General features: G+C 42.4%; 4 protein-coding genes across 5 annotated transcripts; 2 read left to right on the forward strand and 2 right to left on the reverse strand.

Moving 5' to 3' along the window:
* The first annotated feature begins 4,419 nt into the window (after window positions 1-4,419).
* Window positions 4,420-7,469, forward strand: LOC135522775 (scaffold attachment factor B1-like). The gene is made up of 4 exons (XM_064949362.1): window positions 4,420-4,467; window positions 5,300-5,564; window positions 5,692-5,894; window positions 6,272-7,469. The coding sequence occupies exons 1-4, from the start codon at window positions 4,434-4,436 to the stop codon at window positions 6,607-6,609; spliced, it is 840 nt and encodes a 279-aa protein (XP_064805434.1). The 5' UTR covers window positions 4,420-4,433; the 3' UTR covers window positions 6,610-7,469.
* A 197-nt stretch (window positions 7,470-7,666) lies between these two features.
* On the forward strand, window positions 7,667-38,027 carry LOC135522792 (phosphoribosyl pyrophosphate synthase-associated protein 1-like). Of its 2 annotated transcripts, XM_064949396.1 has the most exons (11): window positions 7,667-8,285; window positions 19,586-19,638; window positions 24,265-24,331; window positions 28,590-28,762; window positions 33,447-33,562; window positions 33,697-33,752; window positions 33,890-34,044; window positions 35,161-35,205; window positions 36,917-36,987; window positions 37,229-37,375; window positions 37,721-38,027. In XM_064949396.1, exons 1-11 carry the CDS (start codon window positions 8,203-8,205, stop codon window positions 37,877-37,879), a joined length of 1,125 nt encoding a protein of 374 aa, XP_064805468.1. In that variant the 5' UTR covers window positions 7,667-8,202; the 3' UTR covers window positions 37,880-38,027. The 2 variants fall into 2 exon arrangements, with proteins under 2 accessions (XP_064805468.1, XP_064805475.1); XM_064949403.1 differs by lacking the exon at window positions 35,161-35,205 and having other exon boundaries at window positions 7,668-8,285.
* Window positions 38,028-41,184: 3,157 nt separating this feature from the next.
* Window positions 41,185-42,925, reverse strand: LOC135520579 (GTP-binding protein Rhes-like). Its single transcript, XM_064946239.1, has one exon. The coding sequence runs from the start codon at window positions 42,677-42,679 to the stop codon at window positions 42,044-42,046; it is 636 nt and encodes a 211-aa protein (XP_064802311.1). The 5' UTR covers window positions 42,680-42,925; the 3' UTR covers window positions 41,185-42,043.
* Window positions 42,926-58,377: 15,452 nt separating this feature from the next.
* LOC135522805 (E3 ubiquitin-protein ligase TRIM39-like) lies at window positions 58,378-65,910 on the reverse strand. The gene is made up of 2 exons (XM_064949416.1): window positions 65,749-65,910; window positions 58,378-62,021 (listed from the first exon to the last, which is right to left on the reverse strand). Exon 2 carries the CDS (start codon window positions 62,017-62,019, stop codon window positions 60,343-60,345), a length of 1,677 nt encoding a protein of 558 aa, XP_064805488.1. The 5' UTR covers window positions 62,020-62,021; window positions 65,749-65,910; the 3' UTR covers window positions 58,378-60,342.
* Window positions 65,911-72,089: the final 6,179 nt, after the last annotated feature.

The raw sequence follows: 72,089 nt of genomic DNA on the forward strand, positions 1-72,089 counted from the left end.
GAGAGCTTGTATAGACTGTGACAGAAAAAGCTATAGGAAGCCTCTGTCTTTCCACAGACTCTCACAGGACATTGTGCCTGACAGTTTGACAGGTAAAGGAGATCGAAGAGAGAGAGCGAGAGAGAGCGAGAGAGAGAGAGAGAGAGAGAGAGAGAGAGAGAGAGAGAGAGAGAGAGAGAGAGAGAGAGAGAGAGAGAGAGAGAGAGAGAGAGAGAGAGAGAGAGAGAGAGAGAGAGAGAGAGAGAGAGAGAGAGAGAGAGAGAGAGAGAGAGAGAGAGAGAGAGAGAGAGAGAGAGAGAGAGAGAGAGAGAGAGAGAGAGAGAGAGAGAGAGAGAGAGAGAGAGAGAGAGAGAGAGAGAGAGAGAGAGAGAGAGAGAGAGAGAGAGAGAGAGAGAGAGAGAGAGAGAGAGAGAGAGACTAAAGTCTAACATAAGAAAGACAAGCAATGCTGTGGTGGGGCAAAAGATGGAGAGAGAGAGAGAGAGAGAGAGTTAGAGTGTAAAAAAGAGAAGTTACCATTTGCGTTCAGGCTATTGAGAAAGTTATGAAACAAATAATGGAGGCCAAGAACAAAGTGTGAAATATGAATGACATTATCTGTCATAGAGTATTTACATCTCACTGACTGAATTGTATTGGATGTATGATTCATAAAACATCTTGATGAAACCATTCAAAAGTAAATTCAACGAAAGTCTTGGATCGTCTGGTTTGAAATGACCCTTTGATTTGTGCAGTGCAGACAGACCAACACAAGACGATTGAAGAAAGCTGCTACTGGAGGGGTCAATCTGTGTTGAAGATATTGAAAATGCCACGTTTGACACTCGCTCAGTGGCATTCGCTCAGTGGCATTCGCTCACAGCCAGAGGAGATGGTTAACAAACTGCTGGCTAGACAAAAAAAGGGGGGTGGGGGGTGACGGTGAGTTTTATTGTGCCATGGAGGCTATAGAAAAAGCCTGCCTGCCTACCGTTGAGAAAGAGCTGCCACAGCATTTGAAAGATGACAGATTTATGTACAGTGTGGCACCCGTCAACACTAAACTGAATTGCACACTAATGTCTGTCAGACGTTCCACGTGTCACTTAGGCTGCGTTTACACAATCACCCCAATTCTGATCTTTTGCCCAATTATTAGCAATAGCTCTGATCTGATGGGTCTTAAAGATCAGAATTAGGCTGGCTGTGTAAACGCAGCCTTAGGGTGAGCAAATACTAAGTCAAATACTAAAACCTATATGGACATAATTAAATGACCCCCTGCTCATATACATACAGAATACACTGTTCATAGCATAGTATGAGTATAAAGAATTTCTACTGTGGGAAAATAAAGTTACTGGCCACTAACATCTACTGAAACACAAAGCATTTTGCAAATTGGCAAAGGTTTGTTCAAAATCTCACTAGATTATGAAGACCGAGTCACAGGCTACTCATACATGTATGAAGCATTTGTACCGTGTAAATGTAGCTTGGGGCCAAGTTAGCGTCTATGATCATAGTGTATGATAGTATTCATATTATCGCCACTCCATCTCAGACCTTGCTGTAAGTAAACAACATGTACACTGAGTGTACAAAGCATTAGGAACAGATGCTCTTTCCATGACAAAGACTGACCAGGTGAATCCAGGTGAAAGCTATGCTCCCTTATTGATGTCACCTGTAAAATCCACGTCAATCAGCGTAGATCCGGGGTCTCCCACCTTTTCTAGCTTAAAAAAATTAAACATATCACGAGCTACACATTTTTGGGCTTTCCAAATTTTTTTTGCTTGCTCCTCATTCTTCTCTTCTCCTCCCTGCAACTCTTCCCCGGGTCCTTTCTGTCAATATACCTGGTAAAATAATGGTAACTCCAAGGGGGGCCCTATAAAATGTGTGATTTCTTTTACGAATTATGTTTTATCTTCTCCCAAATATGATTCTCAGTTTTATTTTTCCTTGATTTAGATTTTGTTTTTCCCCCTTAAAATTACAATTGTTAATAGAGAAACAACAAAATTGGATGTTCTGAGTCCATGTCAATGCTTAAATCACATCAGAAGGAAAACAAATTGGTCTGGAAGAACACTAATGCTATGCTATTGTTTGAGGAGAGTGCACAGTTATGAACTTGAAAATGTATTAATAAACATATTAGGCACATTTGGGCAGTGATACAAAGTTTTGAACAGAAATGCAATGGTTAATTGGATCAGTCTAAAACTTTGCACATACACTGCTGACATCTATTGGCCAAAATGTAAATTGCGCCTATTTTCCTAAGTCATATTTTGGCCTTTCTCTTGTATTTGATGAAAAAAAAATGATGATGAAAAAACTATATATATATATAAATATGCATGTTTTTTTCTTTGTATTATCTTTTCCCAGATCTAATGTGTTATATTTTCTACATTAATTTCACATTTCCACAAACTTCAGAGTGCTTCCTTTGAAATGGTATCAAGAATATGCATATCCTTGCTTCAGGTCTTGAGCTACAGGCAGTTAGATTTGGGTATGTCCTTTTAGGCGAAAATTGGAAAAAAAGGGTCCGATCCTTAATTAATTGAGAAGGTTTCGGGGGAAAGTATTTCTGTCAACCCACAAGGGCACATGTGCATGTACTTTCAGAATTGTTTGGCGAGCTACTCATAGGTGGGCTACAAACTACTGGTAGCTTACGGCTACAAGCTACTGGTAGCTTACGGGCTACAAACTACTGGTAGCTTATGGGCTACAAACTACTGGTAGCTTACGGCTACAAACTACTGGTAGCTTACGGGCTACAAACTACTGGTAGCTTATGGGCTACAAACTACTGGTAGCTTACGAGCTACTGGTAGCTTACGAGCTACTGGTAGCTTACGGGCTATGAGCTACTGGTAGCTTACGGGCTATGAGCTACTGGTATCTCGCAATTAACCTGTTGGAAATCCCTGGTGTAAAGGTAAGTAGACGGGTTAAAGAAGGATTTTTAAGCCTTGAGACAATTTAGACATGGATTGTGTACGTGTTCCATTCTGAGAGTAAATGGGTAAAACAAAATATTTAACTGCCTTTGAACGGGGTATGGTAGTAGGTACCAGGCGTACCAGTTTGAGTGTGTCAAGAACTGCAGAGCTGCTGGGGTTTTCACGCTCAAAAGTTGTACGTGTGAATTAAGAATGGTCCACCACCCAAAGGACATCCAGCCAACTTGACACAACTGTGGGAAGCATTGGAGTCAACATGGGCCAGCATCCCTGTGGAACGCTTTTGACACCTTGTCGTCCATGCCCTGACGAATTGAGGCTGTTCTAACAGCAAAAAGGGTGCAACTCAATATTAGGTGTTCCTAATGTTTTATACACTCAGTGTAGATGTACATTTGACTTCTTCAATGAGACACTGGTCAAGTAGGTCAGTTCCCAGTTGGATCCCATCTCTAATAGTGTCCCAAATGGCACCCTATTCCCTACTTTTGCACTACTTTTGACCAGGGCGCACTTCTTTTGACCAGAGTCCTATGGGCACTGTTAAAAAGTAGTGCACTATATATAGGGAATAGGGTGCCATTTAGGATACAGCGTAGATGTGTGTTTTTAGGAGTGCGCCTACTCTGGTCTGATGGGGTAGAGACCATTATAATGATTATTTCATAGCTATTATGGTGATGTGTTATACACAGCACATTAAGCCTGTCCAATACCTCAGTAGATTTCATTAGCGCCATGTCACCGTGACAAGATAAGTTCCTTGCGTTGGGCCAGTAACCGAAAGGTCGCTTGTTCGAATCTCCAGGCAGGCTTGGTGAAAAATCAGTCAATGTGCCCATGAGCAAAGCACTTGCTCCTGTAAGTCGCTCTGGTTAAGAGCGCCTGTCAAATGACTAAAATGTGAGAGAGTGAGCGAGGTGGATGGGGTTAAAAGGTGGGAGGTAAGAGTCCACCTGAATACTGTTGATATTCAAATGTAATTATTCAACACATCATTCCAGTAAATAGCTCTTGACCTGGAGAGTGAATTATGACATTTGAGGTGCCACTCACTCTGAAGTGAGTGCATTGTTCAACTGTTTATGGTCAATAAAAATAAATCAGATGCAGAATAGAGCAATCTTACGTAGGTCAACTATATATTCCAGATTGCCTGTTACCATGCCAAGTCAAAGCCACAAGTGAATATGTTCTGTATTATGGATTGCACAGAGCATCCAGACCCATTTCTCTGTGATGATGGAATTGACTTCACTTGTCAGAATATACCAGAAACTTTACGCGCGGTACATTGACCCCATCTTGTGGACACTCCGCGGTCCTGCACAATTTTCGCCTGGCCAGTTTTGCCAGATTTCCAGAGAAGTTGAGTTACACGTCAGAATGGAACCTGTACTGGTGAGTGGACGTGTACTGTGACCTCAACATTTTGTGTGTATCAGCTGATCCCGGATACATGCAGATATGGAACGTGTGGTGGAGATGGCAAATAACGGTGGTGAGCCCGACATAAACTGCTACGTCTGACATTACATATTTTATTGTTCATAAATCCATAACCAGCATTTGTAATTTTTATGCGGCTCGTGTGATTTTTTCTGTGCGCGCGCTGGCCCATAATAAACAATGCAACATTTATACTTAAATGTTTTAACTGCGTTGCCTCTGCATGGGTAGACGTGCCGTGTTGCTTGCACTTGTGCCTGGATTGGCAAAGCGTTTTAGCAACTAGCCTACATCACCAGGCAAATAGGGGGCTTCGGCTGTTGCTTTGACAGTGAAAGTGATAATATCGGCTTTGCTTTGTATGACAGCTGATCCACAATCGCCAACAAATAGCCTACAGGTCGTTCCCAGTTAATTTGCGTTTACGATTAAATACTTTGCCATGGGTTGTAATCATTAGCTTAATCTGTTACAAATCATTTCGCCCTGTTGCAAAACCGTTTACTTCAAACTGAAACCGCAAAGAGAGTTTCTCTTGGGACAAATAGGGTCTCACCCGTTTTTCTTTACGTCTCCTTCTTAAACGGAAACGGTTTCCAAAATGACTACAACCAAGGTGTGCTTCCCAAACATTCACCAATGTGAACCCCTTATATTCAGCCCAGTAGTTTATCCTGCAGCTCCCCATGTTGAACTTCAAGTTATTTCCTTACCATCTGGATTGTCTATTTACTTTCTGAAGTAGCAATTGAGGAGGAACAGTCAGAGAGGCTTGAACCAGTGTTACAGTATAAGTGCACTAGGGGCCCAGACCTTCTGGCAAAGGTCATATCTGCGGATTCTATACTAATAGTTACTTTTTCCGTCCCCCTTCCTCTCCCTAGGTTTCTCCCTCGCCGGCCCCTCCACCACTCCCCGCAAGCGACAGGTGCGATTCTCCGCCCGCCACGACATCCTGCTGCTCCGTGAGGTCATTGCTCAGAACCCGTTCTGTTCCAAGGAGTCGGGTCGTATCTGGGCCCGTGTCGGGGAGATCATCACTGCTGCCCTGCAGGACGAGAGCTTCGAGGTGGACGCCCGGCGTTGCAGGGAGAGGACCATGCTGCTGCTGGACTACTACAAGAAGCAGGACTTCCCCAGCCTACGCAGGTTGGTCAAGACTGGCCAGAAGTTGACATTAGACATACATACGCTTAATAGGAGGAATGTATTAGAAGCTGATACCCAACCTTGTGTGTCTGTGTCTGTTCATGCTTATGTGCCTGTATGTATTCAGGTTTGGGACAGAGAGGCTGTATGCCCAGAAAGAAGACCTACTCCATGAGGTGTTGGAGCTGGAGGCAGAGAAGGGTCTTCTGGCCAGCGGAGAGAGTAAGTACCAGGATGAGGAACTCAGGAAACGAGCCTTGGAAGAGCTGGCTAGTCAACCAGAGCAGGACAAACCCATCATTATCTCCACACAAACAGGACAACCCAAAGGTAAGAACTCCATCCAAGTCTGTTAAGATCTGTGAGGTGAGAGAACAACTTCTAGATCTGTGATTATATTCAAATGGAGGAAGGAAATAGGACACACACCTGAAGAGATTACTGTTATTATAGCACTACTGTGACCAAACCAGTGGTTCTCCTGCAATTGCTTAGAATGCCCTGCCCTTGCCCCGCCTAAAACAGTTGTCTCTGTGTGTGCTGGTACTCAAAGGGACACACAAGTGACATGTTTGCTCCTCAGCAAAAATGTTTGAGTGACTACGACCAAAGAAATGATAACCAAAAAACGTTGACCTTTTGAGACTTTATCCTCCCCATCACCAACTATCTCCCTTTCCATTCTCTCCCCTCCCTGCCCCCATCAGTCCCCACGACCCCAGAGCCCGAGGAGCAGCAGGAGAACCTGGCGGAGCTCTCGCTAGTCTCTGCGGCGCCCATGGCCAAGCAGCCTTGCCAATGCTGCTGCCAGACCTACTCAGAGATCCTCAGCTTCCTGGAGAAGCGCTCGGAGGCGGAACAACGACTGCGGGAGGAGGAGTTGTTGCTGAGGAGGGAGGAGCTAGAGATCCAGAGGAGTAAAATCACTCTGGAGAGAGAGAGGCTGGGGGCGGAGAGGAAGGAGAGGGAGAGGAGGTTTGAGCTGGAGAGCCAGGAAAGACAGGTCATATTGGACCTGCTAAAGGAGAAGGTGCTCAAAGGATGAGAGGATTGATGGGATGGTGGAGGGGGGCAGGTGAGGGGCTGAAGGAACCCTAGGTGTATGGTGTGGATGTAACATTATAACTTCTGTCCCCTCACCCCTACCTGGGCTCGAACCAGGGACCCTCTGCACACATCAACAACTGACACCCACGAAGCATCGTTACCCATCGCTCCACAAAAGCCACGGGCCTTGCAGTGCAAGGGGAACAACTACTCCAGGTCTCAGAGAGAGTGATGTCACCCGATTGAAACGCTATTAGCGCGCACCACCGCTAACTAGCTAGCAATTTCACATCGGTTACATGGACATAACATTAAGACGTTGGGAGGGTGGTACTACCTCTGGATCGCACCCTCTGCCCCTTGTTCTACGCAAATGGCCTTAGTGAAGGAATCTGCTGTGACACCCATATATAAGTGTGGAGATCCATGCCTAGCATTGAGCTAAACTGAATGACCGCATTCCACAAGGACACTGACACACTGACAAAAAAATAGGTAGCATATCCTCACACTGTACATACCCACACATTATCTTATTAAACAAATCCTTTGGTGATAGAATAATAAGCTGTTCGTCAAGGGTAATTTTTGTAGTGAAAAGACAAAATTGCCAGCAATTCTCCCAATGTCAATTAACTCTTTAGTCAATTCATGACTTTGTGGTCATTATTATGAAGCTGTTCCTGCTGAAAATTAAAGATAGTACTTACGTAACCTCCTAATGATTTTGAAACTGTATTTGTTAATTGAGGAAAGAGTATAGAAAATGTTCATTAGGCAAGTTAGATTTCTAGGAAATATGACAAAGTTGTAACAATTTTTTATTTTATTTGTATTATATTAAATTATACATGACCTACCGTTCCCCCTGAAATACTACTTTTAAAGTATTTAAAACATAATATGTTACCTACATGTTTCTTCTTCATAATAACTCATTACTTGAGCGTCTCTTTACGTCTTTTTACGCATTCTACGTAAGGTTACTCTTTGACCTCGCGCATAATTGAAGTGCTCCTGAGTGGTTGAAAATTCGAACAAACCGCCCTCTGTTCCAAAGCAGCAATCACATTGGATTATTATACTGCCAATATGTTAATCGTTGGCTACCAAATGAAATTACTCATATTTTCTTTGACCTCATTGCTACAAAGTTTACATTAGCTACGCTAGAAGCAACATTGTATACACTTTTTGAGATTACACGAGTCTGCTGTAGTGTACTTTTATTGCAAAATATTTTTCCAGTTGAAGAATTAGGTGGAGCGCGTTTTTCGTAGAGTAGCCTACAGATCTATGTGCGGATGTGGAAAAACTCAGTTTTCTAGTTTGATAGACCAGTCATACTGCGATCGATAAGTAGATGTGTTTACTTACGCCAGTTATGTGGGTTAGCCTCATATAGGCCGGTGTTTATTTGAGATTTTGTAACATTCCTCACTCGACGTATTTCCGTGTTCTTAAGTCCTGCATTTATAAAAAGGAGTCGATATTGTCAATGTGAGTAGGCAAAGTACGTGGACTTTTATAAGGCCCTATAAATCTCGTCTGTCATTCTCGAACTTCAAAGCTTTCCTATAGTCACTCAACAATGAATATCTCAAAAAGTGGGTACCGTGTCTTCTCTGCCAACTCGACCACCGCATGCACCGAGCTTGCCAAGAAGATCACGGAGTAAGTATATGCTGCGCATTCAAATGAATCTCTTGCAACTCTCTCAAATTATATATTTTTTCCCCCTCAACTGGATTTGAATGTTGTCAAAAGACAAATTAGTGGTGGTCTAGCGCAACTTTTTCGGTTAACGTAAACTCACTCACTTTTGTACATCGCCTCGGTCTGTACAATTGACCTTATTTTAGCGCCCCAAAAACGTAATACTTCCAGATCAACTGTAATGTCAATACCATTGTAAAGCACAATTTCTCCCCTTTCCAACAGAATCAATTACATGGCCCCCACGCTGCCCGTTTCTGCATGATTCAAGAAGGCAATGAGCCCAGTCAGGTCTTTTTTAAAAATGGTGGGTGGGGAAGCGATACTAATGCCTGATAGTGAGAAGGAGATATGTTGTGTGGGAAAATTGCTTTTTTTCACTCGATCTGTCCAACTTATCACCTCTAAAATATAAATGAAACACTATAAAGAGTTTATATAATGTCTCATTGCTTTATGCGTGCTGTACGTTACTGCATGACGCATCACGATGTAACGGAGGGTCCGTTTCTTTCAACTTTTCTCCAACACTATAGAGCCATTACCATGTCAACCAACGCTTGAATAGAAACATTGTTCACACCCCATATTTTGAAGTCAACACAGTCGCTAACCGTCCCATTAGTTTTCTTTGTAGCCTCGTCCCATTAGTTTTCTTTGTAGCCTCGTTTGAATGTTGCGGTTGCCCACATTTGTACGGAATGGGGTGAGTTTACGTTACTGTTCCACCAACTAAATTTTGCTCTGCCGGATTACCCCTGAAGAACCCCCTTGTGTGCATTTTACCAGTGGGCCTATGGTCTCATGAGTCTTCTCAAGTACCCCTGGGAACCACTTGTCTTGCGGTATAGGCCGCTGCTTCTTGAGAACATGTACCGCTGCCGGTGTGGGTTTGAATCCGGCCCAGTGCTCTTTCAGCAAAAACTCTTTAACTTTCCTCTCGCCTATACAATAATATAAGTAAAGGGCGGGACTGCCCCACTCCTTAAAAAATTTAAAAAGTGGTGGAAAAATATCAGAATTGGGCTATCTTTGTAAAAGCAGCCTTTTAAGCCTACTTTTAGCTTGCTAGACTCCAGACGATCTGTCACTTAAAATTGCAAGGATGAGAGAGAATGACCTCGCACATAACTTTGCTAAGAGACTTCAAGCAAACTGGTCTAACAAAAGGCCCATTCCAGGCAAACAGTATTTCAAACATAGGGGCAGTTACAGTTGCTGCCCCAGCCCCAGACACTGACCTGTTTTTCCCGATTCCCATATTTAATATACAAGTGCATCGGTCTGCTGACCCCAAACCAATCTAAATGTAACATGCATTGGTCAGAATATTCATTAAATTACATTCTTTATGGCCTCCCGAGTGGCGCAGGGGTCTTAGACACTGCATCGCATTACTAGCTGTGTCACTTGAGATCCTGATTCGAGTCCAGGCTCTGTCGCAGCAGGTCGCGACCGGGACACCCATTGGGCGGCGCACAATTGCCCCAGCGTTGTCTGGTTTAGGGGAGGGTTTGGCCGGTAGGGATGTCCCATTGCGCTCTAGCAACTCCTGTGGCAGGTCGGGCACGCATGCACGCTGACAAGGTCGCCAGGTGTACGGTGTTTCTTCCGTCACATTGGTGTGGCTGGCTTCCTGGTTAAGCGGACATTGTGTCAAGAAGAAGTGCAGCTTGGTTGTGCTTTGGAGGACGCACGGCTCTCAACCTTCGCCTCCCCCGAGTCCATACCGGGAGTTGCAGCGACAAGACTAACTACCACTTGGATACCATAAAAAAATAAAGGTGAATGTAAGAAGCGCTCATCACTTCAAATAGGCTACGTCATTTTTAGAAACAGGAGTTTGGCCATTCTGTGGCTTTAGGCTCATGTGAAGGTGCCTGGAAAGCAGGCTAGCAGTGGAGCCACTGGGGATGCTAAACACCCTTTTGGCCACTCTTGCCAGGCTGGGCAGAGATGCATAGTTTTATTTTTTCTATAGGTTGGCCTAAAGATTTTTCAGCAAAATAACCCAATCAAAACGGAAAGTTCCTTGAAGTGGGAATATGCCAGGCCTATTGGGCCAAAATAAATTCTGGCCTATTGTATAGATAATAGAACAACAGTGAACAAAACTTAAGAGATCTGCTTGTTAGTTTAGAGATACTTTGAAACAATGACACTTGGTTATCTATCCACCTCATTACTTTCTTTTAGCATGTGCACGTAGTAAGTACACATCATGCTTTCGGAATACTTATCTTCAACCGATTCCACATGGATTCTTTAGTTGGGAACACTACATCCTCACTCTCCCTCTCTTGGTCCTCGTCTTTGTAAGTCATCTTGATTTTGCCCCTGTGTTTTATGTTTCTTTCTGAAAATATTTAGCCAATTCATGACCTTAGCTAAAGCAAGGGGCTGTAGCTGCACACAAGTAGGCTACAAATGCATGCTGGGTCGGGCATGCCCTGAGCTAGTGAAGTGAGCACTATTGGAGCAGGCGAGAAGGCCAGCCTTTTGGGAATCTCGCTTCAGCCCCGCTTACATACTCTGCAACTGATGAGTCCTCTCCTTCAGTGTCGAACTGCATGTAACTGTGTTGACAGTCATTGAGCTACAAGTAATTTTGCATGCTGAGAAATTTCAGGCTATATATATATAGATATAGATATAGATATGAAAAATATGATATCATATGATATATATATATATATATATGATATATATAGATATATGATATATATAGATATATGAAAAATATGATATATAGATATAGATATATGATATATATATAGATATATGATATAGATATATGATATAGATATATGATATATATAGATAGATATATATGATATATATAGATATATGATATATATGATATATATAGATATATGATATATATAGATATATGATATATCATATGATATATATAGATATATATAGATATATATTATATGATATATATAGATATATATTATATGATATATATATATATATATATATATATAGATATATATGATATAGATATATATATATATATATATATATATATATATATATATATATATATATATATAGATATATAGATAGATAGATAGATTTTTTTAACCTGTGTTTATTTATCCTAGTCAAACTCGTAACGTGCCCAGCTTCACACGCTGACCAACGCAAGGTAGGCGTGCTGTTCCGGATCTTGCTCAACTGCATGGCACTTTCAGCATTCAAATTCAAAATGGCTTGTGTGATATTATTCACAATCACTGCCTACGGCCAAACCCGGACGACGCTGGGCCAATTGCGCAACGCCCTATGTGACTCCCATAGTGACGCCTCTAGCACTGAGATGCAGTGCCTTAGACCGCCATGCCACTCGGGAGCCCCATCTATGAGCTGTTAAATGTTTTTACCAGAATGAAAGTAATGTACTGGAGACAGATTTTTTTTTAAAGAGTTAACTAGGCAAGTCCGTTAACACATTTCTATTTACAATGACTGCCTACCCCTGCCAAACCCTCCCCTGACCCAGATGACGCTGAGTCAATTGTGCGCCGTTACTGGGACTCCAGATCATGGCCAGTTGTGATACACCCCGGGATCGAACCTGGGTCTGAAGTGATGCCTCCAGCACTGTGATGCCACTCAGGATCCCAAACGGACTCATCTGGCTATAACTGCTGAACAGGCCTTAAAATAGATTTTATTTTGAGTGTTTAGGTTCATGATCAGGTTTTGGTAATTTTGCATTAAACAATAATTTTTAGATATACAGGGTAAAGTAGATAATCTCATAATGAGGAGAGCAATCACATGGAGGCCCACTGCATGGCCAAAGCGAGAAGAGAAGATCTCTCTGTTAGATATCTGTTAGAAACCATTGGATTTTGAGATGGGGTGGAATTCAGTTGTGCAGAGTGTACAAAACATTATGAACACCTGCTCTTTCCGTGACAGACTGAACAGGTGAAAGCTATGAACTTAATTGAGGTCACTTGTTAAATATACTTCAATCAGTGTAGTGGAGGAGACTGGTTAAAGAAGGATTTAAGTTGATTTTTAAGCCTTGAGACAATTGAGACATGGATTGTGTGTGTGCCATTTAAGAGGGTGAATGGGAAAGACAAATATTAACAAAACCATTGTTAATGTTTTGTACATTCAGTATATATTCATTGACTCATAATTTGTAAACAATAAATATTGAAATATACCTAGCTCGGTCACTTAATCTGCAAAAATGACAAGTTTATTAGTGGGTGATGGTGATTTCAGAACCCCTAATCTGATAGGTAATGTACATGCTTAGTCTTCCTTATGGGTAAGCTCCGGTGCCTACATAGTACAGTCGTGGCCAAAAGTTTTGAATGACACAAATATGCATTTTCACAGTCTGCTGCCTCAGTTTGTATGATGGCAATTTGCATATACTCAAGAATGTTATCAAGAGTGATCAGATGAATTTGCAATTAATTGCAAAGTCCCTCTTTGCAATGCAAATGAACTGAATCCCCAAAAAACATTTCCACTGCATTTCAGCCCTGCCACAAAAGGACCAGCTGACATGTCAGTGATTCTCTCGTTAACTTCACTAGGGTAGGGGGCAGCATTTGGAATTTTGGATGAAAAGCATGCCCAAATTAAACTGCCTGTTACTCAGACCCAGAAGATAGGATATGCATATAATTAATGGATAGAAAACACTCAAGTTTCCGAAACTGTTAAAATAATGTCTGTGAGTGTAACAGAACTGATATGGCAGGCGAAAACCAGAGGAAAATCCAACCAGGAAGTACTATTATTTTGAAAGGCTGTTTTTCCATTGTAAGCCTATCCACCATACAAAGACTTAGGACCCAGTTCACGAGCTCTGTGGCTTCCTCTACATGTGGCCAGTCTTTAGGAATCGTTTCAGGCTTTTACTCTGAAAAATTAGGGAGATACAGCACTTTCAATCAGTGGCCAGTGGAAATTTCCATTCATCAGCCATGCGCCTGATCGGGAACGAGCCTTTCTTGTTTCTCCTTTCCTATTGACAAAGCTTTTGTCCGGTTTAAATATTATTGATTATTAATGACACAAATAACCGGAGGTTGATTTTTAAACATCGTTTGGCATGTTTCTAACTTTTATTGTACTTAAAAAAATAAAAAATAAACTTTTCGTCTGGACTTAGTGCCCTGCCCGCGCCTTAAGCATTCGGATTACTGGACAAGACGTGCTAACAAAAAGGAGGTATTTGGTCATAAAGAGGAACTTTATCGAACAAAACGAACATTTATTGTCTAACATGGAGACCTGGGAATGCCACCAGATGAAGATCATCAAAGGTGATTAGTGATTCATTTTTATGTTATTTCTGACTTTTGTGACACTCTCCTTGGCTGGAAAATGTCTGTATGGGCTTCTGAAGCTTGGTGCAGACCTAACATAATCACCAAGTGTGCTTTCTCCGTAAAGCCTTTTGTATCGTTTATCAATGTTTGAGTATTTCTGTAATTTGATGTGGCTCTCTGCACTTTCACCGGATGTTTGAGATGATGCATTTCTGACCATAACGCGCCAATGTCAACTGAAATTTTTGGATATAAATATGAACTTTATCGAATGTATTGTGATGAAGTGATTAATTTTCTCTATTTTTGCATTTTGTGACTCTCTTTGGTTGGAAAAATGGCTGTATGGTTTTCTGTGACTAGGTGCTGACCTAACATAATCGCATGGTGTGCTTTCGCAGTAAAGCCTTTTTGAAATCGACATTGTGGTTTGATTTACAAGAAGTTTATCTTAAATGGTGGATAATACTTGTATGTTTGAGGAATTTTAATTATGGGATATCTGTTTTGAATTTGGCGCCCTGCAATTTCACTGGCTGTTGTCGAGGTGGGACGCTAGCGTTTGTTGTGTTCGTATTGTGTTTCGATCACAGCCATCGCAGCCATAAAGGGAACATTGCTCACCAGCAGGCCTGGAATTTTGTGATTTTACGGGCAAGGCCATTTGGCCTTCAAGAGGTGCCCAATCTGCGAAAGCAGCAAGGACATCTGCTCGGGCACTTAAGGCCACGAATCAAAATATAACATTTTAATAGCCTATTTGAAAACCAAAACACTGCTATTCTGTTCAGAAAAACGTGTCTGTAAATGTACATAAAAAATTTACCTGCATGTGAAAGTGAAGGTGATAGCCTATGCGTATTGGCTACAGTCTTCATGTCCAAACCGATGCAGACAGGAGGGAGTACCAGAAAATGTAGCCACACTTTAATGACTTAATTACATATATATGTCACCAATCACCTCCTTTTCAGTCAAAAAATGCTTTCAGTCAAAAAATGGCTCCTGAATATTTTGGTCCACCAACTGGAGTGCTCTTCTTTGTCTACTCCGAATCAGCATCGTTCACGCCCTCTTAAGCCTTAGCCCCACCAATCTCTTTAAGGATCTACATGTGAGGCCATGTGCCAAACAGAATGAGTAAGGTAGTGTCGTTCACATGTTCATGAAATACAATAATGGCCATAGTCACGCCCAAACACCCCTCCTGACAAACTTGATGGGTAATGTATTCATCTCGCAGTGGAGTCTTGTTTAGATATGTAGCTCGCTAGCTAAACAATGAACCACAATCCCATGAAATGGTGTAGTATGAATCTGCAGGTATTCCACCGGGCATTCCACTTATTAAAAAGTCAACTTCTTCCGTGACAACTACACTGTTGATTGCTGTTTCTTCTCCACCACTGTCATCAGAATACAATGTCTGGTTCAGTGAAAATGTTTCTGCCCAAGTCAGGAATTTCCTCATCTGATTATTCGCAACTTCTTCCCTACTGAGCTTTGTTGATAGCGCCTGCTAAATTCAGGGCAGAAATGCTGTTGAGAGCAGTAGCAACACTTTTGCAGTTCTCCATGGCTACTATATCTTTCAAAAAGCTGAGGTAGCAAGGATTATCTACACATACTGAGTAGCTCATGTAGCATGCTTCTGTCTATAACATGGTAGACCAATCCAAACTCCGCTCTCAGCATGTCCAGCTCATTCATTATCTCAGTCAATCATTGCTAGCGGGAAGGTTCCGGTCTTTTCCCATGGCTAAACCAATTGGGTTCATAATTTAACAATTGTATTTCTAGATGGCATACACATTTCTTATTGAGGCACATGGAAGTTCATATTCCAGAAAACATTTCTGCCCAAAAATGTTGATTTAAAAAAAAGTAAAAATGCCTTTCCTGTGAAGTAGTGACGTGCGGCATACACCTAGCTTCCTGAAAAGGGTCATAGATACATACGCTAAACTGCCTGCGGAGGCAGGGAACGTTTTACTATTATATTTATTTTGAAATTCTAAAAAATGTCATCCCCAATTTTGTGCTATCCAATTTGCGATCTTCATTGCTTTTTAAAAACATACTCTGGTTGTATTAATTTGATATTCTTTGTCCAACAACTGTCCCAGTCTATTTGGAATATTTATTTCTCGCACCGAATGACAAGCCATCCAATGGAATAGGTCGACTTTTGTAATGTGGGAATAGTAGATTGACACAGGTTCGTGCTTTTGGTGTTTTACTCAACTTGTTAGCTGACGGGTCTTCTAACATGTGGACGGTTCTTCTAACATCTTCAATACGCACCTCGGAATTCGATAAGGAAGACGTGCACCGTTGCATCCTCGATGTCTGTCTTCACTTAGTAGCCTACTTCAGAGCTGCTATTTTTGTGAGAAGGATACAATCACGTGATGGGCATTGGCTAATAAGAATTGAGATATGCGAGCCGTGCTTCGGAGCACTTTGGCCACAATGCATTCGTGTTTTTAGGGGGCGTTATGGCCACACAAGGGCCATAAATGCTGGCGGGAAATTTTAGGCCTGATCAGCAGGGCTCTAAATGAACATTTTGCAGTTAGGAGCACCTCAAAAGTGTCAACTCATGATGTCAATTAGCCTATCTTCAAACTCAGTTCCTCTGCTTGGCATCATGGTAAAATCAAAAATCAACCGAGGCCTCAAAGTCTCGTTCATCCTTGAGCAACTTCCAAATGCCGGAAGGTACTACGTTCATCTGTACAAACAATAGTACACCAATTATAAACACCATGGGACCACGCAGCCGTCATAACGCTCAGGAAGGAGACGCGTTCAGTCTCCTAGAGATGAATGTACTTTGGTGCGAAAAGTGCAAATCAATCCCAGAACAGCAGCAAAGGACCTTGTGAAGATGCTGGAGGAAACCGGTACAAAAGTATCTGTATCCATAGTAAAACGGGTTTTATATCGACATAACATTTTGGAGAAATGTCCTCTGGTCTGATGAAACAAAAATGGAACTGTTTGACCATAATGACCATCGTTACATTGGGAAGAAATAGAGGAGGCTTGCAAGCCGAAGAACACCATCCCAACCGTGAAGCACGGGGGTGGCAGCATCATGCTGTGGGGTGCTTTGCTGCAGGAGGAACTAGTGCACTTCACAAAATAGATGGCATCATGAGGGAGGAAAATTATGTGGATATATTGAAACATCTCAAGACATCAGTCAGGAAGTTAAAGCTTGGTCTCAAATGGGTCTTCCAAATGGACAATGACCCCAAGCATGATTCCAAAGTTGTGGCAAAAGGGCAACAGTCAAGGTATTGGAGTGGCCATCACAAAGCCCCGACCTCAATCCTATAGAAAATGTGTGGGCAGAACTGAGAATGTGTGTGCGAGCAAGGAGGCCTACACACCTGACTCAGTTACGCCAGCTCTGTCAGGAGGAATGGGCCAAAATTCACCCAACTTATTTAGGAAGGCTTTCCTAATTTTTTTGCCCAAGTTAAACAATTTAAAGGCAATGCTACCAAATACTAATTGAGTGTGAAAACTTCTACTGGGAAAGTGATGAAATAAATACAAGCTTAAATCATTCTCTACTATTATTCTGACATTTGACATTCTTAAAATAGAGGTGATCCTAACTGATCTAAGACAGGGAATTTGTACAACGATTAAATGTCAGGAATTGTGAAAAACGGAGTTCAAATGTATTTGGCTAAGGTGTATGTAAACTTCCGACTTCAACTGTATGTATTATGCACGTATGAATTGGAAATGTGTTTTTTGCATATTTAAACTCAACGAGAAACACTCTGAGAGGGGTCACACCTAGGGTCTACCTTTATCAACGGTATCTTGCTCATGGGCACTTGGGCAGATTTTTCACGTTATCGGCTTGGGAATTCGAACTAGAGACATTTGTTACTGGCCCAAAACTAACTGCCAGGCTACGTAACTAGTCCACTCTCGTTCCTCAAAATGCTCTTACTATACAAAAGCATTGAGTGAGAACAGTGAGAATGGCGAAGGGAGTGGTTTATGACATGGCTACTCCCCATCCGCTGAAGTGAAAGCACCGATATTGGGCGATTTAGGCCTGGCTCGCAGTTGGCGTTCCAATTCATCACAAAGCTGTTCGATTGGGTTGAGGTAAAGGGTTCTGTGAAGGCCAGTCAAGTTCTTCCACACCGATCTCAACAAACCATTATGAACCTCGATTTGTGCCTGGGGGCATTGTCATGCTGAAACAGGAAAGGGCATTTCCCAAACTGTTGCCACAAAGTTGGAAGCACAGAATCGTCTAGAATGTCATTGTATGCTGTAGCGTTAAGATTTTTCTTCATTGGAACTAAGGGGCCTAGCCCGAACCATGACAAACAGCACCAGACTATTATTCCTCCACCAAACATTAAAGTTGGCACTATGCAGTCGGGCAGGTAGTGTTCTCCTGGCATCGGCCAAACACAGATTCGTCTGTCAGACTGCCAGATGGTGAAACGTGAATCATCACAAAAGACCACAATTCCACTGCGCCAATGGCAGTGAGCTTCACACACCCCAGTCGACGCTTGGCATTGCGCATGGTGAGGGGTTGGGTTAAATGCGGAAGACATTTCAGTTGAAGACATTCAGTTGTACAACTGACTAGGTATCCCCCTTTCCCTTGTGTGCGGCTGCTCTGCCATGGAAACCCATTTCATTGCAACCAAGGAGAGATTTTTACTCGCTACACGATTCAGCACTCAGCGGTCCTGTTCTGTGAGCTTGTGTGGCCTACCACTTCGTGGCTGAACAGTTGATGTTCATAAATGTTTTCACTTCACAATAACAGCACTTACAGTTGACAGGGGCAGCTCTAGCAGGGCAGAAATTTGACAAACTGACTTGTTGGAAAGGTGGCATCCCATGACAGTGCCTCGTTGAAAGTCACTGAGCTTTTCAGTAAGGCCATTCTACTGCCAATGTTTGTCTATGGAGATTGCATGGATGTGTGCTTGATTTTATACACTAGTCAGCCACGGGTATGTCGGAAATAGCCAAATCTACTAATTTGAAGGGGTGTACACACTTTTGTGTGTGTATGTATATATATTACTGTATATTAGCATAACCAGGCTACACAGAACCAAACTGACCCATTGTAAAATGAGAGGCTGTTCTTCCCATATTAAAACGTATCCAAGTGCAACATGCCTAGCTCTGCCCACTGGGGCTTGGCTTACGGAGCGCTCTTTGGAAATAAGCACTTGTATAGTTGTGTTCTCTCACCACTCTGGTGCAACATTATCTTCCTATTGCGGATTACCGGGACCCCGTTTTAAATGTTGTGGGCCTACCAAAACTACTCACCATTTATTTACACATTTTTCAAGTCATGTTACTTTGACAAGCTAGCTAACAATGTAACTTCACCAGAATATCCAAACATTTTCAGGCAAAGAAAGAAAAGGGATAGCTTCTTCAGGATATCAATGATCATAGCAAAGATTGAATGACATCTCTCTTGCACCTGACATTTTTAGAGAAGGTGGACAATTTTTCAATGTAATGCATCTCAATAGAAACATTGTGTGTTTACACAATGTAGAAACCTAATATTCTACAAATTTACAAAGTCATTTTAATGACAGGTATTCATAAACATTTCATTTATAATAAACAAATGTCTTTACACCACCACTATTAGAGTTCAAAAGTCCTAACCGACTTGCCAAAATTATAGTTTAACAAGAAATTTGTGGAGTGGTTGAAAAACCAGTTTTAATACTCCAACCTAAGTGTATGTAAAGTTGAAGTCAGAAGTTTATCTTAAATAGGACAAACATAAGCACCCACAATAATAATGATTGATGAGTTGGGCCAGTTACTCAAAAGGCGGGCATTCCTCCTGTGTGTGGACAATTTTAGTTGTGCGTTTTTGTTTATTTACTGTCTAACACCTTCCTTCTCTCCTTGCAGACGGCTTGGCGTAGACTTGGGAAAGTCGGTTGTTTACCAAGAGTCCAACAGAGGTGAGATGCCAGGTTAACCCTTTCAGCTTCATATAGTATACACTGAGTGTACAAAACATGAAGGACCCCTTCCTAATATGTGAATGACCAGCTCGATTCAGTCTTATGTGGCAAAATTGTGAGTCTCTAAAAGTAGAGATTCAGAGCTACAAAATGTGATATCATACACTACAGTTGAGGAACAATTAGGAAAGTACTTCTGCTTTGAAAGTTGATAAACTTGTAACCCCATTTTTGATAAAATGGCCCTTGAATGTTTTGTTATACCTATTGGAGAAATCTTTTGTCTACACCCATTCAGTACTGTTCACACCCTCTTAAGCCCCACCCGTCTCTTTAAGGATTCACATGTGAGGCCGTGCTAAACCGAGTGAGTACAGTAGTGAACTAAACAACCAAAGATTTCAAGACTAAAGGTTTATACTATGTCTATTGACATGTCTGTATACAGTTGTCGCAGTGACATGAACAAAAACAACAGGCTGCATGACATCAGCATCCTGGTGGTTCAAAATAGCATAACTGGTGTATTTTAACACCAATAAACCAATTTGTTTAAAAATGTATTTATTATATGTCAATCGAGCAAACCAGGCAAATAAAAGTAACTTTCTAAACAATGTTTTGGTCAGTTTCTAGCTTGTTAGCTGGCTTGCCAGTTCAGATAATTACCATATCATATAGCTGACAATGTTTTTATTGACCTAATTTGTATGAATTATTTAAGGTAAATAAACTCACAACAAGATCATTATTTACAAGTTAACCTGTCTGGCCCACCCGGGACGCAACCGCACCCCCTGCCAACAATAAATGCAAATGCGCTACGCCAAATGCTAATAGCACTCGTTAAAACTCAAACGTTCATTAAAATTCACATGCAGGGTTGTCAATTCAAGCTACACTCATTGTGAATCTAGCCAACGAGTCAGATTTGTAAAATGCTTTTCGGCGAAAGCATGAGTAGCTATTATCTGATAGCAGGCAACACGCCGAAATACCAGAAGGGGACGTAAACAAAGGAATTAGCGTAGCCGGCGCTACACAAAACGCAGAAATAAAATATAAAACATTCATTACCTTTGACGAGATTCTTTGTTGGCACTCTTATATGTCCCATAAACATCACAATTGGGTCTTTTTTTTCGATTAAATCGGTCCTTGTGTACCCAAAATGTCCATTTATGAAGACCGTCAGATCCAGTAAAAACACATTTTTTAAACGCGACGTTATTTTTTTTAATTAAAAAAGTTGCCTATAAACTTTGACAAAACACTTCAAACTACTTCTGTAATCCAACTTTAGGTATTACTAAACGTTAATAAACGATCAAATTGATCACGGAGCGATCTGTATTCAATAGGCACAAGTTTGGGAAACGTAGTCAACTTTTCCGGTTCCATTGTTTACAGCTGTGGACTTGACAACCGGATGTGGCTATTACTCAGATGACCAACGATTTAGTTGAATCGAAATCACAACACTGGCGACATCGTGTGGAAGCTATAGGAACTGTATCCTCAGCCTTAAGTATTTTTCCTTCCAATAGACAATACATGGACTGGCGGATTGATTTTTTTTCTCCGATTTAGTGACCAGGTTTTCTGGCGATTTTGACCACGGAACTCGTTCTGTTATAGTCACAGACACAATTGAACCAGTTCTAGAAACGTCAGTGTTTTCTATGCACACATACTAATCATATGTATATACTATATTCCTGGCATGAGTAGCAGGACGTTGAAATGTTGCGCGATTTTTAACAGAATGTTGAAAAAAGTAGCCCGATCTCTGAGGTTTTAATGGCAAGCTAACTACAGAAAATAGCTTGTGATTGTGACATAATTTTATTTATTGAACTTGGACACTGTCTAGTTGGCCTAACGTTATCTAATTTGACTTCGGTGCTGGTCATGTTCTTCACATTACTGTCTCTGTTAAACACGCAAAATATTAAATAAAATCTGTTTATTTGTCACAAGCATATGATACAGAAGGTGTAAATGGTACAGTGAACGTTTACTTGCATAGTGGAGTGTTTTTTTTTTTTTTGTTAGCTAGCTAGCTCAACAATGAACCATAATCCCAACTCATAACGTTACTGTCCTTTATGAATTTTCAGCGAGGTAAAGCTAACCAACTAGGTTCAATGTTTCTTAGCTAGGTAACATTAGGCTATAGGTAGCAATTCAAATGGCTCTGAGGTTTGAATAATATTACTACACATATCATACATGTAATGTTATCTAGCGAGACAGCTAGCCAGCTAAATTATTTTCTGCCAAAATTAGAAACGTATAATATCGGAAATTGTAGCTAGCTAGACTCTTACATGTATTCATAGATTAACGCTTCTCCCTCACCAATGCGATGGTTGCCCTTAGTTTGAAGATGTAATCCGGAGACAAGTGTTTTATACAACAGCCTTCTCTGTGTTCTATTTTTGACTCCCTCCGCGTATTTGCAATCAAACGGCAGAATTTTCTCTATCTCCTTAGCTGTCATACTCTGCTTCCACCGGGCATTCCACCAATTTCAAAACTGTCCTCATGAAAGTGGAGAGCATTAGCAACACTTTTGCAGTTCTTTGTGATATCTTTCAAAAAGCGTTCGAAAGGATTACCTACACATACTGAGCAGCTCACGCTAAAGAAAGAAGCTACATGGCAGACCAATCCAATTGGCTTGACCAGCCCATCCATTATCTCAGCCAATCATAGCCATTGGAAAGGTTCCTGTTTTTTTTCCGTGGCTAAACCAACTAGGCTCATAATTTAATTATTTTATTCGTATTTACAAATGGCATACAATTTTGTTAAAGCACTTGAGTACACATTCCAAAAGCATTTTGAGTAAAAAAAACCGGTGCACCTGTTACCATACCCTGTTCAAAGGCACCCTCTGAATGGCGAATGAAAAGGATTTATATGCCTTGGGACACCAGGTTTGCAATTAATTATCAGGTAGAACAGAACCAGCAGGCTCTGGACCTCGTAGTGTAAGAGCTAAATATCCCTGGTATACAGTGCATTTGGAAAGTATTCAGACTCCTTGACTTTTTCCACATTTTGTTACGTTACAGCCCTATTCTAAAACTGATTCAATTGTTTTCTTTCAATCTACACACAATACCACATAATGACAAAGCAAAAACAGGCTTTGACATTTTTGCAAATTTATGAAAAATAAACTGATATCACATTTACATAAGTACCCTTTACTCAGTACTTTGTTGAAACACCTTTGGCAGCGATTACAGCCTCAAGTCTTCCTGGGTATGATGCTATAAGCTTGGCACAGCTGTATTTGGGGAGTTTCTTCCATTTTTCTCTGCAGATCCTCTCAAGCTCTCAGGTTGGATGGGGGGAGAGTCACTGGACAGCTATTTTCAGGTCTCTCCAGAGATATTCGATCTCGTTTAAGTCTGGGCTCTGGCTGGGCCACTCAAGGACATTTAGAGACTTGTCCCAAAGCCACTCCTACACTGTCTTGGCTGTGTGCTTAGGATCAATGTCCTTAGGTCCTGAGCGCTCTGGAGCAGGTTTTTAACAAGGATCTTTCTCTAATTTTCATCTTTCCCTCAATCCGGACTAGTCTCCTAGTCTCTGCCGCTGAAAAACATCCACACAGTATGATGCTGCCACCACCATGCTTCATGTAGGGATGGTGCCAGGTTTCCTCCAGATGAGACACTTGGCATTCTGGCCAAAGATCAATCTTGGTTTCATCACATCAAATAAACTTCTTTCACGTAGTCTGAGAGTCTTTAGGTGCCTTAGGACAAACTTCAAGCAGGCTGTCAACGTGCCTTTTACTGAGGAGTGGCTTCCGCCTGCCACTCTACCATAAAGGCTTGTTTGGAGGAGATGAGAACCTTCCAGAAGGAGGACAATCTCCACAGAGGAACTCTGGAGCTCTGTCAGAGTGACCATCAGGTTCCTGGTCACCTCCCTGACCAAGGCCCTTCTCCCCAGATTGCTCAGTTTGGCCAGGCGTCCAGCTCTAGGAAGAGTCTTGGTGGTTCCAAACTTCTTCCATTTAAGAATGGAGGCCACTGTGTTCTTGGAGACCTTAAATGCTGCAGACATTTTTTGGTATCATTCCCCTGATCTGTGCCTCGACACAAGCCCGTCTCTAAGCTCTACGGACAATTCCTTCGACCGCATGGCTTGGTTTTTTGCTCTGACATGCACTGTCAACTGTGTGACATTATATATAGACAGGTGTGTGTGTTTCCAAATCCTACTCAGTCATTTGAATTTAACACAGGTGGACTTCAATCATGTTGTAGAAACCTCTCAAGGATGATCAATGGAAACAGGATGCACCTGAGCTCAATTTCGAGTCTCATAGCAAAAGGTCTTGATACTTATGTAAATACGGTATTTCAGTTTTAATTTGTATGTAATTGTGCAATTTAAAAAAACAACCTGTTTTTGATTTATCATTATGGGGTATTGTGTGTAGCTTGAAGAAACATTTTTATTGAATACATTTTCGGTCAAGGCTGTTACGTGAAAGTCAAGGGGTCTGAATAGCTTCCGAATGCACCGTAGATGATGGTCGGCAAACTGTGTCTGGGGTTACTTGCTCCTGGAACTGATTTGCTGCTTTTTTATTTACAGAAACCAGGGTGGATGTGAAAGAGTCTGTTCGTGGTCAAGACATCTTTATCATTCAGACCATTCCAAGGTGAGAGGATCCGGGTGTCATGTCTTCTACACCGTCTTAAAGTGTGTATATTCTATTTGGTTGGATTTGCAGTATCGCCACAGAACCAAATTGATCAATGGAAACTAGATGAGAGGAACGTAAATGTATTCCCTTTTGAAATTAGGCAGCCATTGTTGATTTATCGCTGATCAGTCAGAATATGACCCCCCATGGGTTTCTGTGTAACAGTATAACTTTAGACCTTCCCCTCGCCCATACCCGGGCACGAACCAGGGACCCTCTGCACACATCAACAACAGTCACACGCATCGTTACCCATCGCTCCACAAAAGCCGCGGCCCTTGCAGAGCATGGGGAACCACTACTTCAAGGTCTCAGAGCAAGTGACGTCACCGATTGAAACGCTATTTAGCGCGCACCACTAACTAAGCTAGCCGTTTCACATTCGTTACATCTGTCTTCCACAAACATATTTTCATCCAGTGGTTATGTCATTCATTGGTTGGCAGGAGCTGCCTGGGAAATTGAGATGGCAATATTAACAGCCAGCTAGGCGGCACTGACCTGTAACAAGTAACTTTCCTGAACTTTTTAAATGTATTTTTTTAGTCTAAAACCAGATGTTTTAGGCTTATTTATAGTGAAACAAATAAATTCTGGTCTTCATTTTGACAGTTCGTTGCAAAAGTGATATATTTAGGTATTTTAGTAGTAAATCTAGCTCTTTTTGTCCATAACGGTTAAACTCAACCATTGAAATTGTCATGTAAAAGAAGGCACCTTGAGAAGGTGCCTCTTCATCTCAAGGGAGAGGTTTGGTATGAAATACACTCCCTTCTAGATGTGCTAGGTGGTACCACCTCGAGGCTCACTATAAAAGCAGGTGACCACACGCCTTATTTGGTAATGGTCTGGTAAGTGGAGTGTGCCAGTATATTTTGCATAAGGCTTCATTGACTAGACTACTGACGTTACACACAATTCAAAAGGCAGTAAAGCACATTTCCACATATGATCAATTTTTTGCTTACCGTTTCATACACTTATGTGCTTTTACGAAGAATAAAAACATGTAGGCTTTGAGGATTTTACGTTTATATTCGTAGCTATATCCATCATAATGAGAAATGGGTGACAATGGTGGCGCTGTCAACTCGTATTTTCTCCCCAACTGCTATGACTAATTAGTGGCTCATAGTTCAATGGCTGTGATTTCCAATCCCACATGGAGAAGATACTTTTTTATTTCAAATCCTTAATTTACAATATTTATCCCTGGTAGTAGTTGTAGGGTTTTATACAGTAACTACAGGACTGGTCCTGGGCCCTTCTGCACACCAAGGCGAGACAACAAAAATTGGCGCCCCTTCAACAATAGTCCCAGTCAGCAAAATTATGTTGGAAAGACATCTAAAGTCAATTTTTCCAGATGTTGAAGATGTTGAAGATTCACTTTCGGTTCTGAATGAAAGTTGACAAGATGTAATTCATAGACGTATGTTTGTTGCAAATAAAGGCTGGTCCAGACCGGACAAAAAAAGAAGTCCAAAAGGCGTCCGTATCGGTCCGTTCTTACCGAGGTATAGTCTACAGCAGGGATGGTCAACTCCAGTCCTTGGGGGCGGGAGAGGAGTCAAACTTGTTCCACATCTCTGGTAAACACAGCCACTGACACTTCATTCCATTCTAAACTGCAGATGCTCATTTGTTGATTATTGGTGTCAGATTTGTTATCTGGGGCAAAAGTGTGACGAGTTTGGCCCTAGAGGACTGGAGATGCCCATCCCTGGCCTACAGTGTTGTCTAAAATAGAATTTTAGGAATGCTATCTATGTGGTAGGCCTACCCTATGAAAAACAAAGATGACCAGATCAAAACAAGATGTCCAAAAGACTGTCGGTCCGTCCTTACAGGGGTGTAGTCAACCATGTCTGACCACAATGGAAATTTATGAATGCCCATCTTTGTGGTGTAGGCCCATTAAAAACATTAAAACAGGCCGTTGCATTGGCTTTATTAGTCCTCATTCCTGTGACTAATCAATTTGGCTTTTTAAGCTCTGACTATCAGCAATCCAATTGTATCAGTAGGCGTTATCCGGAGCCTATTTGCGATGTGTTTACACAGTGGGAAATGCAAAATTTTATTTTTCGCTAATATCAGCTTGTAAAAAAACATGTAGGCGTACACATGAAATTTAGCACACAGGATGAAAGTCCTGGACAGCAATTGTGAGTAGCCTGATTGTCCATTCCATATTGTCTATTTTACTTTGACCCATCCTGTTTTTAGGATGTTTGTCAAGATGTCAGCGCATTCTTGATTTGATTGGACACCATTTAGGTTAGACAATTGGATTGGAGAAAGCTGCATGATGTAAACATGGTTCGTCTCATTATGTTGTTATACATTTTATCTCCAGCCTTTAGGCTACAGGAAAGACCACATACTCTTTCTACCATATGCTACATGATTTATGTAAAAAAAAAAATGATGGTATGTCTCCAACTGCACTCTGGAGAGGCACGCTTGGAATGGACAAGTTAAATATTTTGCAGCCCTGCCTTTGACAAAGTTTACAATGCTTATCATAGGGCAGCATCAGTGCCCACCTTAAGCTGGAGACTCATATCTCCTTCTCCCCCTCTCTAACGTCAAGCACCAGCTGTCAGAGCAGCTCACAGATCATTGCACCTGTACATAGCCCATCTGTAAATATCCCATCCAACTACCTCATCCCCATACTTTATTTATTTTGCTACTTTGCACCCAAGTATCTCAACTCTGCACATCTATCACTCCAGTGTTTAATTGCTATATCGTAATTACCTCACCACTATGGCCTATTTATTGCATTACCTCATTTTCACACACTGTATATAGACTTTTTCTACTATATTATTGACTGTTTGTTTATTCCAAGTGTAACTCTGTATGTGTCGATGTGCTTTGCTTTATCTTGGCCAGGTTGCAGTTGTAAAGGAGAACTTGTTCTCAACTAGCCTACCTGGTTAAATAAAGGTGAAATAAATAATTAATTGTGAGGTTGGAGGTAAGTCTTGGTCAGTTTAGCTCAGAATATGGCGCCCTAGTCGATCTGTCACCATAGGTGGACGCCTAATCCTACCTAATGAGCGAGCCGGCCCTGGTACCCAAGACCAATCTGAGTTAATTTGATCGTTGGAAGAAGAGCTACTGTGTAAATATTACAATATAGGTTGGATTGAATTAAGCCCCTAATCTTAATTTTCAAGGTGACGATTGCATTTTTCCCCCCTCAGCACAATACTGCAATGTGAGTCCACATTTAAAATATGTTTTTTGCACTCCAAGTGGGATTTGATCTTAAACCGCAAGTGGCAATAGATGCCAGGAACTTGGTGACTAACCACTGTGCGCTAACTGTCCAGAGATGTATTTGCTCACAATGCACATAATGTTATTGTCAGATTATGCTTTAGTGAGAAAGTGTTGGGATCAGGTACAACTATGTTTACCAATTCCTTCCACCCACAACTTCTAGCCTGAATGCATTTTTGAGAACATGCAACGGGTGAAATTGGGGTTGAGTTGCCCTTTTTAATGCTTGTGGTTGGCTCTGCTGTTTCAGGAGGCTGCCTAGGTCAAATCTTCTCTGGCACTACCTTACTGCACTCTTTATATTAGTTAAGTAATAAGACGTTATCTTTGATTACTAATTATAGTGTTAATAAAAGTGCATCAAGTCTCCAACAAAGTTTGCCTCTGCTTCTCTCATGAACTGGCTGAATCCCATACAACAATGGAGTCATTCTTCGATACGATCTCGAGGCTTAATTATTTAGAAATGCCCCATAGCTTTCAAGGTTATACTTCAGGGTTTAGGGAACGACTATTAGTGTGGCGCTCAACGTCTTGTCTTACAATGTGGCGATTAGTGCCAGGACAATGGGCACGTAGTCAAGTAAGTTTAACATTGTAGGATACTGACTCGCGTCATAGACTCACTCACTTAAATGTGTAGTGAATGTGTTTGAACAAAGACGAGTGTTAACTCCGAGCGCGAACGCTCTGAGTGTGTTAATGTGGTTTTGAGACATCTTGAATTTTATACCCCGTCAGTTACTGCGACATGCAAATTAAAACCATGACAACACAACAGCCAGTTTTATTCAACAGTTTTACTGAAATATCTACAACAACTACTCTTATCTCACTCTTGCTTATCTTATTATGTTATCTTATCTCTGTCCATTTTGCTCCAGTGTCTCTTGAATGGTTCTTTTGTCCTACCCAGAGATGTGAACACGGCCATCATGGAGCTGCTGGTCATGGCCTATGCTCTCAAGACTAACTGTGCCAAGAACATCATTGGGGTCATCCCCTACTTCCCTTACAGCAAGCAGTGCAAGATGAGGAAGAGAGGCTCCATTGTCTGCAAGCTGCTGGCCTCCATGCTCGCTAAAGCCGGTATGTTACTATATGGCTACTGTATGCATCATGTGGCTTTCTCGTTGTTGTGATACCAATAGTGATTTTAATTATTATTATTTTTTGCATAGTAGCTTACAATGTTGTAGGAAGATGGTTACAACACTGCTAAGATAAGTTGTACATGTGGTTAATTAAACTTTAAAAAAAAAATCACATACAGGGAGGTAACGCAGTCTGGTATCAAATTTTATTGGTCGCATACATGCATGCATGTTTAATAGATGTTATTGCGGGTGTAGCAAAATGCTTGTTTCTAGCGCCAACAGTGCAGTAATATCTAACAAGTATATCTAACAATTTCACAACAAAACACACATCTAAGGAATGGAATTAAGAATCTATAAATATATGGACGAGCAATGTCAGAGCGACAGACTAAGATAGAATACAGTGTATATACATATGAGATGAGTAATGCAAGAATATGTAAACATTATTAAAGTGACTAGTGTTCCATTATTAAAGTGGCCAGTGATGATTTCAAGTTTATATAAGGCAGCAGCCTTTAATATGCTAGTAATGGCTATTTAGCAGTCTGATGGCCTTGAAATGGAAGCTGTTTTTCAGTCTCTCGTTCCCAGCTTTGATGCACCTGTACTGACCTCGCCTTCTGGACGATAGCGGGGTGAAAAGGCTGTGGCTCGGGTGGTTGTTGTCCTTGATGATCTACTAGACGTAACAGGAAATGTAAATCCCGGACACTCAAATTGTATGATATGTTACGTATGGTTACATAAGACACAATGGTCTAAGGCAAAAATTGAAGTCGGGTGGGTGGGCTTATAAGGCGACCGTCTAGCAACCCAAAGGTTGTGAGTTCAAATGTCATCACGGACAACTTCAACGTTTCAACTACTTTTCAACGACTTGCTACTTAGCATGTTAGCTAACCCTTCCCCCAACCTTAACCCTTTTAGCTAACCTTAACCGTATCATACATTTTGCAAATTTGTAGTTTATTTTTATTCAACCTTTTATTTAACTAGGCAAGTCAGTTAAGAACAAATTCTTATTTACTATGACGGCCTACCAAAAGACCGCCTACGGGGGCTGGGATTAAAATAAATAAAAATAGGACAAAACGCATATCACGATGAAAAGAGAGACCTAAGACGACGACAAAGCATGGCAGCAACACAACAACATGGCAGCAGCACGAAGCATGGTACAAACATTGGGCACAGAAAACAGCACAAAGGGCAAGAAGGTAGAGACCACAATACACGTGAAGCAGCCACAACTGTCAGTAAGAGTGTCTACGATTCCATCTTTGAATGAAGAGATGGAGATAAAACGGTCCAGTTTGAGTGATTTTTTTTTTTTTTGCACCTCGCTCCAGTCGCTCGCTGCATCTAACTGAAAAGAGGAGTGACCAGCAGAACAGGTGTTGTATGTGGAGGTTGAGGGCTGCACGAGGCATCTCAGATAAGGGGGGAGTGAGGCCCGAGAGGGTTTTATAAATAAGCATCAACCAGTGCGTCTTGCGACGGGTCTACAGAGATGACCAGTTTACAGAGTGCAGTGATGTGTCCTATAAGGAGCATTGGTGGCAAATCTGATGGCAGAATGGTAAAGAACATCTAGCTGCCCGAGAGCACCATTACCTGCCCATCTATAAATTATGTCTCCTTAGTCTAACATGGGTAGGATGGTCATCTGAATCAGGGTTAGTTAAGCAGTTGGGGTGGAAGAGGTGCAATTACGATAGAGGAAACCAAGTCTAGATTTAACTTTAACCTGCAGCTTTGAAATGTGCTGAGAGGACAGTGTACCATCTAGCCATACTCCTAAGTACTTGTATGGGGTGACTACCTAAGCTCTAAACCCTAAGAGGTAGTAATCACACCGGTGGGGAGAGGGGCGTTCTTCTTACCAAACCACATGACCTTTGTTTTGGAGGCGTTCAGAACAAGGTTAAGGGCAGAGAAAGCTTGTTGGACACTAAGAAGGCTTTGTAGAGCGTTTAACACAAAATCCGGGGAGGGGCCAGCTGAGTATAAGACTGTATCTGTATATAAATGGATGAGAGCGCTTCCTACTGCTTGAGCTATGTGGACATAATACAAATTGTAATTTATCACATATCATACGAAATGGGTGATGGACATCCACAAATTAATAAATACCAAATGAAACGTAACATATTATATTAAATGGAGTGTTTTCTGATTTACGTACAGAATAATACGAAATGATCTGAGACTGGGCTGGGTAACGTTACACCATAGCAAGTCCATGAACTCTGTCACCACATGCAGCTAGCAGAAAAGCCAACGGTCATATTATGGTATTTTAATAGGGAAACACTTATTGAGTCACTCTGTAAAAGCTAACACTGACTGGACCGGGCACGTTGCATGCTTAAGCATTGCATTTATTTTATTTTTTTACACATGCATGTTATTCAATAATTTATCCACATTGCTCGCGTGCGTCAACGAGCGTCTGTGTTGCCGAAAGCTAAAATAGAACTTGGTTTGGTTCACGAGGATACAAACCCACGTGGGTGGTTGATAGACGAACGAGGAGAGAATAATCCAAAAAAAAAAAGATAACGAACTAAAAACAAACTGTGTTTTACTATGTATCTGTGGATTAGTCGTCAGAGTAGAGAAATACTATTTTGTATAACACCGGGTCAAACTTCTACAAAGAACCAGCTAAAAAGAGGACCATATGCATGTCAGTTTAAATCCAATGTTAATCTCCAAGGCAAACTAGCTAGCTAGCTAAATGTTCATTCATGGTTTTTTTCCGACCTGCCCTGAAATTAATATAATTGATTTACACTTGGTTTTCACACATGTGTCTGGTTGGGGATGGACAAAATTATAATTCGCACAAGCACATATGTGAGCCGGTCTAGCTCGGGTGTTGCAAAATTGCCATAATTGAGTCATTTTCTATTAAGGTATCTACTTTTACTCAAGTAAAACTGCAAGTCACGCAGTAAAATACTACTTGAGTAAAAGTCAAACTATCTGGTTTTAAATACAGTGGGGCAAAAAAAGTATTTAGTCAGCCACCATTGTGCAAGTTCTCCCACTTAAAGATGAGAGGCCTGTAATTTATCATAGGTACACTTCAACTATGACAGACAAAATGAGAGAAAAAAATCCAGAAAATCACATTGTAGGATTTAATGAATTTATTTGCAAATTATGGTGGAAAATAAGTATTTGGTCATCTACAAACAAGCAAGATTTCTGGCTCTCACAGGCCTGTAACTTCTTCTTTAAGAGGCTCCTCTGTCCTCCACTCGTTACCTGTATTAATGGCACCTGTTTGAACTTGATATCAGTATAAAAGACACCTGTCCACAACCTCAAACAGTCACACTCCAAACTCCACTATGGCCAAGACCAAAGAGCTGTCAAAGGACACCAGAAACAAAATTGTAGACCTGCAACAGGCTGGGAAGACTGAATCTGCAATAGGTAAGCAGCTTGGTTTGAAGAAATCAACTGCGGGAGCAATTATTTGGAAATGGAAGACATACAAGACCACTGATAATCTCCCTCGATCTGGTGCTCCACGCAAGATCTCACCGCGTGGGGTCAAAATGATCACAAGAACGGTGAGCAAAAATCCCAGAACCATACGGGGGGACCTAGTGAATGACCTGCAGAGAGCTGGGACCAATGTAACAAAGCCTACCATCAGTAACACACTACGCCGCCAGGGACTCAAATCCTGCAGTGTCAGATGTGTCCCCCTGCTTAAGCCAGTACATGTCCAGGCCCGTCTGAAGTTTGCTAGACAGCATTTGGATGATCCAGAAGGAGATTGGGAGAATGTCATGTGGTCAGATGAAACCAAAATAGAACTTTTTGGTAGAAACTCAATTCGTTGTGTTTGGAGGACAAAGAATACTGAGTTGCATCCAAAGAACACCATACCTACTGTGAAGCATGGGGGTGGAAACATCATGCTTTGGGGCTGTTTTTCTGCAAAGGGACCAGGACGACTGATCCGTGTAAAGAATGAATGGGGCCATGTATTGTGAGATTTTGAGTGAAAACCTCCTTCCATCAGCAAGGGCATTGAAGATGAAACGTGGCTGGGTCTTTCAGCATGACAATGATCCCAAACACACCGCCCGGGCAACGAAGGAGTGGCTTCGTAACAAGCATTTCAAGGTCCTGGAGTGGCCTAGCCAGTCTCCAGATCTCAACCCCATAGAACATCTTTGGAGGGAGTTGAAAGTCCGTGTTGCCAAGCAAAAGCCCCAAAACATCACTGCTCTAGACGAGATCTGCATGGCGGAATGGGCCAAAATACCAGCTACAGTGTGTGTGAACCTTGTGAAGACTTACAGAAAACGTTTGACCTCTGTCATTGCCAACAAAGGGTATGTAACAAGATAATATAAGTATTGAGAAACTTTTGTTATTGACCAAATACTTATTTTCCACCATAATTTGCAAATAAATTCATTAAAAATCCTACAATGTGATTTTCTGGATTTTGTTTCCTCATTTTGTCTGTCATAGTTGAAGTGTACCTATGATGAAAATTACAGGCCTCATCTTTTTAAGTGGGAGAACTTGCACAATTGGTGGCTGACTAAATACTTTTTTGCCCCACTGTAAGTAGTACTTTAAAGTATTTTTACTTAAGTATTTTACACCACTGGCTTGACCCACTGTTGTTATCACAGGGCTAACTCACATCATCACAATGGACCTTCACCAGAAGGAGATCCAGGGCTTCTTCAGTTTCCCGGTTGATAACCTGCGTGCCTCGCCCTTCCTGCTACAGTACATCCAGGAGGAAGTAAGTCTACATTACCCAGAATCCTCCAGTCACTTGTATAATTTCAATCATGATATAATGTATTTGTTGACTAAAGCTTAGTTTAATGTGGTGTTGAACTGTGAAATCATTTTGGGTAATGTATTTGTTTCTAGATTCCAGACTACAGAAATGCCATTATCGTTGCAAAGTCTCCTTCGGCGGCCAAGAGGTAACATAAAGGTTGGGAGTTTTCCAGCAAGATGGATATGTAATGATGTGAAGTGTCTGTGGCTGTAGATGTGTGTAATTGTGATGATTTGCTCTGTATGTATTTAAATCCGTTTTTTGTGTGTGCGTTCATTCCAGAGCTCAATCCTATGCTGAGCGGCTGCGGCTGGGCCTGGCGGTGATGCACGGGGAGGCCCAGTGTTCAGAGTCTGACATGGCCGACGGAAGACACTCTCCCCCTCCAATGTCTTCAGGACGCACCACCTCTGGCCACCCTGGTCTGGAGCTGCCATGTAAGATACCCCTGACATGCACAGGCGTGTGTGCACACACACACACACACACACACACACACACTAGAAAATATCCCTGCCTTTGACCATAACACACACAAATCACTTGTGTTGCTCCCATGTATATAATCTGCCTAGTCAGCAGACAGTGCTGGTTTATGTAACCACTAGTGTCAGGACAGGATGAGTTCAGCCCTGACTGCTGTCTATCAGAGGAATCCATAGAAAGGTAATGAGTCTGAACCGAAGGGTTAAACCCCCACTGCTTATGGGGAGGAGACGACACTGGGATGGGCCTCCCATGCAGCTTGCATACACTTGTGAATGTACGTACACCCAGACTCTGATCCTATCCATTGTAGAGACACTGAAACATGGCATTGGGTCAAAGCGAGGCTTTACAGAGATCTAATGGAACAGTATTTACAGAAAAATAACAAACTGTATTTTACATTTATGGACTGTCCGAATAACAACCCATAGCTCAGAGTTATTTTTACAAATCCATTTGTCACAGAAATGCTGTTTAAAAATAATAAAAAATCCAGCCCTGAATGCCCAAAGGCACTGGTAGCAAAGAGGACCTCCACACATTGTCCTCATGCTGACGGTGTGCAACTGGAGTGGCTCAGCCAGTCAGGGATGTAGTATGTGTTGGTTCAGCAACAAAGCAATCATTCTCGGAAGCCTGACACTACTGGCAATGCCTGTGAAATACTGCAGGCCATAAGTCATCCCTTCTCCTCGTTCCCCTCTCCTCCACACAGCTTCTGGATTTCTCTTCTCACCTTTTTCTTCTAATTTTCTCTCATTCTTCTCTCGGTTTCTCCCTTCCTTTACACAGGAACAGGGTTGGTCTCCCTTTATCAAAACAACAGCTAAATTCAGATACGGAGCAAATGGGCACCTTTTTAATCTTTGAGAAAATAAGACACCCCCCCTGTTATTCTTTATTTTAAACTTTATTTTAGTTGCTTTCCTTGGATAAATGGGACCAGAAGACCTGTCTTCAGTTCTGGAGGAGTTTGTCTGTATGCTGTCTGTATGTCTGTCTGTATGTCTATTATATATTCTCTGTATATGACAGTGTTAACATATACCATTTATCTTTTGAAGACACAGGGAGGCACCAGCCTTCGTTCCCAGGCATAGAGCTCCCAAGTACGACCGTAATGCTCCACTCTCTTCTGCTAACCCCCTATCCTGCAATACTATTTGTGATCGCTTATACCTGCCTGCATGTAATGTTGATGTCTACCGAGGGAGTTTCCATTTCTAGCAGTACTGACCTTCTAAATTCCACTTTGTGAAGATCTCAGTTCAGTTAAGTGCTTAGACCGAGGGCGGTGCAGTCAAACATACCTGGGGTTTGAGTTTTTTTGTTTGTTTTTAAACGGTGTAGAAATGATAATCGTCCTACAATTATAGTCTTTTCACTTAGCCTGCTAGCTGTCATCGTAATGAAAGCCAGACAGTCGTGGGAGCAACGGAAATTCCTAAAGCAATGGATAGGGGACAATTTAAACAATAATAAAAAATAAAAAAACATTGAATTTTTTTTAAGGGAATATAATACATTTTAAGTGCTGCCCCTCCAACTGTTGGCTTTCACCAAATTTGGTATGCTTATTGAAACAAGATATCTGTAAAACAGCAGATTTCTTCACCTCAAATTGATGTCAAGGTCTTTCAGATAATCCCAAGTTTACATTGTACGGTATTCACTTGATACATTTTTGACATTACATGCCTTTTGTCTAATACACAATTAACTGTGAACTTCCAAAATTCTAATAAAATCATCACATTCAACCCTACCGATAGCAATAAGAATCTGCTGGATGCATTCATGCAAGCATCATGGAAAAATACATGGCTCTTCCCATGTATACTTTGGAGTTGCACTTCAATTAATACCAGTTTGAAACCATGTGGCTTGTCAACATTCCCTTCAACATGCCTCAAATGTAGCATTTATCTGATTTTTGCCCCATTCAAAACAACCAACAAAATGGCTGCTAATGCAAATGCCTTACCAGAGGGCACCTACTGTATTCCAGTCAGGTTGGTGATTGGCATACATTTTATGGGGTCAATCATTGCCCCATAAATGTTATGTAATTTTGGGCAATTTCTCTATAACTCCAATGGAGATGAAGGAAACATTGCAAGCACCTCAGAGGTTGAGTGAGGCATGATGGCAAGCTTGGTTGTGTTCCCCTGCATCCTTTTTCTTGATCAATTCCTAGTTTAGAATTTTTCGAGCAAACTTGCTGTTTCAGCAACGGTATGATTCTTGTTTATTTAAAAACTCACTCCTCCACCCCTGAAGCCTTAACAAATCTATTTGAACAAAATCATTTTGTTGCTAATGTCAACACCTTGGAGTTCCAAGTTCCAAGCCTCGTGATTCAAACCTGAGTTTTTAAATATGCAGACATCTGGTTGGATGCCTCTGGGCTGACGATGAGGAAACAGGTTTGAAGTTGGTTGTGATTTGGCATGGCATGGGGTTGCTGTGTGGATCCCTAAATCCCAAACCGGATGTTTTATTTGTGGGAAGGAAGACAGCTCTATACTCATAAGCCATGTGTTGCTATCATCGCAATATGCCTGAAGCTGCCCTATATTTACCCCAAATCATTTCACCTAGTTGTCCTTTCGTCAAAATGAGAGTTTCAGGATGATTCTGTAGGCATTGTGGCAGTCTGTGGACATTGAGGTAGAGCTGTCTTGCATGGTCTTTGCAGGTGTTGAACTTGATCCCTTACACAATCTCCTCTCCCAATAATTTCAATCTCATTTTTTCCCCCTCATTTTCCTCTGAACCACTGTTTTGAAAGTGATGATAAATCTCTCTCTTCTCTTTCAGTAATGATGGCCAAGGAGAAACCGCCAATCACTGTAGTGGGAGATGTGGGAGGTCGCATCGCTATCATTGTGGTAAGAATTTGATCGTCTCTTATTTCTGTTTAAACTTTAACCCCTATGGGACAAAAAAAAAACCTTCAAGCTATTGCTAACAATCAAGAGTGAGTGTTATATCAACTAGTGAAGTTTCACACTCACTGTTCTGAGGAAATCCTTGTGTAAGGTAAATTTGGACATACTGTATGATAGAGCTAGTGTTTTTTATTTATCTAGACGCTAATAACCTTCGGCCTTTGTCGTTTCCCTCTCTCAGGATGACATCATAGACGACGTGGAGGACTTTGTGGCGGCGGCTGAGATTCTGAAAGAGAGAGGGGCCTATAAGATCTACATCATGGCGACACACGGCCTGCTCTCAGCAGAGGCCCCCCGGCTCATAGAGGAATCCGCCATCGACGAGGTAAGACTAAGGACACGGGCCGTACTCGCACAGGCGTTTTTATTAAGCCTGAAATGGCTGTCTTTTCTAACATCGACACAACTGACAATTATTGTGAGTAGTCTGTGCTGCTCCGATACTTGAAGCTTCTCAAGGTCGGAAGTGTCTCTTTGCTGAATAAATCAAACAAATGCTTCCTTAAAAAGACAAGTACACACACCGATACCCAAATACAGTAATATGCAATGCATACTCAAACTCTGTGAATACACTATTGTTTTCTAATAATTCAAAGGACATTCTTAAACATAGGTCCTGCTGTAACCTGGCTCTCCATTTTGTGTCCTTGTGCCCCCCCCCCCCCAGGTGGTGGTGACTAATACAGTCCCTCACGAGGTCCAGAAGCTCCAGTGTCCCAAGATCAAGACAGTGGACGTCAGTATGATCCTGGCCGAGGCCATCCGACGCATCCACAATGGAGAGTCCATGGCTTACCTGTTCCGTAACATCACAGTAGATGACTGAGCTACACGCACAAATACGTTGTGTTCACACCGTGAGACCAAGGATTTTCACCTCGGTTACATAGGCAGTTGTTTCTTTTCATTCTTGTTGACTTGCCATGTAAAAAAAAATATCTTGCATTCTCAATAAATGTCTACTGTTCAGTCCACTACTGTACTGTGTTATACTATATGCATGGTAAATTCATCACCCATCACTCTCATAAAGAACAATTTGCACTGATATATCTTGGATTAGTTTAATTTAATCTTAGTGTGTGTATTGTATGCAACTTTTCAGTGTTTACTTACAGCACAGCATTTGGTTAATAAATCCTTTTTTGATGAACATGTATTTGTGATTATTTGAACTCCAATATTGAAGCAAGACTGGTACCTAGTTAGTCTGTTCGAAAGGTTACTGAATTAGCTTGTAGTTAGATGCCTATGGCCCAAAGCTCTTCGCAGCCGTTGAACTATAGCACAGAATTGTAACAAGTGGCAAGGGCTATTTTAGTCACAGATACCGATACCGCTCTAACTGAAATCGGACAAGAATAGGCACTTGCACAGTGTTTTCTGCACGCAAAAAATAAATAAGAATAGGGTATTTTTTCTGTCACTTGGCAAATTATGATAGACAAATCAGAGGACCTCCGTCTATCAGCTATCAAAGAAGACTGCTCTGTTTTCATGGGGATTTGATCTCCATTTGCTCATAGATGAAAACAGGGAATATGCATATCGCGGACTTTACTGAACCCATTAATCACACGGAAGTAGATGAGGCTAAGCCTTTGAAGAGAACAAATGCTTAAATCTGCTCTTACATATTTTCATGTGTTCCTCTCTTGTTCCCTTGAAGCGTTGTGTTCTGTTGAAGTCCGTCATGAGCAAACAACTGAGTGAAGTACTGGCTCCATGTTCTGCAGAGGTGCATTGAATTGACCTGTTCTGTGTCTAGATATTGCGTGCCTCTCTCGTCTCCCTCTCACAGCTATGTGTTTACCATCAGTGGAATGAAATACAACGTTCATAAACCTGTCGAGCTGATGTTGGAGGGTCAAGCTGAATAGGTCTGTCATTTATTGCCTCTTTCTGACAGCTTATCCAATAGGCCTGCTTCTCTAATTTTTTTATGATCTGCCACACACTCAATGACTCAATGGAAACATTGTCTCAATGTTGACGGTGGTTTTGGTTGAGTGTGGTTAAAATCTTGGTTCTGGGTTCCTCTAAATTCAAATGAAGCTTGTCTGTATTTTCCGTCTGAACCATGTCATGAAAGCAAGTGGTACTAGCTTAAATGTACAGCAATGAGGCAAGTGCATGGATCTATTAGGCAACTAGTCCGTTAAAGAAGTGAGGAAATGTATATATTTTCTGTAGTAATTTTTTTTTTGCCACGTGTGCAAGTGATATCACCTAATTTCACTTATGCTTGTCTGAGGATACAGTATTAATGGCAACTATGGTATATTGCTGAAAGAACAGTCCATTATGGACTAGAACGTGGAGTCAAACGGCACCTGCTAACTATGTCTTGCAAGCAGAATATTAAGATAATTGGTGTGTTGTCTCAACCAGCTTGTTGTGATGTGTTCTGTGAAGACAGATCATTTTATAGCAAATGTTTTATCTTCAGATGCATTGTAGTCGTCAAAAAGAGTCCCAGGACCCTGAACTTGTTCTAAACGCCTCAGGATTCTCCGAAACATCTGCTGAGGAGCTTTGACCAAGTCTAGGGGCAGAGACAACTATAGACACTGAACATCCATCTGAACTGAGGACACGATATGTACTTGTAACTTATTTAGATTCTCTACAAAATAAACCAAGTCATTTCAATACGGTAGGCTATAGTACCGCATTTAGTAATCACTCATCACAGACAGAACTATTGCATATGAGAACCAATTATAGGTATCGCAGTTAAAACGCCTCAGTCGTGTCATTGAATAACACTATTGTGACTCAAAGGCCTTACGTACCTGTTTGACTGTGTGTATATATATATAGACCTCTCTTCTCCAGTCGTCCATTCCATGAATGAATAGGGGGAGAGTACGGACGAATGTTATAACTGGACAGAAAGAGGAACTAGAGGACTAACGTTCATCAGGCCACTTCCTCATATTAGACAGGAAACAATGCGTCTGATGGGGGGACAGGGGACCAACCACAGCTATTGGTGTGTTGTACTCTACTTTACATGTATGTTGGGAGCTGTGACCGTGTTGTCTGTGTTCATGACATACAGGGAAAATCCGCGTACATATTTCTTTCAGAAGTTTTTAACATTCCTCTTATCTGATGTATTGCGCAAGGCTATCGAAACAAGACAGAAATACAATACTTAGTAAAAAGGTCCCAAGATGGGCTCACTCAAGTGTAGTATATTGTGCTAAATATCATTTGAGAAAGGTAGCCTATTGTCTCGTGATGAGGCTAATTTTGCATACAGTACTGAGGCTTCTGGCGCATGCCTCGACTGCTCACAGCAGGTGTAAGTAATTAAGCCAAATTTTGTTTGTGAGAGCAACGGTCAATGTCTCAAAGGAAGACTGATTAAATACAGTAATTTAAAGAAATTCAACGATTTATGCTTATAACGTTGATAAATATTTTATGAAGGGGGGCGCAGTGAAAGACAAGTGTCGTTAGAGGGCGTTGTTGGACTATAACACAGCCTGCACAATTCTGTTCGACGCCTTTTCTGGACCAAGAAGTGGGGCTGTGTGAACTGAATCACAGTAAGCTATGTCTGCAATTTTTACAAGCTTATCTTGTTCTTTACAAATTAAGGTTCAGGCTTAATGTCATTCAATTGTATTCCAGGTAGCCTGACAACGCCAGAAAAATTCCTTGAGCCTTGTGTAATTGTAAGCTATACCCTAGGTCAGGGATGGGCAACTGGCAGCTCTTTTGTATGCCTGTGGATCAATTTCCCCCCCACACCCCCAAAAATGTAGCTTAGGGCCCCCAAAAGGCTAGGGCCTGCTCTGACTGCATCAAAGTTGCCCATCCCTGGTCTAGGCCTTATCCTACTATGCAGACGTTCACTAGTAAGTGAGCTTTGGTAGTATGTTTTTGTAGTTTGCTTGTGGAAATTTGATCCACGTCATGGTGCACCTGCACATCTATTGGGGTCATGATGATAGATTGACCGTTGCTATTTGATTGACGTGTGCGATGTCTGATGTGTGTGTGTGTGTGATATCCATTTCACTCCTCCAGTTGGTGTCTGCCAGTTGTTCATTCTCTATTGAGAGTGCAAGTATGTGTCTCATATTCATAACGCAGTTAGTTATTACAGGAGATCATAGCTTTTTTATTTTTGTGTACTATTTATTTAGCTTTATGGGGTAAACATTCCATCGGAAAATGAACACTGGTGAAGCAGTTTAATGTATAAATCGTGAATTTAAAAAAACGTAAGAATGTAAAAACATGTTTAAAATAAAACATATTGCATGTAATAGACATTTGCATGTCAGCACTTTTTACACACATTAATCAAGTCATGCTTAATAGCAAATCAATCAAAAAAAACTTGAATACAAGCGAGTCTTTTGTAAACAATAATGCTGTGCTACATGTGAATTTCCAACTGAATAGATGGTGTTTTACATCAAACCATTGACTTTGCACACACCCCAGCACATAAATCTTCCTTTTGAGTCAATAAATACTCTTATTGTATGTTTGCAACAGTCAAATGTCTTATTGCAAGTGAATGTCAAACACACATTGCAAAATTAGCATCATTTGAATACAAAAGCTATACATTGATCTAAACTGAAACAGCAGAAGCCTGTTAACCAAATAAGCAGCAACACATTACATTAAGTAATTACTGAGTAACAACTGAGCAGTTGAACATCTTTGTCACTTTTTCACCCTTATCTCCCCACCTGACAATGTTTACATTAGTTGGACCAAGTCCTCTTTCATAACCATTCGTTGTCACCCATTCTCTTCCCATATCAACCACATTGCTTGGACAAGGGAAGCAGATGTGGAATCAAGAGTGTTTGGGAGTTACGTTTCAGCACACTGGCAGTCCCTCAACTCAACCTTTTCAGCCCATACACAGTCAAGTTTCCCTCTCCCTCTTGTCCAGCAGCACTTTAACAGGTGTACTAGCCCACACCCTTTCCCTCTCTTTCTCCTTCAACCTGCCCCATTAGGAGATGATGCAGGAGTTGGTCTTGTTCATGGGCGGCCGGATGCCCTTGGGGTCTCCTTTGGGGAAGGTCTCCCTGCGGCGCCTCAGAGCAGGGCTCAGCCGGCTGGGCAGGTTGGTCTGCTGCAGCAGCTCCCTGAACACCTCCATCACGTTGTTGTTCTCCTTGGCCGACGTCTCCACGTAGCTGTTGTTCCAGTCCAGCTCCACTGTTGACAGTACGTCGTCAGCTGCCACCTGCCGGTCGCTTCCTGCTCGATCTGACTTGTTGCCCACCACCACGATCGGGGTGTACTTGTCCTCCTTGACCTCCAGGATCTCGTTTCGGAGGCTCTTGACGGCCTCCAGTGACTCTGCATCATCGACCGCGTAGACCAGGGCAAAGGCGTCGCTGTTCTGGATGGAGAGCTTGCGCATGGCAGGGAAGGAGTAGCTGCCGCTGGTGTCCAGGATCTCCACGGTGACCTTAGAGCCGCCGATGTCGTACTCCTTGCTGTGCATCTCCTCCACGGTGCGCCGGTGCTTGGGCTCGAAGGTGTCCTGGAGGAAGCGGCGGATCAGGGCCGTCTTGCCCACGCCGGCCGCCCCCAGGAACACCAACCTCACCTGGGTCTTCTCCTTCACCTCTAGAGACATGATACTGCTTTTTGTATTTTTGTCTGGGTTCTAAAAGTATCTTTAAACTGACTGTTCAGTCACTGACAGTCTCTGTCAGTAGACAGGTTGAATAGTAGGACACAAGACCAGTCAAACTCTTCTGTCTTCTGGTGAAGTTGCTGTTGGTAGAAACAGCTGCGCAATTGCACACTGAGTGTAGATTGTCTGAGATTTCTGTACAGATTCTAGCAGGTCTCTGATTGTGCTCAAAGTTCTCTTGTAATAGGTAGGTGCTTGTCTGCCTCTGTCGTTTTACACGGTCCCTTTTATGTGTGTTTTTGGTCGCAGGGATTCCATGCCCTCTTTCGACAGGAGCCAATCAGCACATGGTTGTCTATTGCGGCGTAAGATACGAGCGGCCAATCACTGGTCTGCATGCAAATGTGAGTACTAGACAGATTTGGGAGGGGAAAACGAGGTGATATCTGAAAGTGTATAAACAAGAGCTACTGGAAAAGTAGAGCGGAGGAAATTTGCTAGGAGCAGCAGTCTGATAATCATTCAAAGCAGACTCACGTAACGTTAGCTCACAGATGAAAGAGCTGCCTGATCTCTTGATATTCTATTTTATGTTTATGTGCACAATAAAAAATACATATATTTTTGAAATATAGTAAATCCGCCTTGAGTAGTGATTACAATGTGTCTTTAGTTATACATTTATAGTATGGACTTTAATTCAATAGAATGTGTTTGACAGTGATTACAACAGCAAAAGATGCCATCAAGGAGACTATAGTTTGCTGCTTGCTTTGTATTTCCTCATGGTTGAAGTCTCTCAGTCCGCATTTAAATGTGTTGATAATACATTTTGAATCAAATGATGACATCCCACTTTATGACTCGTGCTTGTCATTTTCTTCTACATAAACAACTCTTTGCCAGTGCAAGGACAGCTTGTCTGGATTGCTGTGGTCCTCATGGTTAAGTAAGCCGTTCACCTCACATGACCATTATGGTAATGGCTATAGGTCACGCAAATAATGTATGACATAGATGATTAGCGTGACATAAATAAACCTTTTGGCAGTGTTGTCCTGATTATTTAAGAAACCAATTAGTGAGCTGAATATTATCTCAGATGAACTTAATCACAACACCCTGAATATCATATCAGATGGCTTTAATCACAACACTCTGAATATTATATCAGATGACTTTAATCACAACACCCTGAATATTATATCAGATGACTTTAATCACAACACTCTGAATATTATATCAGATTCATTTAATCACAACACCCTGAATATTATATCAGATGACTTTAATCACAACACCCTGAATATTATATCAGATGAATTTAATCACAACACCCTGAATATTATATCAGATGAATTTAATCATAACACTCTGAATATTTTATCAGATGTACTTAATTGAGGCACATTTGTCCTTATTGCCTGAATCTTTAACACATGCTCTTTCCTCAGCATCCAATTAGGTGTAGGCTAAAGCATTTCATAGCCTTTGAGTGATATGTACTGAATCACGTCGCCCCTGTGTGAGAGCCAGATGCTTTACAGAAGGGAGCCCATTTCCTTCTTAAATTTCCCCTGGGATCTGCAGCGTTTGACGGACTGTGACTTTCCCTGTCCCTGCCTCGTCAGGCTAGTGACAGCATGGAACCATTTTGAGCTCTAGGGAGGGACTCCCTCCCCACCACGGTGTGTACCAGATCTCAGTTATCTTCTCTAGACCACTGGCTGTGTGATAGGCAGCAGAGCAGCCTGGGAAGTATAATCTATACAATCTATGTTCCAAGACTGCCATGCACTCGTATACTACTCTTATGCACTCGTATACTGCACTTGTATGCACTCACAACTCTGGAATTATAATCAGTGTTCTACCGTTCTTATTCATTCACAATGTTCTGTCCACTCTGACATGACCTGAGACATTAGTGGGCACATATGGGAGCATGTCATGTGTCCAGAACAACCAATCTCCAGTAAATAGGCCTATCTTCCATTGCATTTATTAGTGTACCTCTTTCTTCCCTTGTGACGTGGGCATAATGGGGGGGGGGAGGTCCTCGTAGTGCTGTAGATAGTATATTATGGTACAGTCTGTCCAAAAGCTGCCAATGTCACATCACCAGGCAAGACACTGGTTCTCCCTGTCCTGCTGTTGATCTCAGGAAAATGTTCTATCCCTGTGCTCCTCTGCATCACAAATGAGTCCTCTGATTGAAACGAGACAGGAACAGCGTCAGCACACGGGTATACAAGGACACAAGACAATCAATGCTGAAGCGGGGAACAGAGCGGGGGGACAAACAGATATAGGGGACGTAATGACAGATCCGGCTAATGCCTGACGTGCAATGGGCACCTTCCGAGGCAAGAAACCTCTCGAGCCAGCTCGGGCATGACAGCCCAACGAGCTGGCTTACCGGAAAGCCAGTACTCCCCTTCATTCGGTGGCTTCAGCATTCTGTAATGACCGACCCTGGAATAGAGAAGCAGATAGGGGGAGTCAAGCATTTAATCAGGAACAGACATGAAACGAGACAGGAACAGCATCAGCACACGGGTATACAAGGACATAAGACAATCAATGCTGAAGCGGGGAACAGAGCGGGGGAACAGGCAGATATAGGGGAGGTACTGACAGAGGTGTCTGAGTCCAGGTGAGTCCAATAATCGCTGATGCGCGTGGTGGGGGAACGCAGGTGTGAAGAATGATGGTGGCAGGAGTGCGTAATGCTGGGGAGCCTGGCGCCCTCGAGCGCCAGGGGGGAAGAGCGGGAGCAGGCGTGACAACAGGTGTCTGTTGTGTTGTCATGGCGGCAGTGATGGAGATGTTTGGGCGGAGGGGGGCGATCATGTGCACTCACTTCTTCTCTAATTGCCCGTGTCCTTCTTCTCCTTGACTGTTTAATGTTCCCAAGACAAAGCCCCTCCACCACTGTGGGTCTCCCCCTGCGTAGGAGAGCCCAATTAGGCTGCACGCGCACCCAGGTGTGCCAAGCTCTATCGCTCCTTCAGCTCGAAACGTTATGCGTGCAAGTACCGGACGGACATCCATTTACTACAGTAATTACACAAGCATTAATTTACAATCATTATCAAGATCACAGCGACGTTCATTTGCAATCACCTAAAACCTTCAATAGACTTTCTAATCATTTTTAATCACCAGAGTCATTACTTGGACATTAATTAACAATCATTATAAACTGGGTAGTTTGACTCCTGGATGCTGATTGGCTGAAAGCTGTAGTAAATCACACAATATACCACGGGTATGACACAAAATTACTTGTTTACTGTTCTAATTTAATTGGTAAACTGTTTATAATAGCACAGAGCACCTCAGGGGGTTGTGGTGTGTGGCCAAGTGCTGTATCCAGGCTCAAAGCCCTTGTGTACTGTGGACGTGTTCAGTGCCATGATTCCCTGAGAGGAACACAGGGAATCATGGCACCTTAATTGGGGAGGACGGGCTCGTGATAATGGCTAGAGCGGAATAAGTGGAACGGTATCAAATACATCACGGTTTCATCATGTGTTTGATGCCATTCCATTTGCTCCATTCCAGCCATTATTATGAGCCGTCCTCCCCTCAGCAGACTCCACTGAACACAACATAACCCTGTGAAAAGACGGTGGAGATGACAACAGTGATATTTGGCCAAAAATGTATAGGCCTATATTATATTATGTATGTGAGGCACTGAATTACCCTGCACCAGTTAAAGATTGAATCCGCATTTAGGGAAACAGCGCCATGTACACGGAAGCGCCTTTGTTATTGTTTTTGTTGATGAAATGGAGGAGAGGAGTGGGAAGAGCTTTGTAAAAAGCTGCTGTTCTTTGGCACATGTAATGATGTTCGTAGGGGGGGGGGGGTGTTCTTATTTGTCATTGTAATATATCAAACGGATGTGATGGTTCCACCAAAAAGAGTAAATACTTTTGACTGCGTAATCTTTCCTATGTTTCTGACCAGGAAATAACTTGAATTCCCTCAATGAAAAATCCAGGCATGCATGGAGTGGAACATGATCTAGACAGTATCATCTTCCATTGAAAATGTTTCCAGTTTTTCAACTCATTGGTCACGTTTGATGGGTTTCACAAATCTACCGAGATGGGTGGAAAATCCATTCTCTATGGGCTTACTGTAGGTTTAGTGCTTGGACTGATTCCAAATGGTTATTATACTGTATTCACTTGTGCTCACCATGGTTTCCACTCTTCCCTCATCGTAGTTTAGTAGTAACTGTTGATATGGAAATGTCATTAAACCAATGTTTTGGTAATTTGTGTCACATGTGCTGTTGTTGACCAAAGTCCTGTCATTTACACCATATGACTTCCCTAAGTACTGGCCAATCATCTCTTAGCTTTTCCCCCTTCCTCGTATGTTAGAATTCCAGAAAGCAGCATCATATGCACAATTACCTGAGAAAACAAACACTATCATTTGATCCGGTAATCCAACTCTAGCCAGGCCCATATCTTCTCAACAATATGGCATTCTTATTATGGCTCATCGGATGTTTGCAAGGATGGGTAGTACAGTAAGTCAGAGGGTATTCCCTACCTATCCTACTGTACCTAATGTTGCCTTCCGCCATAAACACTGTACATCTCTTTTGGCTCGTTCCACACCAACAAGCCAGTATTTATGTCATTCTTTCCCTTTGTTATCCTCTGCTGCTTTTTGCCCTTGACTGACTCAAGACAGAGAAACAATGCCATTTTCTAAATCTTATCCATGTCCTGCGGGGGTTGGTTTGGGTTGATCCACTTCTCCTTTCTTTGGGCTTCAACATGAGTAACACTCGTGTTTGATTTGTGATATGGGTTGACTGTCCCTGTCCTCTTCCAAGATGCTCTCTAAAACGGATTAGGTTTTGTCCAGAAGGCTGCCGGACCCAGGTCCCCTCTACTTTCTCGGTTCCATATTTAGGCCTGTCAAAATAGCATTGTGCTAAAATAGTTGCTCCTGAGCCTCTATCCTTTCGTATATGCGCTCGGTCCAATGGATGATGTCTTAGTTTAAAACAAAGTCCCCCGCTCCTCTCCTTGCTGTGGATTTATTTGTCCAATGTTTCGGCTGAAGAGCCTTTATCAGCGTGTGGCAAATAGGTCTTATTGGTGTAAAACAATGACAGACTCCTGGTTCTTTCATGGGCCCATGTTGTAAATAGACTAGTTAACCAGAGGTTATGTCAGCACAACATTTTATCTCTCCTAACACAACCAAGGCAGGTGAGAAGCTGTGCTGAAGTGTTGTTCAATGCACAGGCTTAATTGGCCAATACCCCCTGCGAGGTGACAGAGAAAAATGCATGGAGGTCAGTGCAGGCCAAGGCAGTTGTAATAGAAAGCAGCGAGGGAGACACTGTTGTGCATATACTCATCAAGCAACCAGTAGTGGTTACGTGAGTAAAATCACAGGGGAAGCCAACAGTAACAGACAGTTACATGACCTACAGCATGGTCAAGCAAGTTAATGTTTCCGACATTTTTGGACCGCTAAACAACTATTGATTTAGAACCACGGAGAAGTACCGCAAGTCACAAAGAAAACAGGAGCTGCCTCCACTATTCCGGCACCATTTCAAATCACCTGTGCTTAGTCTAATACATTGAAAACTAAAAGATACCAAAAGCAATTTAGTCCAATCAACATAAGCGAAATATGATGTGGCTGTCAATGATTCTGTGAGTGTGTGTGTGCATTTGTGCAAGTAGACTCACCCTACTTGTAGAGAAATGCCAATGCCATCCTCTTCTCTTCCATGTTGACCAAACGGTCTATCACTCTGTCATTTTTTTAAATTTTTTAAAATTTATTTTACTAGGCAAGTCAGTTAAGAACAAATTCTTATTTTCGATGACGGCCTAGGAACAGTGGGTTAACTGCCTGTTCAGGGGCAGAACGACAGATTTGTACCTTTTCAGCTCGGGGATTTGAACTTGCAACCTTTCAATTACTAGTCCAACGCTCTAACCACTAGGCTACCCTGCCGTCATACAGTACATGCTTTTATTTTTTGTTGTCCTATGCTACCTGGATAAAATGCTTGCTTGCTCGCTAGTCTAACTTACATTCATGGGCAACGTTAGCTAGTTAACATTAGCCTTCTACATCTGGCTACATATTGAACTCCCATCCTCTCAGGCCAGGGGCACAACAATGTATGAATTAATAGTTGGATCAGAATCGCCATTATAGTCATTGGCCAGTACAGATAATTAAATAAAACACAAGTCCAAATCTCCATCCATGGCTAATTTAGGAAAGGGCCAATTTTAGCTAGCTAGCTAGCCACCGGAGGACAACAACACAACAGGATGTAACAATTGAAGTTGTTTCTGTTAATGATGTATGCTGTCATGTAAGGGGTGCGTACTGGCTGCAGAGAAGTCAGACGCAGGAGAGCAAAAACTGTGTTTCCAACGGCCCAGTTTAATAATAAAAACCCACCGGAAACTAGAACAATCAATAAATGGGTACAAAACCTGACGCACACCAGACATAATGTGCACAAGCACTTACAATAAACAATACCGGACAAGGACATGGGGGGAACAGCGGGTTAAATACACAACATGTATTTGATGGAATTGAAACCAGGTGTGTGGGAAGACAAGACAAAACGAATGGAAAATGAAAGGGGGATCGGTGATGGCTAGAAGACCGGTGACGTCGACCGCCGAACGTCGCCTGAACAAGGAGAGGGACCGACTTCGGGGAAGTCGTGACAGTACCCCCTCCCCCTTGACATGCGGCTCCAGCTGCGGTTCGACACCAGCCTTGGGGATGACCCTGAGGGCGAGGCGCAGGGCGATCCGGACTATGACGGTGGAACTCCTGCGGCATTAAAGGGTCCAACACGTCCTCGACCGGAACTCAGCACCTTTCCTCCGGACCGTACACCTCCCACTCCACGAGATACTGAAGGCCCCTCGCCCGACGCCTTCGAATCCAGTATGTAGTGAATGGAGTATGCCGGGGCCCCCTCGATGTCCAGAGTGGGCGGAGGAACCTCCCACACCTCAGACTCCTGGGGCGGGCCAGCCACCACCGGCCTGAGGAGAGACACATGGAATGAGGGGTTAATAGGTAATCGGGGGGAAGCTGTAGCCTATAACAAACCTCGTTCACTCTCCTCAGGACTTTAAATGGCCCCACAAACCGTGGACCCAGCTTCCGGCAGGGCAGGCGGAGGGGCAGGTTTCAGGTCGAGAGTCAGACCCGGTCCCCCGGTGAGGACACCGGGGCCTCACTGCTGTTGTGGTCTGCGTTCTCCTTTTGGCGCAGCACGGCCCACTGAAGGTGAACACGGACAGCTTCCCATGTCTCCTCCGCGCGCCTGAACCAGTCGTCCACCGCAGGAGCCTCGGTCTGAGTTGGATGACCGTTCAAAACATATTTTCCCAGTCAGAGCTATTTTTTTCCAGAGTTCCCAGTTGTCTTGAACTCACTGAAGTCTGATATTTCCCAGTTCTGAGTATCCAGTTGTTTTGAATGTGGCAGAATTCATGTTGGATTGACAGCATGGCCAATGTTGAATGTTTATCCTTTTAAGCTTGGAAAAGAGACCCCTAAACCCAGACTTGGACCACACAGCCACCACTGAATAGCAGGCTAGTGATTGCTTTGCAATGCTTGCAGTTAGCCACTGATTCCTTCCAAACCACTCGTTGTTGAATTTGCGAATTCCAACTTGTCCAATGTTTATGTCCAATGGCCGATGAGCACCGATACATTTTTTCTTGTGGCTTGCGAAATTACTCACTTCTCTTGGCATTTTTCCTATTTTGTTGGGGGTTTGTATCATTTGATTTACACAACATGTCTACCACTTTGAAGATGCTAAATATTTTTTATTGTGATTTTGATTATTTCACAAGAAATAAGACAAAAAAACAGAACGCCCCCACAAAGTCAATATCTTGTAGAGCAACCTTTTGCAGCAATTACAGCTGAAAGTCTCTTGGGTATGTCTCTATAAGCTTGGCACATCTAGCCACTGGGATTTTTGCCCATTCTTCAAGGCAAAACTACTCCAGCTCCTTCAAGTTGGATGGGTTCCGCTGGTGTACAGCAATCTTTAAGTCATACCAAAAATTCTCAATTGGATTGAGGTCTGAGCTCTGACTAGGCCATTCCAAGACATTTAAACGTTTCCCCTTAAATCACTCAAGTGTTGCTTTAGCAGTATGCTTAGGGTCATTGTCCTGCTGGAAGGTGAACCTCCGTCCCAGTCTCAAATCTCTGGAAGACTGAAACAGGTTTCCCCCAAGAATTTCCCTGTATTTAGCGCCATCCATCATTCCTTCAATTCTGACCAGTTTCCCAGTCCCTGCTGATGAAAAACATCCCCACAGCATGATGCTGCCACCACCATGCTTCACTGTGGGAATGGCGTTCTCAGGGTGCTGAGAGGTGCTGTGTTTGAGCCAGAAAGCCACATTTTTGTACCTTCTTTCATATGTTTAGTCTCCCACATGCCTTTTGGCGTACACCAAACATGTTTGCGTTCTTTTTTCTTCAAACAATGTTTTTTTTATGGCCACCCTTCCGTAAAGCCCATCTCTGTGAAGTTTACCCAGTTAAAGTGGTCTTATGGACAGATACTCCAATCTCCTCTGTGGAGCTTTGCAGATTCTTCAGGGTTATCTTTGGTCTCTTTGTTGCCTCTCTGATTAATGCCCTCCTTGCCTGGTCTGTGAGTTTTGGGACGGCGGCCCTCTCTTGGCAGGTTTGTTGTGGTGCCATATTTTTTAAATGTTTTAATAATGGATTTAATGGTGCTCTGTGGGATGTTCAAAGTTTCAGATATTGTTTTATAACCCAGCCCTCATCTGTACTTCTCCACAACTTTGTCCCTGACCTGTTTGGAGAGCTCCTTGGTCTTCATGGTGCCGCTTGTTTGGTGGTGCCCCTTGCTTAGTGGTGTTGCAGACTCTGGGGCCTTTCAGAACAGGTGTGTATATATACTGAGATCATGTGACAGATCATGTGACACTTAGACTGCACACAGGTGGACTTTATTTAACTAGTGAAGGTGATTGGTTGTACGAGGTCTTATTTAGGGGCTTCATAGCAAAGGGGATGAATACAAATGCACACACCACTTTTCTGTTTTTTTCCCCCCGTTTTTTTTCTAAACAAGCTGGGTTTTTTCATTTCACTTCACCAATTTGAACTATTTTGTGTGTGTCCATTACATGAAATCCAAATAAAAATCTATTTAAATTACAGGTTGTAAGACAACAAAATAGGAAAAACGCCAAGGGGGATGAATACTTTTGCACTGTATAATTTCTCTTCATATGTCAAGGATTGAAAAAGATTGGCAAGTAGATTGTTGATTTAATTCTTTTTACCTTTATTTAACTAGGCAAGGCAGTTAAGAACAAATTCTTAATTTCAATGACGGCCTAGGAACAGTGGGTTAACTGCCTTGTTCAGGGGTAGCTCCTTGTCAGCTCGGGAACTCAATCTTGCAACCTTTCGGTTACTAGTTCAGCGCTTTCTAGCCTGCTAGCTAAGATTTTGAAGATAGGATGTTAACATAATCAATCAAAGCTATGGTAGATATAACCTGATTTGATGTAATTTTATCTGTGGCCAATGACCTTGAGCCTTTTTGGATGACACTCCTAATGTAACTCTATGGTAGCTTTTGGAGCTCTCCCCGTATATTTTGCGGTGATGTAGTGTCCCCATGAGTGACAGCACACTGAGCCAATCACGGCACTAGAGAACAGTGTCGGAACAAGAAGCACAAGCATTTCCCTACTCTCTCAATAACATCTGTTAACCATGTGTATGTGACCAATAAAATTTGATTTGATTTGACATTACCAACTTTAACGCCACATATTTTCCACTGGCTGCCCCACCACCACAGACAGCACTGAGCTAGACTGAAACACCTGCATTTCGGAGGTGCCTTATTCAAGAAAACAAAAAAGAGACCATGTTTGTATGCAGCAATATTAACTTTACATTGTTTGCAAACTGATATGTGACGCGTTTTTATGCCAAAATGACATGCAAAAACCTGAACAAAAATATTATACCAATATTTGTTATTTTTTCTTTTCAGCTGCCCCACCTGCCCTGAATGACGGGTTGCCACTGAATGAGATGTCTGTATCAGGGCTGATGGAAAACGTGTGGCGAGGCAGCATTTGACACAGCACTTTTCAAACACTTTTGATTTAATTTAATAAAATCGATCAACGAAGGCGTTCAAAAGAGGGTCAAAGTGCTGTTTTTAGAATAATTTGAATCGTGATTTGTCAACACGTGCACGATTTCTCTGTCCTACACATTGGAGTTCTGCTGCAGGCACTCACATGACTTGACCAATCAGATTCACGGAAATCGCAGGTCTCACAGGCCGGGCACAAAGTACAGTGCATTAAGCTCAAGACGCTCTCCACTTTCCTCCTTTATATATGTGCGAGAACACATCACTTTCCTCCTTTATTTATGTATGAGAACACATCACTTTCCTTTTTTATTTATGTGCGAGAACACATCACTTTCCTTCTTTATTTATGTGCGAGAACACATCACTTCCTCCTTTATTTATGTGCGAGAACACATCACTTTCCTCCTTTATTTATGTGCGAGAACACATCACTTTCCTCCTTTATTTATGTGCGAGAACACATCACTTTCCTTTATTTATGTGCCAGAACACATCACTTTCCTCCTTTGTTTATGTGCGAGAACACATCACTTTCCTTCTTTATTTATGTGCGAGAACACATCACTTCCTCCTTTATTTATGTGCGAGAACACATCACTTTCCTCCTTTGTTTATGTGCGAGAACACATCACTTTCCTTCTTTATTTATGTGCGAGAACACATCACTTTCCTCCTTTATTTATGTGCGAGAACACATCACTTTCCTTCTTTATTTATGTGCGAGAACACATCACAAAAAACTCAAGCATGGAAACAAGACTACTTTTTTCAGTCTGATCAACTGTAGGCTACTAACAACAGCAGTTGCATAGTCTAGCCTACTATGCACCCTGTCCCTCTGGCAAGGGTAAACAAAGCTGTAACGTTGTGTATTTATACCCCATTTGTTTATGAGAAAATATGAATGCGATCAAATTTGGTTTAAATTCAAACTTGGGCTGACTAGGCTAACTAAACTTTTTCAAACCAAAATTATTAACTGGAATCAATCAATTAACACAATAGCTGACATAGACTGTGAGTAAAGGTTTTATTGTCCAATTGTGTTGCTTTTTCTGTCTGTGTATAGGAAACCCCCTAGTCCTTCTTCTTTAAAATATAATTCATATGAACATGTACAAGGTTGCTGCAGTTGGTTGCATCAGGAAAAACTACGGGCCCCAGATTTGTTTTCCCTCCCGCCACACCTGTGCTGCCACCTCTGGTCTACATACATATTTATTTGGCTGTAAGCTGTCATGCATGGAAATGATCTGGAGGCATTGTGTGTTAATGTGTGATCTTTAGATATGGAGTATGAATATTGAATGTTTATCTTGGATGCCCCTCCACTAACCTACTCAGTGATGTACAAATCGGTTCAGTTTTATTTGTAGAGAAAATGAAATTGCAAGATGGAGATGCCAAAAGGCAGAATAGCATCTTAAATTCATTCCTTATCAGAAGAAAAATGTTTCCCCAGGTGCTGACGGGGGGATGTTTAACATGGCAGTGGCATAGCTATCAGTATATAGTCCCTGTTCTTGGTATGGGGCTACAGCGGCATCATCACCTTTTACACATGCTCCTGTTACGGGGGCTGACCTTATTACGGGGGCTGAGTCACTGGCTTACTAGTGCTCTTCCATGCTGTCCCAATGAGGGGTGACTCACGTCGTGCCTTTTTTCGCTATACTCGACTTCAGTGGGTTGAGTCACTGACGTTATCTTCCTGTCCGGCTTGACGGCCCCTCGGGATCGTGCAATGGAGGAGATCTTCTTGGGCTATACTCAGCCAGTCTCAGGGCAGTAAGTTGGTGGTCTGTTGATATCCTTTTAGTGGTGTTAGGGCTGTGCTTTGGCTAAGTGGTTGGGGTTATATCCTGCCTGGTTGGCCCTGTCCGGGGTTATCGTCGGACAGGGCCACAGTATCCCCCAACCTCCCCCATCTCAGCCTGCAGTATCTATGCTGCAATAGTCTATGTGCTTGGGGGCAAGGGTCAGTCTGTCCTATCTGGTGAAATTCTCCTCTTATTTGGTGTCCTGTGTGAAATTAAGTATGTTCCCTCTAATTCTCTCATATCTCTCTCTTTCGCTCTCTCTTGCTCCCCTCCTGGAGTACCTGAGTCCAAGGACCATGCCTCAGGACTACCTAGCCTGGTGACTCCTGGCTGTCCCCAGTCCACCTGGTCTTGCTGCTGATCCAGTTTCTGCTGTTTTGCATGTGGCTACGGAACCCTGACCTGTTCACCGGACGTGGTACCTTGTCCTGGACCTGCTGTTTTCGACCCTCTCTCTCACTCTCCCTCACTCTCTCTTCCTCCTTCTCTCTCTCTTTCTCTACCGGACCTGCTGTCTCGACCTCTGAATGCTCGCATATGAAAATCTAACTAACATTTACTCCTGAGGTGCTGACTTGTTTAACCTTCTACAACCACAATCTGGCCTTAATGGCAATGTACTCTTATAATCTCCACCTGGCACTGCCAAAAAAGGACTGGCCACCCCTCAGAGCCTGGTTCCTCTCTCGGTTTCTACATAGGTTCCTGCTTTCCTAGGGAATTTTTCCTATCCACCGTGCTTCTGCATTGCTTGCTGTTTGGGGTTTTAGGCTGGGTTTCCGTATAGCACTTTGTGACATCTGCTGATGTAAAAAGGGCTTTATAAATACATTTGATTGTATGACTCGCTGTGGTAACAGGGAATAAGCATCAAGCAAAACAACACTCTCAACACCCTGAGAGATATGACTCATGTTGGTGTTGGAGGGAATTCAAATGAAGATCTGATCGATTAATGTATGCTGTTTATCGATTTAGCTCTGGAACGGAGCCAGTCTCAGATATTTACACACATAAGACTCTCAAAGGCCAAGGCACTGTGAGCCTGTGGGGCGTGGGCACTGGACACACATGCTACGACACCACTGACAGGAAAAGAGTGTTTGTGTGTGTGTCTGAAATCCTTTAGTGTGTGCATGCAACTCCTGTTTTTTTCTGTGTTTGTGTGCTTGAGTCAGTGTTGGTGTATGCATGTGCCTATTTCTATATGCGTTTCTGTGTGTGTGCGTGTATGCGTGCGCATGACTCTACAGCAGCAGACAGATGGCCTGGCTGCCAGTCTGCTTTGGCCCTAATGGTGTGTGACAGGGACAGATCCGTTATGCCACGTCTTATTGGGCCCGTCACATCTCTGCCAAGGGCACGCATGACGAGCTGCCATGTGAGATTGGCTGGGAAACAGCCAGAACATTCCGGAAAGAAGAGGTTTATCCTCCTCACTACTGCTCAGCCTCAGTCCCGATTCTCCTCATGCACAGGTGCTGCGTTAAGTCATAGCAGCTTCATCACCGAGCGAGGATGAGCCACCTCAATCTGTTGTTTCTGATGAAATCCTTGAGAGTCTAATGAAAATGTTGTTGGGCTCTCCTTCCCAGGCAAGCATTTGCCATAGACACACTCTTTAATGTTAACCGTCTATGACAGCAGACATTCAGCCAGTGCTAACGTGTCCTCTAGTGCACTGATGACATGGGAAAGAGAAGGACAGACGTGTTATAGGAATAACCATTCATTGGTCAACAGATACTGACAAAAATGTTTTCCGAAGCTGAAATAACTGGATTTATTTGTTTGTCTGTGTTTGACCCATAATTACACAGTCCCACGCTTGCTAAGTATCACAGTACGTGGCGGTGTATGTTATTGTACACCAGGAAAGGATTTGTTTAACATTCAACAGGACATCCTTGTAAGGGCCATTATGCAGTGAAATCATCTATATGCAAGCAGTAGGAGAGCCCACTTACAGCATGGCTGTAAGAGCCTTCTTGTAGGTGTGAGTGTTGTAAGTCATCTCTGTGTAGGTGATATTGTGCAATTCACCCTACATTGCTGACCCACATTTTATTATATTCCACCTAGTCCAATAACAAAAAGAACACCATTGCTGTTCAGCCTTACCTTTAAAAAACATGTTCATACTCAAACCCAGACACACAACCACAACAACTCAATTCCTTGAAAATGCTGCTCCATTTCGGCAGTCCGTGACCTCTGACTCAGATAGCAGAACTTGGGCAGATCTCAACCACTGTTACAGTAACCCTAGCTTATATGAATATCAGACACACAAGACCCCAAAAATCAATTCCTCAGCAGAAGTCCTTCTCTTCTTCTGCAGTGCCCCCTGATTCAGGTAACAGAACCTGGTCCAATCTCCACCAGTGTTTCAGTGACCTACATAAGATCCCAATTAACAACATGAACATTGTCATGTTCTGACCTTAGTTCTTTTGTTATGTCTTTGTTTTACTATGGTCAGGGCGTGAGTTGGGTGGGTTGTCTATGTTCGTTTTTGTATGTTGTGTTTTGTGTTTGGCCTGGTATGGTTCTCAATCAGAGGCAGGTGTTGTTAGTTGTCTCTGATTGAGAATCATACTTAGGTAGCCTTTTCCCACCTGTGTTTCGTGGGTGATTGTTTCCTGTTTTGTTGTTTGTGTCACCATTCAGGACTGTTTCGGTTTGCGTTTTCATTGTTAATTTTGTATTTTGTCATGTTCAGTGATTATTAAAGTATCATGGACACTTACCACGCTGCGTATTGGTCTGATCCTTGCTACTCCTCCTCAGACGAAGAGGAGGAAATCCATTACAAACATGTAGGCTCTGACCCAGAAACGCACATCTAATGTCTTTGTCACCCAACCCTTAAACAGGTGCAGAATTATAATTACATTTGCCTTATTAAGTGGGCTTGACAGATGGGTCACCTTCACCACAGTTCATGGTGGAACTGAACCATTATCATTCTAATGTGTGTGGAATTATTAGTAATTGGTGCACTGCTATTTAGCTTTGTCATTACTGCAAACAACCACATCTAGGACATTCTACTGTATAGTGTGGGCACATTGTGCATTGATATGTCAGATTCAGTAGGTGTTTATGTCAAATTATGGGTCAGTTAGATGAGGTGTGGTCAGAGTAGTCATATACTGTAACTTGAGCCTGGCACAAAGCCACATTAGGCCTGAGTCAATAACCGGCATATTTATTTTCTTTTAAATACTTGGGGCATGATTGATTTAGCTAACATTCAGTGTTTCAAGTGGGCAGTTTTGCACTTTTGGAACTATTCCTATTGGTTCCATTGTGCCGGCAAGGCAAAAATGCACCTGAAGTATTTGAAACAGCAAATGTACATTTGACCCAGGTTTGTACTACCTGCATATGACCTGAGATTATCATGTTTATGAAAAAGAGCTCAGAATCTACATTAAATAAATCACTTAGGCCTATGCATTTCATCACAAAATGTGTTCAAGTAGTCTGCCTGAATTACTGGATGTGAAAAGGTGTTTGCTGGAACACGCACCTGCCTGTTGTTCCTGTCAGACCAGATCAGATTAGTTCAATTAACAATGCCAGGAATGCTGTTCCCCACACTTCTATTACAGTCATTGATCCAACATACAGAGACTGATCGACACACACAGTTTCGGGAAGTACTTGTTCTTTATTTTCACATAATAAATTAGAGTAACAGTTGTAATCACACATTTTTACCAGGCGATTAGCTACTATACAGTAGTATACAGTACTTAAGTAAAAAATACTTTAAAGTACTACTTAAATAAATTTTGGTGGTATCTGTACTTCACTTTACCTTCTTTTTTTGACAACTTTTACTTCACTACATTCCTAAAGAAAATAATTTACTTTTTACTCCATATATTTTCCTTGACACCCAAAATTACTTGTTACATTTTGAATGCTTAGCAGGACAAGAAAATTGTACAATTTATACATTTATCAAGAGAACGTCACCCTGGTCATCCCTACTGCATCTGATCTGGCAGACTCACTAAATTTGAAATATTTGAAATGATTTATACTTTTACTTTTGATAATTAAGTATATTTCAAACCAAATACTTTTAGACTTTTACTCAAGTATTTTACTGGGTGACTTTCACTTCTATGAAGGTATCTTTACTTTTACTCAAGTACAACAATTGGGCACTTTTTCCACCTCCTGAGTATACAGTGCATTCAGAAAGTATTCAGACCCCTTTACTTTTTCCACATTTTGTTACGTTACAGCCTTATTCTAAAATTGATTAAATAGATTTTTCCCTCATCAATCTACACACAATAACCCATAATGACAAAGCAAAAATATTATTTTTAAATGTTTTGCAAATATAAAGACAAAACAAAAATTGAAATATTACATTTACATAAGTATTCAGACCCTTTACTCAGTACTTTGTTGAAGCACCTTAGTCAGCGATTACAGCTTCGAGTCTGACGCTACAAGATTGGTACACCTGTATTTGGGGAGTTTCTCCCGATCTCCCCTGCAGATCCTCTCAAGCTCTGTCAGGTTGGATGGGGAGTGTTGCTGCACAGCTATTTTCAGGTCTCTAGAGATGTTTGATCTGGACATTCATCAACTTCTCCTGAAGCCACTCCTGTGTTGTCTTGGTTGTGTAGCCACACCTGTGTTGTCTTGGAAGGTGAACCTTCACCCCAGTCTGAGGTCCTGAGCACTTAAGAGCAGGTTTTCATCCATAATCTCTTTGCTCCGTACATCTTTTCCTCGATCCTGACTAGTCTCCCAGTCTCTGCCACTGAAAAACATCCCCACAGCATGATGCAGCCACCACCATGCTTCACCGTAGGGATGGTGCCAGGTTTCCTTCAGATGTGACTCTTGACATTCTGGCCAAAGAGTTCAATCTTGGTTTCATCAGACCAGAGCATCTTGTTCCTCATGATCTGAGACTCTTTAGGTGTCTTTTGGCAAACTCCAAGCAAGATTTCATGTCCCCTTTACTGAGGAGAGGCTTCCATCTGGCCACTCTACCATAAATGCCTGACTGGTGGATTGCTGCAGAGATGGTTGTCCTTCTGGAAGGTTCTCCCATTTCCACAGAGGAACTATGGTGCTCTGTCAGAGTGACCATTGGGTTCTTGATCACCTCCCTGACCAAGGCCTTTCTCCCTCGATTGCTCAGTTTAGCTGGGCGGCCAGCTCTAGGAAGAGTCTTGGTGGTTCCAAACTTCTTCCATTTAAGAATGATGGAGGTCACCGTGTTCTTGGGGACCTTCAATGCTGTATAAATGTTTTGGTACCCTTCCCCAGATCTGTGCCTCGACACAATTCTGTCTCTGAGCTCTTTGAACAATTATTTTAACCTCATGGCTTGATCTGTGAGACCTTCTATAGACAGGTGTGTGTCTTTTCAAATCATGTCCAATCAATTGAATTCCCCACAGGTGGACTCCAAACAAGTTGTAGAAACATCTTGAGAATGATCAATGGAAACAGGATGCATCTGAGCTCAATTTAGAATCTCAAACCTGTTTTTCGCTTTGTCATTATGGGGTATTGTGTGTAGATTGATGAGGATATTTAAAAAATGCTGTCCATTTTAGAATAAATCTGTAACGTAACAAAATGCATCCCTAATGTAGCACTGGGCCAGTCATCTGACTGACAGGAGAGATGACCAGAGGGGCTATGTTTCTCTCACCATCAGGATACCCACAGTGGAAGTATGGATAGAGTTTCTCTGTGAATTTGTGGCCAGTGAAAGAGCAGATGTGAGATCTGGCAGTGGCATCCACATCATAAATGGAGACCCGACCCTCCTCATAATCCACAAACACCCCCACCTTCTGGGGCTTCTTTTTCAGGCTCAGCTGTACTTTGGGGTCATTAGCCTCATAGTAATTACTTGTGCTCAGTCCCAAAGTCCAGACTCCATCCTCAATGCTCAGCGGTAACCACCCCTGCCTATTGATGGATTCTGTGGCCACTCCTAAATCCCATTCAGTCTTGCCCTTCACCTGTACCTCATAGTACAATTTCCCTGAAGAGAAGCCCTCCTTCCCCAGGACACTGTATATATAAGTAAACCTCTTTGGGTTATTTGAGAGATTCTGTGATTGGTCCCCACACCTCACTTGCTTCCCATCCACGGACAGGATTAGTTCAGGATATGCTGTGTCAGGGTCCAGAGTCACATCCACTGCATACTGCAGAATCTTCATCTCAGCTTCACACAACTTCTTCAGCTCGTTCTCCATTTCATTATGAAATCTCTTTACCTCACTCGTCAGTTTGTCTCCCAGCTGAGATACAGCTCTCTTCATGTACCCCATGTGCAGGTGGCTTTGAACACTGATCTCCGACCAGTCCTTGGCCTTTACAGGGAGACACCAGGATGGGGAGCTCTGGAGGAGTTGTAGATGATCCTTGGTGTGTGTGAGCTGCCCCAGCTCAGAGCTTATCCTCTTCAGCTCAGTGATGTCTTGCTCCAGTTCTTTAATGATACCTTCAGCACACTTCTCTGAAGCTTCTTGCTTCTGCTCAGTCACACAAATGAACTCAGCCTTACATTTATCTATGGAGTGAACTAGAGCGGTGAACATCTGTACTTTGTCAGACATCTCCCTCTCAGTGTGTTTTTTGCTGAGATCTACAGAGTGTTTGATCTCCTTAACCTTCTGCAGTCGCTCCTGAATCATCTGCTCCACTTGTGCCCCTGTCTTCCCAAGCTGAGCCTTCCTTTGGTCACATTCTTCTTCCAGAGGTACGCTGTTATGAGCCTTGTGGTCAGTCTCAGAGCAGAACTGACACACACATATTTGATCAGTCCTACAGAACAGCTCAAGGAGTTTGTTGTGCTTCTTACACATCCTGTCTTCAAGGTTCTTTACAGGGTTGATCAGTTGGTGTTTCTTCAGGGCTGGGGCTATCTGATGAGGCTCCAGATGAGACTCACAGTACGAGGTCAGACAAACCAGGCAGGACCTCAGAGCCTTGCGCTTCCTGCCAGTGCAGACATCACAGACCACTTCTCCAGGCTCTGTAGCAAAATCCTCTCTGTCTCTCACTATCAATCCCTTAAAAAGTTCTGCAACTCCTCTAAGTGTTCTGTTGACATCCGGTTCAGGTCTTATGTGGAATATCTGCTTACACAGGGGACACTGGAACAGGCCTGTGCTATCCCAGTATCCTTTGATACAGGCCTTGCAGAAGTTGTGTCCACATGGGATGGAGACTGGGTCAGTGAACACATCCAGACAGATAGAGCACTGGAACTGCTCTTCAGATAGGAGACTGCTGGGGGATGCCATATCTGGAACACATACAGAATATAAACTATAAAGAACCCCCAAAACATAGTCTAAATCAGTTATTGGAATGAGTCAACTTCAATATCTTTGCTCACTAAACATACACAGAAAGTATTCATAACTATTGACTTATTCCACATTTTGTTATGTTACAGCCTGACTTAAAAAATTGATTCAATATATTTGTTTCTCACTCATCTACACACAATTCCCCATAATGACCAAATGAAAACATTGTTTTTAGACATTTTAGAAAATGTATTGAACATGAAATACACAATTATCACACCCCTGAGTCAATACATGTTAGAATCACCTTTGGCAGCGATTACAGCCGTGAGTCTTTCTAGGTAAGTCACTAAGATGTTTGCACACCCGGATTGTACAATTGGATAAACGTGGAGACTCAGAGCAACAAAATGCTATATCATACACTGCATTGTTGAGGAACAAAGGGAAAGTAATTCTGCTTTGAAAGCACTTTTGAGAAAATGTTATGGTATCTAGTGAAGAGCTCCTCTTTGTCTACACCCATTTAGCATCGTTCACACCCTCTTAAGCTTTACCCCCACCCCTCTCGTTTCTCCCTCAGAGCGTTCAGAGCGCAGACTTGACGCTCTGGCCGATGATTTGTTTACCAATGGATAACATGAAAACAGCCTAACCAGCTCTGCTAGCAACAATTTTATTGTGCTTTTTTGCAGACGTTTACTGACACTGCCCATATTCAACGCGTTGTACACTTTAGCTTAAGACATGTAGCTATCTAGCTAGGTAAACAATGAACCAAGCTAGGTAAATAACGTGTAAGATCACACAAGTGAATGTAACGTTAGCTAACGAGCCAGCCAGCTAATGTTTGCTAGTTAAACGACATTGAACATCATGTCGTTACTACCCTGCATGAATATGCTGGGAGCTTACCATCCAGGTTCAATGTTAACTATATAACATTAGCTATTCCCTCTGCAAGGCAATCAAACAAGCTAAGCGTCAGTATAGAGACAAAGTCGAATCGCAATTCAATGGCTCAGACACAAGAGGTATGTGGCATGGTCTACAGTCAATCACGGATTACAAAAAGAAAACCAGCCCAGTCACGGACCAGGATGTCTTGCTCCCAGGCAGACTAAATAACTTTTTTGCCCGCTTTGAGGACAATACAGTGCCACTGACACGGCCCGCAACCAAAACATGCGGACTCTCCTTCACTGCAGCCGAGGTGAGTAAAACATTTAAACGTGTTAACCCTCGCAAGGCTGCAGGCCCAGACGGCATCCCCAGCCGCGCCCTCAGAGCATGCGCAGACCAGCTGGCTGGTGTGTTTACGGACATATTCAATCAATTCTTATCCCAGTCTGCTGTTCCCACATGCTTCAAGAGGGCCACCATGGTTCCTGTTCCCAAGAAAGCAAAGGTAACTGAGCTAAACGACTACCGCCCCGTAGCACTCACTTCCGTCATCATGAAGTGCTTTGAGAGACTAGTCAAGGACCATATCACCTCCACCCGACCTGACACCCTAGACCCACTCCAATATGGGGCGGCAGGGTAGTCTAGTGGTTAGAGCATTGGACTAGTAACTGAAAGGTTGCAAGTTTGAATCCCCGAGCTGACAAGGTACAAATCTGTCGTTCTGCCCCTGAACTGGCAGTTAACCCACTGTTCCTAGGCCGTCATTGAAAATAAGAATTTGTTCTTAACTGACTTGCCTAGTAAAATAAAGGTAAAATGAAAAAAATGAAAATGAAATTTACCGCCCAAATAGGTCCACAGACAATGCACACTGCCCTAACCCATCTGGACAAGAGGAATACCTATGTGAGAATGCTGTTTATCGACTACAGCTCAGCATTCAACACCATAGTACCCTCCAAACTCATCATTAAGCTTGAGACCCTGGGTCTCGACCCTGCCCTGTGCAACTGGGTACTGGACTTCCTGACGGGCCACCCCCAGGTGGTGAGGGTAGGCAACAACATCACCACCACGCTGATCCTCAACACTGGGGCCCCACAAGGGTGCGTTCTGAGCCCTCTCCTGTACTCCCTGTTCACCCACGACTGCGTGGCCACGCACGCCTCCAACTCAATCATCAAGTTTGCGGGCGACACAACAGTGGTAGGCTTGATTACCAACAACGACGAGACGGCCTACAGGGAGGAGGTGGGGGCCCTCGGAGTGTGGTGTCAGGAAAATAACCTCACACTCAACGTCAACTAAACTCAGGAGATGATTGTGGACTTCAGGAAACAGCAGAGGGAACACCCCCCTATCCACATCGATGGGACAGTAGTGGAGAGGGTAGTAAGTTTTAAGTTCCTCGGCGTACACATCACAGACAAACTGAATTGGTCCACCCACACAGACAGCATCGTGAAGAAGGCGCAGCAGCACCTCTTCAACCTCAGGAGGCTGAAGAAATTCGGCTTGTCACCAAAAGCACTCACAAACTTCTACAGATGCACAATCGAGAGCATCCTGTCGGGCTGTATCACCACCTGGTATGGCAACTGCTCCGCACAAATCTGTAAGGCTCTCCAGAGGGTAGTGAGGTCAGCACAAAGTATCACTACCTGCAAACTACCTGCCCTCCAGGACACCTACACCACGCCGATGTTACAGGAAGGCCATAAAGATCATCAAGGACAACACCCACCCGAGCCACTGCCTGTTCACCCCGCTATCATCCAGAAGGCGAGGTCAGTACAGGTGCATCAAAGCTGGGACCGAGAGACTGAAAAACAGCTTCTATCTCAAGGCCATCAGACTGTTAAACAGCCACCACTAACATTGAGTGGCTGCTGCCAACACACTGACTCAACTCCAGCCACTTTAATAATGGGAATTGATGTAATATATATCACTAGCCACTTTAAACAATGCTACTTAATATAATGTTTACATACCCTACATTATTCATCTCATGTACTCTATATCATCTACTGCATCTTTATGTAATACATGTATCACTAGCCACTTTAAACTATGCCACTTTGTTTACATACCCTACATTACTCATCTCATATGTATATACTATACTCGATACCATTTACATTTACATTTAAGTCATTTAGCAGACGCTCTTATCCAGAGCGACTTACAAATTGGTGAATTCACCTTCTGACATCCAGTGGAACAGCCACTTTACAATACCATCTACTGCATCTTGCCTATGCCGCTCTGTACCATCACTCATTCATATATCTTTATGTACATATTCTTTATCCCTTTACACTTGTGTGTATAAGGTAGTAGTTTTGGAATTGTTAGTTAGATTACTCGTTGGTTATTACTGCATCGTCGGAACTAGAAGCACAAGCATTTCGCTACACTCGCATTAACATCTGCTATCCATGTGTATGTGACAAATAAAATTTTATTTGATTTAACTAGCGAAGCAAACAGCTGTGGGATACAAATAATAATTTCAGTTTTTCATATGTAATTGATTTGTAAAACAATTCTAAAAACATACACTTCTGTCTGCAACACAACTTAAAAGTCAAGGGGTGTGAAAACTTTCTGAAGGGACAGTATATAGAGTAGTAATAACTGTACATTCATTCCCATTTAGAGTAGTTAGTCACATTGAGCTGATGTGGAACATATTGAAACGGTAGGGTATGTTTTAGGATTTTATATAGAAATTAGTTTTTTTTGCTAAAGACAAACAAGTAAACACAGGTTTGGAAACAGAAAGGGATGTGAGATTATCTCTTTACTCACCTTTGCGTGTGTGTATGAATGTGTCTGTGTGGACACTGCTCTCTCCGCCACTCTGGTCCCAGAAGTGCACTCTGGTCCTAGAAGTGCAGCTGTGCCTCTGAATATAAGACAAGATGTGTTACATTCCACTTCTATCAACTCTCTCTCCTTACCATCAGTCGAGTGACGGAATACCTGCATTGCAATGCTTTACTGTCAGTCTTTATTTCCTGCTAGCGAAGGTAACCATTCATAGATCACACCCTTATGTAATTTCAATCAATTCAAACTTTATTAGTCACATGCGCCGAATACAACAGGTGTAGACCTCACAGTGAAATGCTTACTTACAATGCAGTTTCAAAAAATATGGACAAGAATAAGAGATAAACGTAACAAGTAAATGAAGAGCAGCAGTAAAATAACAATAGTGAGACTATATACAGAGGGGTACCAGTACAGAGTCAATGTGCGCTGGCACCGGTTAGTTGAGGTAGCATATACATGTAGGTAGAATTATTGAAGTGACCATGCATAGATGACAATAACAGAGATGAGCAGCGGTGTAAAGATGGGGAGGGGAGGGGGGGGGGCAATGCAAATAGCCATTTGATTAGATGTTAAAGAGTCTTATGGCTTGGGATTAGAAGCTGTTTAGAAGTCTCTTGGACCTAGACTTGGCGATCCGGCACCGCTTGCCGCAGAGAGAACAGTCTATGAATAGGGTGGCTGGAGTCTTTGATAATTTTTAGGGCCTTTCTTTGACACCACCTGGTATAGAGGTTTGCACTACCCTCTGTAGTGCCTTGCAGTCGGAGGCCGAGAAGTTGCCATACCAGGCAGTGATGCAACCAGTCAGAATGCTCGATGGTGCAGCTGTAGAAACTTTTGAGGATCTGAGGACCCATGCCAAATCTTTTCAGGCTACTGAGGGGGAATAGGTTTTGTTGTGCCCTCTTCACGACTGTCTTGGTGTGCTTGGACCATGTTAGTTTGTTGGTGATGTGGACACCAAGGAACTTGAAGCTCTCAACCTGCTCATCTGCAACCCTGTCAATGAGAATGGGGGCGTGCTCCTCTTTTTCCAGTACTCCACAATAATCTCCTTTGAGGTAGTAATTAATGCAAATTGTCTTACCAGACACCGCTGTTCTATCCTGCCAGTATAGCGTGTAACCAGCCAACTGTATGTTGATAGTGTCGTTGTTCAGCCACGACTCTGTGAAGCATAAGATGTTACAGTTTTTAATGTCCCGGGGGTAGTTTAATCTTCCGCGTAGCTCGTCGATTTTATTCTCCAAAGATTGCACGTTTGTTTGCAGAATGGAGTGAAGTGGTGGTTTATTCGATCGCCTACGAATTCTCAGAAGGCCGCCCACCCTTTTGCCCCTTTTTCAATGTAGCTGTTCTTTAAAACCCTTTTGTACCATTCATGATATGGCTTCACCTTTCAGTTATGAAAACCAGCTTTAAAAGATGAAGGAAGGCCTACTGTTTACACCAAAACTGTGGAAAAAAAATCTGGTTAAACAACAGTTTCCCAGTCTTGGTTAATGGGTAAGACAACAGGAAATAATATTTTTGACACGTAATCGATGTGACAACGCTGTTTGAGGAGATGAGGTGGGGGATGCTCATTGTTATGGCAAGGTGTGTCATCAACAGCTCTCTGGATTAACGAGACATCGGCATCACTCCAGACCTGAACATGTAACCCATGTGGTTGGAGGTGAAGTTGGAGCTGAAGCATGGTTGAAGGTGAAGGAGTGAAGATCCTGATCAATAAGGGGAAAGAAAGTTGAGTGCTGAGGGAGGAAGTATTCTGTTTTTGATTTTTTTTTTCGCAGCTTAGTGGAAAACACTTCCTCTTTGCATTTGTAGCTGTTATGCAAAGATGTGTTTTCAGTCAGTTGAGTTTTGCAACGCTGTACAGGATCCACATAGCTACAATTGTCAGTTCGAATTTTCTGGCTAAGCCTGTTTTGATTACCTCATGAAAGGTGCAAGAACAATGTTTTTTTCTGCAGTAGGCCTCCCCCGTCGTGGGAATGCTTGAACACTGTCCTCCTAACCTGGTTCTAAGGAAGAATACCTCCGGCCGGTCTCGGAAAACTGTCAGGAGTTCTTTATGCAGTCAGAACCACCAAGTTATAGTGGATTTCCATACAATAGATGGCCGTTTACTGATAACGAATTTAAGTAATTGAATAGTTGGTCAAAGGAGACATTTGAATAGAGTTACTATTGCAGTCCATTGGCATTGTAGTGTATTAATATATGTTTTTCTCAGTGAACAGATGTCATGATTATATGTTGTCCTTCACACTGTGATGTATTAATCATACCAGTCAGATTGTTGTACTTATGGGGGAAAGTGATCACAATTGTCATGCACATAAAAATTCATTAAAGAAGTTTTGTCAAAAAATGCAAATGTGTGTGTGTTTGCGTGCGTGTATGGTTGTTGGCCCCACTTCTGAAATTCTCTGTAAAAATCCACTAAAAGCAGACATGACAACTAATCCTAATAAATAAAATAAATCAATAACTGCTCCAACTTGTTCTCTGCATCCCTGATTCCTGACTCCCAAACCTCAATACTGGCCTGAAAAAGCCACAACAATAAAAACGCGATGTACATGGGCAAAGAACGGTGAACCCACTCTCAATACCGCCACAACACAGGCCCTCCAACCCTCACCGCCTCATTTAACCAGGAATTAACACTACGGCTGCACTGCATAGAAGGCAGCCCCCTGTGTTAATGCTGTGAAAAGAGCAGTGGTCAGTGGATCAGCAGAACAGAGGGTCAACACAACACTGTGCTGTTGTGAACCAGGCTCCCTAATGGCTGGTGTGCTCAGGTGAGAAAGGGGTAAATATTATTTACCCAAAGACACCCTGTATCAGTCGAAATGGTGACCATGTCTCACTCACCTACCCATCTGGAGACATTGCTGATCTGAAAAAAAATCTTGAAAAATGGACTTACTACGACTGGTAATGTGGTTGTCTCCCTTAGCTATCGAATGCACTAATTGTCAGTCACTCGACTAAATGTCTAAAACCTAAATGTATGTGTGGGGTACAGAGATGAGGTAGTCGTTCAAAAATCAGGTTACCCACTATTATTGCACACGGAGTGAGTCCATGTAACTTATTATGTGACTTGTTAAGCACATTTCTACTCGTGAACTTATTTAGGCTGGCCATAACAAAGGGGCTGAATGCTTATTGACTCAAGACATTTCAGCTTTTCAGTTTTTATTAATTTGTAAAACATTCTATAAACATTATTCCACTTTGACATCCATTTAAAATTCTGTCTGTAACACAACAACATTTGGAAAAAGTCAAGGGGTGTGTCAGGCATATGTGTATAGGTGGCAGGGAAGTCAGGCGCAGGAGAGTCAAACGGAGTGTAAAATGGAGTCTTTTAATAAAGTCCACGTAACATGCTCCATAGCACTAAGAGGTACATACATAAACAAACATGGGTACGAGGACCCGTCGCGCACCTATACAACATAAAACTACACTGACAATAAAACAATCTCTGACAAAGACATGAGGGGAAACAGAGGGTTAAATACACAACAGGTAATGAATGGGATTGAAAACAGTTGTGTGTGGGAAGACAAGACAAAACCAATGGAAAATGAAAAATGGATCAATGATGGCTAGAAGACCGGTGACGTCGAACGCCGAGCACCGCCCGAACAAGGAGAGGCAACGACTTCGGTAGAAGTCGTGACAGGGTGTGAATTATTTCTGAAGTCACTGTATATAAAGTAATAATAACTGTAAATTAATTCAGATTTAGAGTAGTTCGTCACATTGAGCTGATATGGAACATATTGAAACTGTAGGGTATGTTTCCGCATTTTGTATACAAATGAGTTTTTTTGCCGAAAGACAAACAAGTTAAAACAGGTGAGGACACAGAAAGGGCTGTGACTAACACTTCACTCACCTTCGCTTGTGTGTATGAATGTGTTTGTGTGGACACTGCTCTCTCCGCAACTCAGTCCTAGTAGTGCAGCTGTGTAGGAAACCTCTGAAGATGAGACAAAATGAGACAAGATGTGTTACATTCCACTTCTATCAACTCTCTGGTCAGTCGAGTGACAGAATACCTGCATTGCAATGCTTTACTTTAAGTCTGTATTTCCTGCGAGTGAAGTTAACCTTTCATATCTCATGCCATTATGTCATATCAATGTACCGGTTCTTTAAAAACCCTTTTGCGCCAGTCACAATATGGCTTCACCTTTTCAGGTATGAAAACCAGCTTTAAAAGATGAGGGAAGGCCTACCCTTTTACACCAAAACTGTAGGAAAAAAGATCTGGTTAAACAACAGCATAAATGTAAAAAGAGACAACCTGGAAAACAGCAAAGGACCTGAAGAACAAGGTTTAATGACATAGTCCCGTTGGACAGAGACAACACGATGAAGAGTTCAGGTAGAGGAGGTAGAAGAGGCAAATAATTAGCTGACAAGGATGGGGCAGTCTAGGCAATGACTGGAACATGCCTGTGACCTGGTGTTCTTGACCAAGAACCCCATGCAGGTCTATGGAAACATCTACCTTCTACATGCACATGCCCAGTGTAAATGTTATGCTCAGTGCTTGACTTGGGCAGGAGCTCACCGGAGCTGAGTACCTGCACCTCAAATGTTCTACTGTTTGAGCTCCTGTTCCTCATAGAATATTACCTTGAGCGTTTTGTGGAGCTCCTGCACCTAAATATAAACAGTACCGGCACCCAAAATGAGTACCGGAACCTAAGTTGAGCACTGGCAATACTCAGTCTTTGAGGAGTGAATTACTCCTGTTTGTTTCAATCCAAAGACATTCTACCAACAATCAATCATAGGATAGCAATCATTTTTTTCAAATGTACTGGTATGGAACATGCAGACTGTAGTTCATATTTTATTTACATGAGTGGTGCCTAATGGCCAAGGTATCTCACACACACAACCCTCTGTTGCTTCGGAACTAACGTCAGTTCTGACTCAGGCTTGCACAGCAAATTGAAAATATGGGTTGTGTGTGTATGCTAATCTATGCTGCTGTGTCTCTTTCGCTCTGGTCGTACTGTGCTGGTCTTAGTCTGGTCCACTGGACCACGAGTTGAACCACTGTTAGGTCAGCAGGTCACCGACGAAGTTGGATTTGTGACTCGTCCAATGGCTGTTAAGAAGGCAACAGTTGTGTTTCTCTGAACACTGCGCTATCCTATTACCTTCATTCCTCCTTCATTGTTCTTCTCCAATAGCCCAGAGCCTTATCCAATCCCACTGAATGTTTTGGAGTTGAACGAAAAGACACAGCCAGATGCCTTGTCTCACCATCATTACTGTCAACTGGCCACATGCCGTAGTAAAATCCACATTGTCAAAATGACTGCTTATTATTTTAGGCCAATAATTTGTAAATATCCTATTGTTGATATGTTAGGATGAGAAATGGGACCTGCCAGGTTGAAAAGTCATTAGTGACTCTGTCATGACTTCTGCCGAAGTCGTTGCCTCTCCTTGTTCGGGCGGTGCTCGGCGTTCGACGTCACCGGTCTTCTAGCCATCATTGATCCATTTTTCATTTTCCATTGGTTTTGTCTTGTCTTCCCACACACAACTGTTTTCAATCCCATTCATTACCTGTTGTGTATTTAACCCTCTGTTTCCCCTCATGTCTTTGTCAGAGATTGTTTTATTGTCAGTGTAGTTTGATTGTTGTATAGGTGCACGTCGGGTCCTCGTTACCCATGTTTGTTTGTTTGTGTACATTTTAGTGTGATGGAGCATACTACGTGAACTTTATTAAAAGACTCCATTTTACACTCCTTTTGACTCTCCTGCGCCTGACTTCCCTGCCACCTATACACCTATGCCTGACAGACTCCCACTTTATTAACCCTGTGGTATCAGAAAATGGCAAAAAGAAAGTCAGGTGAATAGTCTCAATCACATAAAGGACATGGTGTCCAACCACAGTTTGTGCACCTTGAACATAGAGGTGTGCCAAGGTTGTGTGTGTGTGTGTGCGTGCACACGCACGCGTGTGTGTGTAGGTGGCACACTGACTGAAGAGACTTGGTAAGAGGATGCCAAGTGGAGCAGAGGTGTCCTCTTACCCAGAAAGCAGCTTGACTAGTTAACCCATTCCCAGAGTAATGCATGCTAATGAAAGCCTGCTGCTGACTAAATGAGCCCCCACACTCAGTACTCAACACTCAGCTGGCTTTCACATGAGGCAGACTTTGTGCCATTGAATAATTTGTCAGGAAGGAATAAAAAAATCTGAATGATTTGTATGAAGTACAATTTAATTCCTTCTTGACCCATTTTTAATG

The sequence above is a fragment of the Oncorhynchus masou genome, chromosome 4, assembly GCF_036934945.1.
Source record: "Oncorhynchus masou masou isolate Uvic2021 chromosome 4, UVic_Omas_1.1, whole genome shotgun sequence".
In the NCBI taxonomy this organism is placed as follows: Eukaryota; Metazoa; Chordata; class Actinopteri; order Salmoniformes; family Salmonidae; genus Oncorhynchus; species Oncorhynchus masou.

Bases quoted from the DNA above. Each gene is read 5' to 3' on its own strand.
- LOC135522775 (XM_064949362.1), top strand. From the start codon at position 4,434: ATGGAACGTGTGGTGGAGATGGCAAATAACGGTG. The intron at 4,468-5,299 runs GTGAGCCCGACA...TCCTCTCCCTAG, and splicing joins GGAGATGGCAAATAACGGTG to GTTTCTCCCTCGCCGGCCCC. The intron at 5,895-6,271 runs GTAAGAACTCCA...TGCCCCCATCAG, and splicing joins ACAAACAGGACAACCCAAAG to TCCCCACGACCCCAGAGCCC.
- LOC135522792 (XM_064949396.1), top strand. From the start codon at position 8,203: ATGAATATCTCAAAAAGTGGGTACCGTGTCTTCTCTGCCAACTCGACC. The intron at 24,332-28,589 runs GTGAGAGGATCC...TGTCCTACCCAG, and splicing joins ATCATTCAGACCATTCCAAG to AGATGTGAACACGGCCATCA. The intron at 36,988-37,228 runs GTAAGAATTTGA...TCCCTCTCTCAG, and splicing joins GTCGCATCGCTATCATTGTG to GATGACATCATAGACGACGT.
- LOC135520579 (XM_064946239.1), bottom strand. From the start codon at position 42,679: ATGTCTCTAGAGGTGAAGGAGAAGACCCAGGTGAGGTTGGTGTTCCTG.
- LOC135522805 (XM_064949416.1), bottom strand. From the start codon at position 62,019: ATGGCATCCCCCAGCAGTCTCCTATCTGAAGAGCAGTTCCAGTGCTCT.